At 42.1% G+C, this 71,305-nt stretch overlaps 6 protein-coding genes and 1 pseudogene across 6 annotated transcripts; all 7 read right to left on the bottom strand.

Moving 5' to 3' along the window:
• Nucleotides 1-2,433: 2,433 nt before the first annotated feature.
• Nucleotides 2,434-3,021, bottom strand: LOC122686060 (interferon omega-1-like). Its single transcript, XM_043891156.1, has one exon. The coding sequence runs from the start codon at nucleotides 3,019-3,021 to the stop codon at nucleotides 2,434-2,436; it is 588 nt and encodes a 195-aa protein (XP_043747091.1).
• An 8,566-nt stretch (nucleotides 3,022-11,587) lies between these two features.
• LOC122685884 (interferon omega-1-like) lies at nucleotides 11,588-12,255 on the bottom strand. Its single transcript, XM_043890938.1, has one exon. It carries the CDS (start codon nucleotides 12,253-12,255, stop codon nucleotides 11,590-11,592), a length of 666 nt encoding a protein of 221 aa, XP_043746873.1. The 3' UTR covers nucleotides 11,588-11,589.
• Nucleotides 12,256-17,616: 5,361 nt separating this feature from the next.
• On the bottom strand, nucleotides 17,617-18,186 carry LOC122686065 (interferon alpha-1-like). Its single transcript, XM_043891159.1, has one exon. It carries the CDS (start codon nucleotides 18,184-18,186, stop codon nucleotides 17,617-17,619), a length of 570 nt encoding a protein of 189 aa, XP_043747094.1.
• Nucleotides 18,187-23,354: 5,168 nt separating this feature from the next.
• Nucleotides 23,355-23,939, bottom strand: LOC122686063 (annotated as a pseudogene).
• Nucleotides 23,940-34,226: 10,287 nt separating this feature from the next.
• On the bottom strand, nucleotides 34,227-35,522 carry LOC122686062 (interferon tau). The gene has a single exon (XM_043891158.1). It carries the CDS (start codon nucleotides 35,236-35,238, stop codon nucleotides 34,651-34,653), a length of 588 nt encoding a protein of 195 aa, XP_043747093.1. The 5' UTR covers nucleotides 35,239-35,522; the 3' UTR covers nucleotides 34,227-34,650.
• Nucleotides 35,523-50,830: 15,308 nt separating this feature from the next.
• On the bottom strand, nucleotides 50,831-51,400 carry LOC122686066 (interferon alpha-1-like). Its single transcript, XM_043891160.1, has one exon. It carries the CDS (start codon nucleotides 51,398-51,400, stop codon nucleotides 50,831-50,833), a length of 570 nt encoding a protein of 189 aa, XP_043747095.1.
• A 5,780-nt stretch (nucleotides 51,401-57,180) lies between these two features.
• LOC122686067 (interferon alpha-1) lies at nucleotides 57,181-57,750 on the bottom strand. The gene has a single exon (XM_043891161.1). The coding sequence runs from the start codon at nucleotides 57,748-57,750 to the stop codon at nucleotides 57,181-57,183; it is 570 nt and encodes a 189-aa protein (XP_043747096.1).
• Nucleotides 57,751-71,305: the final 13,555 nt, after the last annotated feature.

Here is a 71,305-nt window from a genome sequence, read left to right as displayed (position 1 = left end):
GTCTCACCATCAAGACATATTTTTAAAGCCCTGATAATGAGAGTAGGTCATGGCCTACTTGATGAGTTTGAATGGAAAACAGTTCTGAGCCTTGAACACAGGAAAACCACAAGTGAAACTCAGACTGGATACCAGCCAGATGGCAGGAGTGCAGTGTGAGTGTGGAGCCTGGGATCCAATTGAGGACCTTGAGATCTGTGTGTCTTCTAGCTGGAGATCACGGAGTTTGCACAGAAATGAATAATGAACTTCTTTACATGAGTAAAGGGACAATGGAAGAGCAATGGGTGCATTGTGTATGGATCAGAAATTCACAGAAGAAACCTGCATTTCCCGTGAATACGATGGGGAAAGGCTGTCACCTATTCTAGCGTACTGGTCTTAAAACTAAAGTCTCAACTCCACAGCTCTTCTCAACTCTACTCTGTGATGCTGGGGCTCCAGTTCCTTCCAGCACATTTCTCCTTTGCCTGCAGATTGTTTTTCTTTCAGAGTTCTCCCGAACCAAGTCCAAGAGGTGGACCAGAAGGCTGGAGTATGACTGATGACAACCACCATCAATTAGGAAAAGGAAAATTGATGGTTGCTTCTAGATGCTCTGTGTCACCAGTCAGATTGGCAAAACCTAAAAAGGATGATAAGATCCCGTTTTGGTCAATGTGTGAGCACATAGAAGGACTTAAATGGTCTTGAATATAGATTAATATAGCCATTATTCTCGTGAACAGTTGGCAATATGCATGTGCAAGGTTTATGTATTTTGACCAATCAAATTGACTTCATGGCCCCTTGTTCAGAGAAAGACTCTCACTTGCGTATAAGACACCTGCATACACTTCTAGCAGTCTCTCCTCTAAGGGCATAATTTCTGAGAAGGTCTGACTAGGAGGTGACACTGCCAGCACTGAGGGACTGAAGTTTTTATGGAACATTGAGCACAGGAGAGTTCACACACTGAATATACTGTGAAAGTAGCACCCAAGTGAAATATTTTTAGCGAAGACCTAGCGTCTTTCTAGTCTTGCCTTTGAGTCACTGCCTCAGGCCAGCTGTCCTGTCTCGTCCCCGTGGGCAGCTACTCTGGGACTCTCACTGTCTTGATTATTTCTGCCAGGCACACTTTTATCCTTCTTGTAATACGGACTCACTGATCCAAACAGTAGTCCTCTGAAAAACTACTGTTATTTTCCCCATACTTGAGAAGAAGATCAAGACAGCATGCATGCCTGCGTGCATGCTAAGTTGGTTCAGTCGTGACTGGCTCTTGTGACCCATGCACTGTAGCCCACGAGGCTCCTCTGTCCATGGGATTTTCAAGAAAGAATACTGGAGTGGGTTGCCATGTCCTTCTCCTTAGTGTTTGTGATATTTTTCAGGGTCACCCTGCTGTGAAATAGCAGAGCTGCAATTCCAAGGTTTTGAAACTTGGAGAACTCTCCCTTCACTTGTGCTGTCTTCCAGTGATTTCCACTGAGAGAACCTTTGAAGCTAGAAACCATCACAGAACACAGGTCCTGTGTTGGAGGCAGTGAAGATATTGTGTAAGGGAGTGGATGGTTCAGTAAAGCAGGGCTGAGGAGAAGGTGGGAGGAAGAGTAACAGGTGTCAGGATCAGCCACTCGGCACCTCATGTTGGCAACTTCCCTGGAGGGGATGAGTCCTCCCGCACATACTGACACCAACCGTTCTTTGCTGACTGGGTATAAACTAGTTATACTTGTGACTTCAGGACTAATCATTTAGCACAGTTTCAGAGACTCCTTTCTACCTGTTTTTTTTGGGGGGTGGAGGCGGGGCTGCACTCCACAGCTTGCAGAATCTTAGTTCCCTGACCAGGTATCCATGGTACCTGAGCTTCTCACAGTGGAAGCACGGAATCCTAACCACCGGACTGCCAGGGAATTCCAGGAATTCCATCTTTTGAGAATCATTTCCTGAAAAGTGGTAGAACTATTCTGTAGTATAAAAGGACAAATGCTTTTCCACAATAGGTATAGACAAAATAAGTATATAGGTTTTCATCATGAGAAAATAGACAAAATAAGTATGCAGGTTTTCAGAATGAAAAAGCAAATTTACTTTCATAAGAATTTAATAAATAAAACAAATTACAATATTAAGGAAATGAACATATTTTCTAAATTTCATTACAATGTAGACAACCATTTTTATATGAAAATGTAAATATGATCAGATGAAAGAATAAATAAAATAAATACATAAATAAAGACAAATAACATCAGGGCAGTCATCACTTATGGGCTGATTCCCATGCAGCTGAATACTTTTTATATCTACTTGCTTATTGCTACTAGAAAGTACTATTGATTGAATTCAAGAAACACTGTGGCTAAAGCAGAAATCAGAGTCTTCTGAAATGAACACAGGTGAGTGTGCAAGGCGGATGTGGCATCTTAGTCAGTGCGAGTCATGTCAAGGTGAGTTCTGGTCTCCATCCATCACTCTTAACTTTTCTTGCAAGCTGGTTGATGAAGAGAAGGCTCTCATGATTTCCAGTCTGACGATTTCCCAGGCGCAGGCGCTGTATTCCTTCTCTTGCAGGTAGACATGGATGCCCTGGAAGTACCTCTTCACGGCCAGCGTGGGGCCCATCCTTCCCAGGGCAGAGTCTTCCTCTCCCATCACCTGCCCCAGGCAGGCATCCAGGTCGTCCAGCTGCTGATGGAGTCCCGTGCGGAGCTGCTCCAGGAGGGCGGTGTCCCAGGCAGCAGAGGAGCGCTCTGTGTGGAAGAGGTTGAAGCTCTGCTGGAGCATCTCGTGGAGCACAGAGATGGCCTGGGCCTCCTGCAGCTGGCCGCCCTCCACCATCTCCTGGGGGAAAGCGAAGTCCATTCTGTCCTGCAGACAGAAGCGAGGAGAGAGTCTCCTCATTTGGCCCAGGAGCCTGAGGGTCTTCCTGCCAACCAGCACGTGGTTCTGAGACAGGTCACAGCCCAGGGATCCTCCCGGGCCGTAGCTGACCAGCACCAGGGCCATCAGTAGACAGAGCACGAAGGCCATGGGGAAGATGAGGCTGCTGCTGCTGGCCTGACTGCGATGGTGTCTGGTGGAACCTTGAGGTAGGTTCTCTGATGCCATGCTTTCTAAGCAAGGCCCTTAAATAGGGAACATGGTAGTTTTCATTTTCTAATTGTTTCTGTACACTTTTACTTCCTTTTTTGGTTTTCTGTTATGTATTTTCAGTACAGTCAAAGGAATGTTTTCTATCTAGACTGTTAATTTTGTCTTCTCCTAGTAACTTCAGATGTGCCCATCCAAATGGATATTTCTCAATCAAATTAGAAACGTCTTTGTCTTAAGTGAGAATCGATGTGCATTTGAATTTACACCTGTTATTGCCTTGTCTCTCATGCATAAATGTTGCTCTCCTCTCTTCCATGAACATGTTTTTGGCTTGATCTTAGGCTCCATTTTTTCTGTCCTGCTTTACATAGGAAGCCAGGCTCTGTCAGCTCTATGGTTTTCGTATTTATAAGGGATTCTACCAGATCGCTCTGGTAGTTAAGCTCTTTAAAACAAAGGATGGGTTTTCTTTAGTGTTTGATGTAGAGAGGAGGCTGATTACTATCAGTCCATGTACTCCTCCCACACTTCTCTTCCTTCTAGAACACATTCCTGCAGATCCCTGCCCTTCAGGGAACCACGAGGGCAGGTCTATTACAGACATCACCCTTTCTTTCCACCATTTCCTTACTGGAGACCTGTGGTCCTCCACAGACTGGGCCAGCACCCCCACCGGAATCCTGGTTCTTCTCAGGGAACATGGGTGAGGAGACTCTCATTCCAGGATAATTGTATTTCCCCAGCAGCACCTCACTCACAAGGGAGAGATCACATGGAGCCACAGCCTGTCCTCGGGAGTGACAGAGTCCCTTGATCACCTGCCGGAGTCTCTCCCTGAGGGCAATCTCACCACATCCCAAGGACTCCAGAATCTCCTTTCTGTGCAGGGCTTATTTATTTGTTGGGAAAATAAATTGTCTTCCTAAAAGCCCACCCTCTCCCCTGGACTGGTTGTGTGAAGGACCCTAGTTCTCCGTGGTGACCTTCTTTTCTCCTGACCTGTTTCCCCAGGTGTCCAAAGTGTCAGCAGTGCTCAGAAGCTGAGAGCAAAAGTGTGCTTGTGCAAGTGGTGGAGGAGTTTCCAACTGCAATTATTTCACTTTTAGTAGATAAATAATATTTACTTTGCCAGGTATAGTTTTTGTTATTCAGCTCTTACTTAAACTCTTCAACACTTGTTCTTCTCAGAGTTTCTGAGCTGGAGGAAAGAGATTCAGTGATGGTGTTGTCTCTCATTGGAAGCTTCTGTCACAGAACCTAACGAGTTTCAGCCATTTCTTCGGGCAGTTGATTCTACCGGGCATCTCTGTTTCCCTGTTTCCTTCTCCTCTGAGATTGCAGGGCAGTGAGACCCAGGTTACTAGATCAGGAGAAATAGCCTTCTTTCCTTTACTTGCGTGTAATTTTTCATTTAAACTTTTTATATACACTTAGTGACTTATTGGACAATGTTGGTATTCCTGCTCCTGCTCTGGTTCTATTTCATGATGAGACAAGAACAACAAAGGGAAGTAAAGAAAGCCGGAGGGACCGCATCTCTATCACTTTCAAGGCGTTAGATTTTTTTGTTTCTCTTTGCAACTTTCCTCGAAAGTCAAATTCCACAGTTGTTTTGTGGGCAACTAGAAAACAAGGGTACGTCTCAATGTCGTGAATATGGAAGAAGGGAAGTGGTTTTCCCCTGGCGTAATGAGGTATTCTGAGTTAGCAAACTGCAGTGCGGCACGCCTGGGGAGCAGGCTGTGGCAGAGGGGGAGGATGAGGCCAATATGAACAACAGAAAGCCTGGGACAGGGCTGCTTCTTACAGAAGCTCAAGGAAGGCCAAGTCCTGAGTCAGTTGACTGCCTTCAGCTTTGGAAGACCAGCTAGCTGATTTTCCTTTCCTGTAATCCACATGTGATCAGTATAAGGGGAGAAGGAAGAGAGACGGGCAATCAGAACCCCACTTGCGAAAACACAAACCCTCTCTGGCAGGGTTTAGGAGACCAATCTTCCCTAGCATCTGTGTAGTTGATAAATCCACCTGGGCAATGAGAAGATGCTTGGAAAAAACTAGAATGAAAGGGAATGAAATGATTCCAAAAGATACTGATCTTAATGTGGGTGACAGTAAAATTATGATATTAAAAGTAAGAGCTAAAAAAAAAAAAAAGTAAGAGCTGCATTTTATTGATTGCTAATCCTAATGATCTCCCTAATATTCCAGTTTGGGATACGATGACATTGATGGGTTGGGTTTCTGCAGGTGTTTTAAGAATTTTAAACATATTTATTTTATGTGTTAATTTGGCTGGGCCAGGTCATAGTTGAAGCATGCTGGGTCTTGCATCTTCCTTGCTTCATGCAGGATCTTTACTTGGGCCATGGGAAGTCTTGCTTGCCACATGCAGGATCTAGTTTCCTGACCAGAGATTCAACTCAGGCTCCCTGCTTTGGGAGCATGGGTCCTGGCCACTGGAGCATCAGGGAAGTCTCGAGGGGTAGGGTTTCAATATATGAATTTGGGGAACACACACACATTCAGTCTGTAACATGGTAATGAGGAGATACCAAGGTATTGTGTTTATGGCAAGGATTCATTAGGATATATTTCATTCTTGGTATTTATTTGAGGAGAAAGAACACATTCCTTGGTGCTGCCCTCACTTTTTATGGCACATCCATCCCAAATTGATTACTAATTAAATGTTCCAAGACTACTGTGACCCTAATTACCAAGGACCTACCAGGCTTCCCTGGTGGCTCAGACGGTCAAGAATCTGCCTTCAATGCAGGAGACCAAGGTTCAATCCCTGAGTCGGGAAGATCCGCTGCAGAAGGAAATGGTAACCCACTCCAGGATTCTTGCTTGGAGAATTCCACGGGCAGAGGAGCCTGATGAGCTACAGTTCATGGGGTTGCAAAGACTTGGACATGACTGAGCAACTAACACTTTCGCCAGACAGATTCCACAGACTCTCAGTGTTCATCAAAAATGACAGTGACAACAACTCCAAATTCCTTAGCCTCTGTAAGGGACTCACTTAGTCCTTCCGACATAGTTAAAACTGAGTTAATATTCTCCTTCCCAAGAGCCCCCTGCTAAGACTTTATTTGAATAAAATAATCTAAGAATGAATTTGCAAACCTGGGTTTCAAAACCTAATATGTCAGGTTCCAAACTCCCTATCCACAGCAGAAACACCTGAGCACACTGCATGTACTGAACTCTCACTTAGTTCCCTACTTTACTTCTAACACAAGATGTTCCTTTGTTGTTTCATACCTCGATGTTACAAATCTCTTATTTCCATTAGTTAACTTCTATCTCCAAATTCTAGATAAGCTGAGCGATTTACAAAGTATCCTGATTATTTTGTATAATAAACAAAGTTAAATGATCAAGTGGTAGTTATTACTGAGAGTCTAAATGTGATTGACAAAAGTAATAATTATAAAACTATCATATTTAACTCCAAGATGACTCATTTAGATTGTTAAGTGATCCTCACCATAAAATTGAGATACGTGATGGACAAGGTCCTTGAGAGTTATGACCCCCTGCATGAGATTGGATTACAAACATTTCAGTGAATCCACTGTAGAAAACCCCAAGCTGACGGTACTTGTGGATATAGGTAAAGCATACTTAATGCTACCAAATTACATGAATGTGGGAAACGACGGGAAGAATACAAGACGACGCATGCTAACGGGTGAATTGTGAGGGATGGAGCAGAGCATCCCCATGGCCATCAGCAGGGAAACAGGAGTCCAGAAAGTCAGCACTTCCCCTGGGCCTCAGGGAAACAGCTCAGGTCCTGCCCTGAGCTAAGCCGCCCTCCAAGCTCCTTTCGCTGCGCCCCAACGGCCGGGAGGGGGCGCCCGATCTCTCAGGAACTGACAGACCGGCGCCGCAAACCCCGCTGGACCCGCCTCCAGGTACAGAGCGGCCAACTCGGGCGGCGGATCCACCGGGAGAACCCAGGGGTCGCCCTCGGCGGGAGCCGCAGGACCCCAGGGAGCGCCTGGGGCCACGCGAGCAGAGAGGAAACTTCTTTTTCGGGCCCGACTGCCCAGGGGAGCTTTGCCGCTGCTTCTGTCAGAGCCTTTGATGTCTGCACCTGCCCTTGTATCCACCCTCCCCTTCCTGGGAGAAGATTTGACCTAGAGCGATTTACACCGGTGACCGTTTATGCTGCGATTGATGGCTGGAAATCAGAGCATGTTGTGGTATGTTTTCAGATTTAGGACTGTTTCTGAGGGAAAGGACTAACTCAGGGATAACGGGAAAGGCATCTCCAGTCCGGACAGAAATCTACTGGATATTGGGACCCTCCAGTGGGAAGACCTGGGGACAAGATTGAAAATTAAAGGAGCCCCAGGGGAAAGAGAAAATTATTTCATTCAATATTAATATAAATGTGAATATAAAGGGTTAATTTCTGCTGTAATGTTGTTTGAAAAATCTTCTAAAATGTATGGTCTTAAAGTCACATCAAGTTGAAATATTTTCCTTATGCCCCAAGAGTACTTTTAAGTTCCTGGCATTAATGGAAGCAAAATCATCAGTAATGTTTTCAAATTGCTACTTTGTATGTATCTTATGTCTCTTCAACTGAGCAAATGCCATATTTGACAAACTTCAGTTCAGTTCAGTTCAGTTGCTCAGTGGTGTCTGACTCTTTGCGACCCCATGGACTGCAGCACACCAGGCCTCCCTGTCTATCACCAGCTCCCAGAGTTTACTCAAACTCATGCCCATTGAGTCAGTGATGCCATCCAACCATCTCACGCTCTGTCGTATCCTTCTCCTCCTGCCTTTAATCTTTCCCAGCATCAGGGTCTCTTCAAATGAGTCAGTTCTTCGTATCAGGTGGCCAAAGTCTTGGACTTTCAGCTTCAGCATCAGTCCTTCCAGTGAATATTCAGGACTGATTTCCTTTAGGATGGACTGGTTGGATCTCCTTGCAGTCCAAGGGAATCTTGAGAGTCTTCTCCAACAACACAGTTCAAAAGCATCAATTCTTTGGCGCTCAGCTTTCCTTATAGTCCAACTCTCACATTCATACATGACCACTGGAAAAACCATAGCCTTGACTAGATGGACCTTCGTTGGCAAAGTAATGTCTCTGCTTCTTAATATGCTGTCTAGGTTGGTCATAACTTTTCATCCAAGGAGTAAGCCTCTTTTAATTTCATGGCTGCACTCACCATCTGCAGTGATTTTGGAGCCCAAAAAATAAAGTCTGACACTGTTTCCACTGTTTCTCCATCTATTTGCCATGAAGTGATGGGACCGGATGCCATGATCTTTGTTTTCTGAATGATGAGTTTTAAGCCAACTTTTTCACTCTCCTCTTTCACTTTCATGCAGAGGCTCTTTAGTTCTTCTTCACTTTCTGCCACAAGGGTGGTATCATCTGCATATCCGAGGTTATTGATATATCTCCCAGCAATCTTGATTCCAGCTTGTGCTTCATCCAGCCCAGCATTTCTCAGGATGTACTCTGCATCTAAGTTAAATAAGCAGTGACAATATATAGCCTTGACTTACTCCTTTTCTATTTGGAACCAGTCTGTTGTTCCAGGTCCAGTTCTAACGGTTGCTTCCTGACCTGCATACAGATTTCTCAGGAGGCAGGTCAGGTGGTCTGGTATTCCCATCTCTTTCAGAATTTTCCACAGTTTATTGTGATCCACACAGTCAAAGGCTTTGGCACAGTCAATAAAGCAGAAATAGATGTTTCTCTGGAACTCTCTTGCTTTTTCGATGATCCAGCAGATGTTGGCAATTTGACAAACTTATGACCCAGTAACTACCTTACATAACCAAGCTCAATTTACAAAATCCTTTTTTCCTCTCATTTCTTTGAACCAACGGTCATCTATGAAACATTCATGTTTTTGTGTAGTCAGTTTTTCATTGGAGAATTTCATCAGCTTTTTCAAAACGTCAGATCATGTGGATAAGTTGCTTAGAAACCTGCAATCTAAATGCTTTTTTGATTTCAGCATCATGTGTGCTCAGTAGGTACCAACTGAGAAATAGGCAGTTGGGCATATGATTCCAGCATGCATCTTTGGAAGATCTCACCATCAAGACATATTTTTAAAGCCCTGATAATGAGAGTAGGTCATGGCCTACTTGATGAGTTTGAATGGAAAACAGTTCTGAGCCTTGAACACAGGAAAACCACAAGTGAAACTCAGACTGGATACCAGCCAGATGGCAGGAGTGCAGTGTGAGTGTGGAGCCTGGGATCCAATTGAGGACCTTGAGATCTGTGTGTCTTCTAGCTGGAGATCACGGAGTTTGAACAGAAATGAATAATGAACTTCTTTACATGAGTAAAGGGACAATGGAAGAGCAATGGGTGCATTGTGTATGGATCAGAAATTCACAGAAGAAACCTGCATTTCCCGTGAATACGATGGGGAAAGGCTGTCACCTATTCTAGCGTACTGGTCTTAAAACTAAAGTCTCAACTCCACAGCTCTTCTCAACTCTACTCTGTGATGCTGGGGCTCCAGTTCCTTCCAGCACATTTCTCCTTTGCCTGCAGATTGTTTTTCTTTCAGAGTTCTCCCGAACCAAGTCCAAGAGGTGGACCAGAAGGCTGGAGTATGACTGATGACAACCACCATCAATTAGGAAAAGGAAAATTGATGGTTGCTTCTAGATGCTCTGTGTCACCAGTCAGATTGGCAAAACGTAAAAAGGATGATAAGATCCCGTTTTGGTCACTGTGTGAGCACATAGAAGGACTTACATGGTCTTGAATATAGATTAATATAGCCATTATTCTCGTGAACAGTTGGCAACTTGCATGTGCAAGGTTTATGTATTTTGACCAATCAAATTGACTTCATGGCCCCTTGTTCAGAGAAAGACTCTCACTTGCGTATAAGACACCTGCATACACTTCTAGCAGTCTCTCCTCTAAAGGCATAATTTCTGAGAAGGACTGACTAGGCGGTGACACTGCCAGCACTTAGGGACTGAAGTTTTTATGGAACAGTGAGCACAGGGGAGTTCACACACTGAATATACTGTGAAACTAGCACCCAAGTGAAATATTTTTAGCGAAGACCTAGCGTCTTTCTAGTCTTGCCTTTGAGTCACTGCCTCAGGCCAGCTGTCCTGTCTCGTCCCCGTGGGCAGCTACTCTGGGACTCTCACTGTCCTGATTATTTCTGCCAGGCACACTTTTATCCTTCTTGTAATATGGACTCACTGATCCAAACAGTAGTCCTCTGAAAAACTACTGTTATTTTCCCCATACTTGAGAAGAAGATCAAGACAGCATGCATGCCTGCGTGCATGCTAAGTTGGTTCAGTCGTGACTGGCTCTTGTGACCCATGCACTGTAGCCCACGAGGCTCCTCTGTCCATGGGATTTTCAAGAAAGAATACTGGAGTGGGTTGCCATGTCCTTCTCCTTAGTGTTTGTGATATTTTTCAGGGTCACCCTGCTGTGAAATAGCAGAGCTGCAATTCCAAGGTTTTGAAACTTGGAGAACCCTCCCTTCACTTGTGCTGTCTTCCAGTGATTTCCACTGAGAGAACCTTTGAAGCTAGAAACCATCACAGAACACAGGTCCTGTGTTGGAGGCAGTGAAGATATTGTGTAAGGGAGTGGATGGTTCAGTAAAGCAGGGCTGAGGAGAAGGTGGGAGGAAGAGTAACAGGTGTCAGGATCAGCCACTCGGCACCTCAGGTTGGCAACTTCCCTGGAGGGGATGAGTCCTCCCGCACATACTGACACCAACCGTTCTTTGCTGACTGGGTATAAACTAGTTATACTTGTGACTTCAGGACTAATCATTTAGCACAGTTTCAGAGACTCCTTTCTACCTGTTTTTTTTTGGGGGGTGGAGGCCGGGCTGCACTCCACAGCTTGCAGAATCTTAGTTCCCTGACCAGGTATCCATGGTACCTGAGCTTCTCACAGTGGAAGCACGGAATCCTAACCACCGGACTGCCAGGGAATTCCAGGAATTCCATCTTTTGAGAATCATTTCCTGAGAAGTGGTAGAACTATTCTGTAGTATAAAAGGACAAATGCTTTTCCACAATAGGTATAGACAAAATAAGTATATAGGTTTTCATCATGAGAAAATAGACAAAATAAGTATGTAGGTTTTCAGAATGAAAAAACAAATTTACTTTCATAAGAATTTAATAAATAAAACAAATTACAATATTAAGGAAATGAACATATTTTCTAAATTTCATCACAATGTAGACAACCATTTTTATATGAAAATGTAAATAGGATCAGATAAAAGAATAAATAAAATAAATACATAAATAAAGACAAATAACATCAGGGCAGTCATGACTTATGGACTGATTCCCATGCAGCTGAATACTTTTTATATCTACTTGCTTATTGCTACTAGAAAGTACTATTGATTGAATTCAAGAAACACTGTGGCTAAAGCAGAAATCAGAGTCTTCTGAAATGAACACAGGTGAGTGTGCAAGGCGGATGTGGCATCTTAGTCAGTGAGAGTCATGTCAAGGTGAGTTCTGGTCTCCATCCATCACTCTTAACTTTTCTTGCAAGCTGGTTGATGAAGAGAAGGATCTCATGATTTCCAGTCTGACGATTTCCCAGGCGCAGGCGCTGTATTCCTTCTCTTGCAGGTAGACATGGATGCCCTGGAAGTACCTCTTCACGGCCAGTGTGGGGCCCATCCTTCCCAGGGCAGAGTCTTCCTCTCCCATCACCTGCCCCAGGCAGGCATCCAGGTCGTCCAGCTGCTGATGGAGTCCAGTGCGGAGCTGCTCCAGGAGGGTGGTGTCCCAGGCAGCAGAGGAGCGCTCTGTGTGGAAGAGGTTGAAGCTCTGCTGGAGCATCTCGTGGAGCACAGAGATGGCCTGGGCCTCCTGCAGCTGGCCGCCCTCCACCATCTCCTGGGGGAAAGCGAAGTCCATTCTGTCCTGCAGACAGAAGCGAGGAGAGAGTCTCCTCATTTGGCCCAGGAGCCTGAGGGTCTTCCTGCCAACCAGCATGTGGTTCTGAGACAGGTCACAGCCCAGGGATCCTCCCGGGCCGTAGCTGACCAGCACCAGGGCCATCAGTAGACAGAGCACGAAGGCTATGGGGAAGATGAGGCTGCTGCTGCTGGCCTGACTGCGATGGTGTCTGGTGGAACCTTGAGGTAGGTTCTCTGATGCCATGCTTTCTAAGCAAGGCCATTAAATAGGGAACATGGTAGTTTTCATTTTCTAATTGTTTCTATACACTTGTACTTCCTTTTTTGATTTTCATTTATGTATTCACAATATGATCAATTAAAATGTCATCAATCTAAACTATTAATTTTATCTATTTTCCAATAGGTTCAAATGTACCCATCAAATGGATATTTGTCAATAAAATTAGAACGTTTTTATTATTAAACACTTTTACTTATGTTGTTCAACACTTTTCTCCTCAGAGTTTCTGAGCTGGATGAAGGAGATTTAGTGATGGTGTTGTCTCTCACTGGAAGTTTATGTCACACAATCTAGTGAGTTTCAGTCATTCATTCGGGCGTTTGATGTCATGGGCATTGCTGTTCCTCTGTGTATTCTTCCCTCTGAGAATTCAGGATCCTGAGAGCCAGACCACTCGATCAGGGGGAAATAGCATTCTTTCCTTTACTTGAGTTTAATTTTTCACTTAGAGTTTCTGCAGTCATTTAGGGACTTGTTGGTCAGGATTCGTCTTGCTGCCCCTGCCCCGATTCTAATTCAAGCTGAGGTAAGAACAATAAAGCGAAGTAAAGAAGGCAGAGGGGCTGTCTCTCTATCAATTTTAAGAGTTTAGTTTTTTTGTTGTTTTTTCCCTTTGCCACTTTCCTGCAAAGTAAATTTCCTGGAAAGTAAAACAGTTGTTTTGTGGCCAAAAGAAAACTAACCTAAGTCTGAATGTCTAAACATGAACGAAGGGAAGTGGTTTTCCCCGACACAATGATGTATTCTGAGTTAGCAAACTTCAGTGCAGCACAGCTGGGGATGAGGCTGTGGCAGAGGGAAAGCATGAGGCCAGTGTGAACAGCAGAAAGGCTGGGACATTGCTGCTTCTGACAGAAGCTCAACGAAGGTTAAGTTCCGGGTCAAGTGACTGTCCTTTACTTTGCAAGATCAGCTACTTCATTTTTCTTTCAATTAATCCATGTAGGATTAGTTTCAAGAGAGAAGGAAGAAGTCAAACCCACCACCTAACAAGAGATGGACAACTAGAATGCCAATTGCTGGAATACTAACCCTCTCTGGCAGTGTCTTGGAGACCAGCCTTGCTGAGCATCTGTCTAGGCAATAAATCCACTCATGCAATGAAAAGCTGCTTTGAAAAAAACTGGATAGAAATGGAATTAAATGATTCCAAAACATCCTGATCTTAATCTAGGTAATAGTAATGATGATATTAAAAATGATACCTGAATTTTATTTCCTGCTACTAATGGACTAGCCGCTTTTCAAGTTCTTTAGAATTTTAACTGAATCCTCTCGTTAACTCTTAGGGTCACAGTTACTTATACTCCTGGAGAAAAATATAAATCTAGACAAATGAACTATTCCAATCATAGCAAAGATCAAGAACAAACCTTGGGGGCTTTGATATGTCTGAACGATCCCATTGAAAAAAAAAAAAAGGAAGAGTGCAAATGAACATGACATTAAGGAGCCAATGAAATAAGTGATAGGAGGAGAATGAGATGACAAAGACCTCTTGAATGAAGTCGCTCAGTCATGTCCGACTCTTTGCAACACTATGGACTGTAGCCTATCAGGCTCCTCTGTCCATGGGATTTTCCAGGCAAGAGTGCTGGAGTGGATTCCCATTTCCTTCTCCAGGGGATCGTCCCGACCCAGGGATCAAACCTGGGTCTTCTGCATTGCTGGCAGACACTTTACCATCTGAGCCAGCAGCGAAGCCCCAAAGACCCCTTAACCCATTTCAAATGCCAAAGGGTCACTATCTATTGTTTTGTAGGGCCACAGGGTGTGGTCTGAAGTCAGCAGAACCAAGATCTAATCATAGATAGATAAAAATCACTATTAAGTAATTGGAAGGGAATAGATTGTTCTGCCAGCTAAAAGAAAAGCAGGAGTTTGCTATTGTCTAGTGGTTAGGATCCAGTACTTTCAGTGCTGTGACCTGATTTCAACCCCCGTTTGTGGAAGTCTGATCACACAAACCTCGCAGAAGGAAGTCTAATTTTTTATGAGTGGTTTCTTTAATGAAATATAGTAAAATAGTTATATTAACCCTATGAGAGGTGAGCTCTACTCTCTATGTATTTAACCTCTTGACCTTTCTTGTGAGCTTAAGAACAAAGAAAAAGCATCCAACAGTTTCTCGCCACATGAGCTCTGATGTTCCTCCTTCAGAATGACAATGAAAACATCTTTCAGGATTAGGTTCTACAGAATGAAGTCACTACCCACTGCAGTCCCTGACCTCCAACATGCCCTGATAGGAGTTCGGGATGGAGATCAGGAACGAGGCACTCTGTGCTCTGGGAAAACTGACACAGCAGGTCAGCAGAGAGTTAGATAATTTCCAGAGGAAATTTATGAACCAAATTTTTGCAACATCTCATGGGTAGAAATGCTCTGAAATCTTTCAGAGAGACATCTGTTCCTCCTGATTCTCAGCCACTTTCTCCCAAGATGTGAGTTTATCTGCACGTCACCCCTTCACCACAATCACATGCATACTGACCTCCCCTACATCGGTGGGGCAGTTTCTCAGAGCTGAGGAGAGGCTGTCCTCCAGCTTGTAGTCCTCAGCAAGTCCTCCCAATAAAATGAACTCTTGGGAGTCATGTTTTGGGGTTTCTGGGGTTTGTTTGTTTTTTTTTTTTTGGTTGACAAGGACCCCTTCCAGGAGACCTCCTCAGGTAACCCACTGTTCTCACCTGAATTTCTCACCTCCAGTCCAGACGGTCATCCTGTTGTCTCCTGATGGAGTCCAGTGAGGAACCTCTACTCTATTTTCCAAATTCTGGTCAAGATGTGTGTGTTGAGGAGGCCTGTGTGAGACCAAGATGCAGGAACACGTGTGCTTCCTAGACGGAAGCAGTGAAAAATGTTCTTCTTAGCAGGGAGAGACTGGCTTGAATTGTGAAATGAGCCTCAAAGTCTTGTAGAGTTATCTTCTTTTCTTAATTTTTAGCTCAACCTATCAAACATTATTAAGTAATACTATAGAATTGACATGAAAAGTTTATTTAGAAAATAATTTGTCAATGAAATGATATTTTTAGCAGTAATATCAGCATGTTTTTTACTTGTTTAGCACCCTAGTCCTCAAGAAGGTTTCCAAACCTCTCAATGTACTTTACATGTTCTCTGAGGGGCTTCCGTGGGGGCTCAGTGGTAAGGAGTCCACCTGCCAATGGGACCACATGTGGTCCTAGAGGAAGCCACGTGCTGCAGACCAGCTGAGCCCGGGCGCCGCAACTACTGAGCCTGTGCTCTACACCCCGGGACCACCACTGCCAAAGCCAAGTGCACGAGAGCCTGTGCTCCCCAACGAGAGAAGCTACCAGAGTGAGGAGCCTGTGCACCCCAACTGGAGAGGACCCACCTTAGCCACAACTAGAGAAAAGGCCGTGCGGTGATGAAGAGCCAGCACAGTGAAAAAGGAATAAATAAATAAAATTATTTTAAAAGTCCCTCTGACTTTATATATAGCTACTGAGTGCTACATGTCCCAACTGGAAAGAAGAGAAAGCTGATTGATCCGTCAATGTCCTGAAGATTGCCTACATTAAATACATGAATTTCCACAAAGATCTTTGTTACTTTGAGAAATTGTATTCTTCCAGTGTGCACGTTACTGACATATGTCCTGCGAGGAAAGCTCTGTCCCACTGTTGCTAAATGTATTAAAAGTCCTGCCTGTGTTCCTTCTATTCAATCTTGTTTGATTTTGTCTCTCAAAGATGCAAAGACACCATGATGGAATTTAAGAACTTCCTTGGATTGCACTGTCCCCAGGCACCTCTTGCCCTGCTCTGTGATAACTTGCTGGGTCCTAGGGAAGAAACAGTCTGCATGAGGGAGTGACCCTCGCCCCTTCCAGGACTCTGCAGGCTGCTGTGGTGTGAACGTCACCCGTGCTGGGGACACAGCTAGAGGCCAGGCAGCGTGCTCTGTCTCCGTGCCCTCAGCGTCCACGTCAGTCTTCTCATTCTCTGGAAAGGAGTGCTGTGGAGAAGCACTTGCCTCAGGGTATTTCATCTGTGTTGTTCCTTGTCCTGAGGACCCGCTGCTGCTCCAGCGAACAATTAAACATCTTTGTTCTCCTTCCAAGTTCTCAAGCTGCTGCTGACTTTCAACTCCAAGTTTCCGGCGCTTTGGGCTTTTTGAGCAACTGAGATTCCTGAATGAGGTGAGCTCCTCCTAGTGCAATCAGCAGGGGCGAGAGCCCAGGTAGACGCCCAGAGGAGCCCTGGAGTCTCCACCATTGTTCACTGGGGGGCGGGGTTCCCTCTATGTACTGTGTTTCTCTGGGAGCCTGGACAGTCTGGACCTGCAGTGCTTGGCAGGCAGAGCAGGTGAAGTCATAGGAGAGTCTCTGACAGATCTAGAACTTTCTCTCAGGTTCTGCTTTTAGTTGGTGGTTTGCAGTCTTAATAGGAAATTGACAACCAGAAACCGTAATGGAGAAGGACACAGCTGTCTGAATGGAGAGGACACCTTCATGCAGAGTGAATGAGGAGAGAAATAGGGATTTCTACACTGGGAGGAAATGAATGTTTGTGATATTTGAGTGTGAGGATAAGATATTCACCTGACCTCTCGCCAACTGAATACCACGTCTTCAAGCATCTTTACAACTTTTTCCAGGGACAGAATACCAGAACCAACAAGAGGCAGAAAACCCTTCCCAAGAATTCATCAAATTCTGAAGATAGAAATTTTTTTTGTTAGATCGTTAGTTTTAGGTTACTTTTTTTGAAAAAAGTCAGAGTTATAAAAAGTATTGGAGTAGTTATGTTCCCTCCAAGGTCCTCAGAGCAACAAACAACATAGCTAGATCTAGAATATTTTTACGTCTAAAGTCCAAATCCTAAAGAGGGCTCAAGGAATTGTAAAATGCATTTTTTAATCAAGTTGTCATTCAGGATTGGTGTTTCTGTTTTAACAAAAAAACAAAGGACGTTTTTTACAGTAAGAATTTAATAAAGGAAGAAAAATCATAAGCTGACTAAATACAAAATATCCATTTTCCCATAAGTATGCTTACATAATATTATATCAACAAAATAATTTAAATATTTATAAATAGTTAAATAAATATTAAAATAAATAAATAAATGTACAGGTAGTTAAATATGTAGATAGATCAGCTTCCGCATCTGTGAGGAACCAGTGTCTATAGAGTAGAATATGATGTTACTTAATGTTTCAGAAAACATTTGACAAATTGATTCATTTCAGGGCTCAGTGACAATAGAAATAAGAGCCCTTGACGTGGCCGTGCAGGAGGCATGTGGTCTTGTTGGTCTGTGAGGATCATTTCCGTGTTGAACCAGGTGTGTGTCAGTTCTTCCTCCGGAATCTCTCCTGCAAGTTTGTTGAGGAAGAGAAGGCTCTCATGACTTCTGCTCTGACAACCTCCCAGGCACAAGGGCTGTGTCCCTTCTCTTGCAGATAGAGAGTGACTCTGTGGAAGTATTTCCTCAGAGCCAGGCTGGAGTCCCCCTTGAGCAGGGGAGCCCCTTGCAGCCCCTGCTCCTGCCTCAGACAGGCTTGCAGGGCAGTGAGCTGCTGATCCAGTGCAGTGCGGAGCTTGTCCAGGAGGCTCTGGTCCCACGCAGCGGCCGAGCCCTCAGTGCTGAAGAGCTGGAAGGTGTGCTGGGTCACCTCGTGGAGCACAGAGATGGCTTGAGCCCTCTGCAACTGGCTGCCACCCAGCGCCTCCTGGGGGAATGTGAAGTCATTTCTGTCCTGCAGGCAGGAGGAAGGGGAGACCCTCCTCAGTTGTCGCAGGAGCGTCAGGACCCTCCTGTTGGCCAGGCTGTGGGTGGGAGGCAGGTGGCAGCCCAGAGAGCAGATGGAGTTGCAGCTGAGCAGCAGCAGGGCCAGGAGTAAGGACCAGGCTGGGGCCATCGGGGACCTTGCAGATGCTGGGGAGGTGGGTGACTCTGTGAACCTGCTCTCTAGGTTCCCTGAAGACCTTCCTTCAGGCCTGTGTCTGAAATAGGAGCCCATGGTTTCCATTTTCTGAAAGTTCCCTCTTTCTACTCTTGTTTTTGCTTTTCAATTTGCACTCTCCAGTGTGTTAGGGCAGCACTTCTCAATCTTTTTTGTTTTTTTTTCATGTTGCCCTTCTTTCTTTTGCCCACAGAGCCTTTTTAGATATTTTTTCTTAGTTGCCCCGCACTGTGAAATTTTGATAACACAGATATACTGTGTATGTATTTATGTACTCTACAGGTATCTTTTCTCTGTACATAGAAAAAGAAAGTGTAAATCTTACTCTTTGTATTCAGTGTAGAATTAAGAATTACATAAAATTTTAAGCTATAATTTAAGTGTGAAAGCTAATGAATTTTATTTTAACTTTATTAACTAAGTTTTCAGAGTGACTTTTAATGTCATATATTTACTTATATAAGTGGGTATGTATCCAATTACATATTGAAATAAAATTTACATAAATAACTTTATAATAATACCAAGGTATAGACATACTTAAAAGTCATTCAAAGTTGCTCAAATCATTGAATAACTTAAAAATATTTCTTTAATATTTAAGTATTTATCATTGAATTTTTTTCATATCAGAAAGTAATTTTTAGTTTTAGTGCCAGCTAGATATTCATCTGGATATTATCAACATTTTTTCTCTCTAATACTTGGATATGTTGAACAACTGTAGTAGTATTATGTAAGAAAATATAATATTTTTTAATTTTATTTACAAATATAATTTTCCACGTTTATTTAATTTCTGTAGCCCAAATCACATTGAGATTCAAACATAAACAACATGCACAAGACAGACAATGTTTGCTCATTAGTACATAAAGGCCACCTCTCACCATATGACTTTGAGATCAAGCAAATGTTGGAGAGAAAGTCCTCCAGTGAACCATCTAGTCACCTTAGGTTGTACCACTGATCCTGTATACAGTTTGTTTATATTCCATAAACTCAATCTCAGTGCTTCTCCAAATCTCTTCTTCATGCATTTTTCTAAAATGCATGAAAACCTGAACTTTGTAAGAATCATTTTGCCACTGTTTTGTGAAAGCTTAGTTCCTTGCTTTTTTTCCCCTTAATTTTACAACTTTGTTAATGAAGATGAAGTATCTGTTGATTTCCACTGCATTAATTTCTTAAAAATGGAGGCCTGTATCCTTCCTCCTTTAGGGAAAGGTTCATTCCTTGAAAGTAGATCTTCACAACCAGTTTTAAATCCTCACTTCTAGCAAATTCTCTTCTAAATTGCTCTCTTGTCTCAAACACATCTCCAGCTGTTCCAGCTACTAATGATGTCCAATGTGGAATTTCTCCAAGAGGGTCTCATCCCAAACATCCTGGGCCCTCTGTATTGAAGATGCTGTGGAGACATCTCAGGAAAGACAGCAGTGTGTGGGCTTTCCTGAAACTGCCCAGCATCCAGTGGATCCCAGACATCAGCCAGGCCTGTTTTCCAGAAATTACAGATGCAAAGCACTTGTTTTTTTGTTGGAGAAACTTTAAGATGTGCCTCTTGTCTTTAATATGATGTGTGACACCTCACAACTCAGGCAAAATTGGGGGCTGTTTTTGTGTAGACTTGTGGGCTGTGTTGGTGTTGCACCTGCCTGTATTTACTGCATTTCTGTGTATTGCAGGATTTCAGGAGCATCTTGATCTCTGCAGAAGGGGGCATGGCATATGGGGAGGGTTGAGTTGTGTCCATGTTCCTAATCTCACACCTGCAGCCAACTGCCTCTCCCTGACAGTGCCCCGTGATCCCCCACAGAAGCTCATGGTCACCCTAGCTGCAACCCTGTCTTCCTTCATCCTTTCCGCGTTTGACCACATGTGTCTTGAGCTGCTGAAGTCCAGAGCCCGGGCAGGACCTGTGCACAGCAGGCTGGCAGCTCAGCACGGGCAGCAGCTCAGTCACCCCTAGTTCTGCTTTAACAACCCAGCTTCTGGCTTCTCCAATAATTTGGAACCTACGAGTTAATAACATCTGACTATTAAACAGGATAGGACTACAGAGATTTTTAGGGCCAGGTGACAGTACTAAACTAACTGGGAGAAGTTTTTCACATTAAATAGAATTTAAAATTAAAATTTAAAAAAGAGAAGTATATATATATATATATACGTGCATACCAACCAGCCAAATGGGTGGGTCATTTGTGAGGTATGTATGACTCTTTTAAGTCTAAGACTATGAATTTCTGCCATCATTTCTTAAATTTGAATTTATGAGATCACTAAACTCTCTTGCTCTCTGTTCTTTTTTTTCTGGCTAATATTATAACTTTCTTGTATATTACTTAATAAAAGTTCTTAGCCTTAGGTTTTGGGAGAAAGATTCTTTGATTCCGTTTCTTTCTTTCACTTTTATTGAATGTCTTCTTTGTTATAACTAGCCATTTCAGTTCAGTTCAGTCACTCAGTCATGTCCTGACTCTTTGTGACCCCATGGACGCCAGGTTTCCCTGTCCATCACCAACTCCCAGAGCTTACTCAAACTCATGTCCATTGAGTCGGTGATGCCATCCAACCAGCTCATCCTCTGTTGTTCTCTTCTCCTCCTGCCTTCAATCTTTCCCAGCATTAGGGTCTTTTCAAATGAGTCAGTTCTTCACATCAGGTGGCCAAAGTATTGGAGTTTCAGCTCCAGCATCAGTCCTTCCAATGAATATTCAGGACTGATTTCCTTTAGTATGGACTGGTTGGATCTCCTTGCAGTCCAAGGGACTCTCAAGAACCTTCTCCAACATCACAGTTCAAAAGCATCGATTCTTTGGCGCTCAGCTTTCTTCCGGCACTCAGCTTTCAGCACTCAATTAGCCGTTTGGGTATCCACAGATGTTTGTGATTCTCATTAAGCCAATGTCCTTAACCTTAGAACAATTCTAAAACTAATCAGGAAATAATACAAGCCATAATATTTAAAAACAGAAAGGAATATTTGACTTTGACTTCCTCAGTCAGAAACATTAAATGAGTTTTAAAGTAGCTGTAGTAAAATAGTGTAGCAATGAGTAAAGTTCAGTAACCATATTAATAAAGCAAAAAAAAAATCTCAAAAATTGCCATATTATCAGAATTAATTAGATGCTAGTTAGTTAACTAAAGATTTATGCAAAAGACATACCTCTTTTTAATGAAGAAAGAAATGATATTTCAATAAAATATTTTAGGAAACTTGCCTGGCACTTGAACAGAAAGCAATTTAGATTCTCATATCATAGATCAAAAAAGGAAAAGAAGTGCTAATGAAATACTGAATTTAATGTAAAAACAGATGAACAAGAAAGGACACCAAATACATACCAATTCAAAAGAGGAATGAATGTGACTAGGGAGAGGCTTGATTCTATGTCCTAAACAGCGCTTGGCAAAATATACAAGAGACTGCCTAGCTCTGTGTACACAGGAGAAATGAAAAACACATATCCATCAAAAGAATGTGGCTATAACATAGAGAAAATGTATATGTCAATGATTAGAGATTATAAAATGATAAATAATGTAATTTACCAATTTACTAAAGTAAAGGAAGTAGCAGAGAAAATGAAGTTTGGTTGTAAAACTTGATTGAGCAAAGAACTTAAATTAGCAAGCAAATAGGTTACTGTTGAAATTCACACAAAGTGATTAATTAGAACAATGCTAAATTAATTTTTAGCCAAAAAACAATGTGTCAATTCAAGTATCTAAATAAGCAATTAGTTAAATGAAATAAGTCATACATTTAAAATGTTTTCTGGCAATTCATCCATCCTTTGAAAATTATCCTTAGAAAATGTGGGAGAAATGTACACAGGTGTATTAACCCATAATCTCCTCAATGTGCCATCTTGTTTCACTGCTCCACTTCACAAACAAAATTTAATTTTCTATACAGTGTCCCTAATTCTCATTCTTGTGTTTCCTTTTCAACCTACTCCCGTCTGGTTTCTGCCCTGTTAATTCTACTAAACCAGATCCTGCTAAGGTCACCAGTGGCATATGTTTCAGGTTCGCTGGGACAGTTCAGCCCTCACCTACCCTGCAGGCCCTATTGCGTCTTTGAAACACATTCCTTCCCTTCAGTAGTCTCTCCCCTGATCATCCTTATGTCCTTCTCACTGCACTGTCCCCTGCCTCAGTGCCTGTTGCAGACTCTCCTCTGCCTGGCCCTTAGTACTGAGGGTATGAAGGACTAGGTTTAGGTCCTCTTCTCATTGTCCATTCTATTTATAAGTGACCACATCCATCCCCATGCCCTCATTACCAGACACACAGTAAACAATTTAAAACTAATACCTCCTCTTCGCCACTTAAAAAAAATTTCCAACTGCCAATGACTCTGAATATTATATGTCTTCCAGGCAATTTAGAAAGAATATATCATATTATTTTTCCTTTCCAGCATCATTTGTACCTAAAACTTTCAGTGTGAGAACATTCTTTTCCTTCACTTCTCTTTGCAGTCTTTAATATAATTGAAATGAAATAAACAGTAATACTGTTGTAATGTCCTCTTTGTAAGACTGAGAGTTTCAATGCAATAGGGACTGCATTTGCTTTATTCACTTGTATCTCTTGGTGGCAATTACACAGTCGGTCACTAGGGTACTCAATTTATATGTATAATCTGAAAGGAATGAATGAATAAACAAGTGTTACCACCCATTCTTTAATAAAATTTTTAAAATGAGTGGATTTTAATTTTTGAGTAAAGAAACTCAAATTTTCTTTGATAAGAATTGAATAAATAGAACAAAGTGCAAATTTAATAACATGAAATGGTAAGCATGTTTTAGAAATTTTAATATGTACAGATGAAATGTAATTTTATTAATAATTTCTGAATATTATAAATATGATAGATGCAAGAAGGAAACATAAATAAATAATACATAACTTCAGGGCAGGCTCACTTATGGACTGATGCCCCTGCAGATGAATGATTTTATATCTACTTCCTTATTACTACTGACAAAATATTGGCTGAAGTACATCAATAAATTTGATGGCTAAAGCAGAAATGAGTCTAATGAAATGAACACAGGTGAGTGTACAAGGGTGATGTGGCATCTTAGGCACTGAGAGTCATCTCAAGGTGAGTTCAGATCTCCACCCATCTTTCTTAACCTTTATTGCAAGCTGGTTGGATGAAGAGAGGGCTCTCATCATCTCCACTCTATTTCCGAGGCGCAGTCGCTGTATTCCTTCTCTTGCAGGTAGACATGGATGCCCTGGAAGTACCTCTTCACGGCCAGTGTGGGGCCCGTCCTTCCCAGGGCAGAGTCTTCCTCTCCCATCACCTGCCCCAGGCAGGCATCCAGGTCGTCCAGCTGCTGATGGAGTCCAGTGCGGAGCTGCTCCAGGAGGGTGGTGTCCCAGGCAGCAGAGGAGCACTCTGTGTGGAAGAGGTTGAAGCTCTGCTGGAGCATCTCGTGGAGCACAGAGATGGCCTGGGCCTCCTGCAGCTGGCCGCCCTCCACCATCTCCTAGGGGAAAGCAATGTCTTTTCTGTCCTGCAGACAGAAGCGAGGGGACAGCCTCCTCATTTGGCCCAGGAGCCTGAAGTTCTTCCTGCCAACCAGCATGTGGTTCTGAGACAGGTCACAGCCCAGGGATCCTCCAGGGCCGTAGCTGACTAGCACCAGGGCCATCAGTAGAGAGAGCACGAAGGCCATGGGGAAGATGAGGCTGCTGCTAAGCTGGCGGAGATGGTGTCTGGTGGAACCTTGAGGTAGGTTCTCTGATGCCATGCTTTCTAAGCCAGGCTTTTAAACAAGGAAGACAGTACTCACTGTCTGAAAATTTCTCTCCCACTTCCACTTTGTGTTTTCATACAGAGATAATCTACTTGACCTAGAAAATGTAATCAATCTGTACTTTTAATTTTTACAATAGAATTTTAATTTTCCCAATAAACTTTGGATTTGTCAATCCAAATGGATATCACATGAGAAACTAATTAAAGGCTGAAGTTATATAGGCATGTAAAACTTATAGACATTTACATACTTATGTACATATTTTAAGATATATATGAACATTCCTTTTCTTTGTGTCAGGACCAAAATTTTTCCCTGATTCTGAACTACATTTTTTCTCTTTACCTTATACATAGGAAGTCAGTGTCCCTCAGGCCCTACAGGTTTCTTTCTTTCTTTCTTTATTTTCTGTTTTAATCAGAGCAGAGGCTTGTAAGTATTAGTGCATGAGCTACTCAGGTGTTTCTGTTCTTTTGAGGACATTCATTCAGGTTCCTGAGGTTACATTTCACTGGGACCGCAGGTCATGAGGAATGGAGTGTTTCCTGTCATATCAGTAAACCAGGATGACACAGTCATCAGAGTTTCCACCCTCCAGGGTACTCAAGAAGGAGATATATACCTGTGGTCTAAGAGCTGTCAGATTCTAGCCACTCCCTAAGGTGAGCCCAAGGGAACTCAGGATATGAAAAAATGCAAGATGCATGGCCCCAAGATAGCTGAGATGCATGAAAGGAATGATCTGAGTGAACCCAGTCTGCGTCTGCCTCTACCTAGACATAGAAAAGTGCTAAATTCCTTATCTTGAGATAGCTGGTTTTCTTTAATTCATAAAATTACTTTTGATGTTCAGACTACGTGCCCTTTCTAGCAAACTTCTATATAACTTGACTACTCCCCTCATCTCCTTGGAGCAGTTCTCTCAGGGTGACTCTCCTGAATTCCCATCAAATAAAACATAACTCAACTTTTAGGTTGTTGCGACTGTTTCTTTAAGCTGACACTCAGGAATAATATATATTATGAAAATATATTATGAGATATATATTATATATATATCTAATATATTATGAGAATAATATATCACTGTTTCTTTCCACCAATTTTTTTTTAGTGGTAGATCTATATTCATCTACAGGTTGTACCAATATCCCCACCAGGAATCCTGATTCTTTTCTGGTGCATGTAGGTGTGAAGACTCTAATTCCAACATAATTATGTTTCCAGCACCACCTCACTCACAAGATAGTTATCACCTCTAGTGGCACTTTTCCTCAGAAATTAGGGAGTGTCCTCAACCCCTAAATTGAGTTTGAGCCCCTCAAACTCTCTGGGGCTCACTTGTGAGGGCAGGCTTACCCCATCCTGAGAACTTCAGAATTCTACTGTGGAGGGGCTTGTCTCTTTCGTTTGCAAAACCATTCATCTTCCAGAATCCCCACCCTCTCCCTGGAGTGTTTCTGTGAAGGACCAGAGTTCTAAGTGATGACCTCCTGTTCTCCTCACCTGTGGCCCCAGGTCTCAAGGGTCAGCAGCCCTCAGATGCTGACAGGTAAAGTGTGGAGAGCTAAGTAGGTGGAGGCATTATCCAACTGCAATTGTTACACCTTTGGTAGATAATTTTTATTTTTCCACTACAGCTTTTGTCACTCAACTCTTTTACTTAAAGTGTTGAACATTTATTTTGCTCAGAATTTCTGAGTTGGCCGTAGGGAATTCCGTGATGGTGTTATGTATTAGTAAAAGCTATGTCACAGAAGTCGGTGACCCTCAGTTGTTCATTCAGTCTACATCCTTCTGTTGGGCTGACCTGTCGCTCCATTTCTGTCTCCCACTCAGAATGCAGAGCAGTGAGGCCCAAGCTCTGTCAGGGAGAAAGAGCCTCGTCTCTTTACTTACCCATGATGTTTTCTTTTAAATATAAATAACAACAACAAAGAAAACTTAGGAACTTATTTTTTCATAGTGAAATACCGACTGAAGTTTGTCTCTCTCCCCTTGCTTTACTTTCCGTTTCATTTTAGGGTAAATACAAAAGGAAGTAAAAGAATGGCAGAGGGGCTTCACCTTATTTTCTTTCATTTCCAAGACTTCGGGTTTTTTGTTTTTCATTTCAGCTTTCCTGGAAAGCAAATCTTCACAGTTGTTTGTGGACAAAAATAAAACAAATGTAATTTTGAACATCATAAAAATGAAAAAAGAGAAGTGTCTTTTCTCCTGACAAAATGGCAAAGTGGAAGTTATTCTAAAAAAGTGCACTCAAACAATGGAAGGAATTATAATATTTGATATACCTTAAACAGTCACAAAGACAGCCATGTATGCATGTTAAGTCGCTTCAGGCGTGTCCAACTCTCAGCGATCCTAAGGACACGCTCCTTTACCCGCATGATTCTCCAGGCAAGAATGCTGGAGTGGGTTGCCATTTCCTCCTCCAAAGGATCTTCCCAACCCAGGATGGAGCCCTGGTCTCTTATGTCTCCTTCCATTGGCAGGCAGGTTCTTTACCACTAATGCCACGCTAGAAGCCCCCACAAAGACAGCCAGATGACTCAAAAAATTGTCCATGTTGTCTAGTCCCCAGAATAGGCCCCACAGTGATGAAGAAAGAAGAAAAGGAACAAAACTTATTTAACATACGAATTAGACAGCCCTCTCATCTGTCAGTTGGAGAGAAGCAATCTAAAGATGAAGACTGTAACCTAAGGCAGAGATTTGATAGATCTAGGTTAAATTGAAGCCCTTCCCCACTCTCTGAGCAAACACACACACACACACACACACACGCACATACACATCCTGGTTAATTCCTGAATTACAACTGGCTACTTTAATAGATCTGAATTCTACCCAAATAGACACACCCCAGGCTATTGGTTGGCAACAGTTGTGTTCTCTGAAATCCCTTTATGTGTGGCTGTGTTCTGTGTTACTACTGAGTCAAGGTGGAAAGGATGCAAGTGCAGTTATTATTCAAAGGGAATAATAAGTCTAAAGCAAAGCTTTAAATAGGGAAGACAGTACTCATTGTCAGAAATTTTCTCTCTCACATCCATTTTGTGTTTTCATTTAGACATTTTCTATTTGACCCAGAAAATGTAATCAACCTATACTTATAGTTTTAACAATGAGTGCTTTGTTTTCCCAATAAATTTTGGATTTGTCACTCTAAATGGACATCAAATTAATGAGAAACTAATTAAAGGCTGATTTAATGCAAGGATATAAAGACTTATAGACATGTACATACTTATGTACACATTTTAATATACATATAAAGATTCCTTTTCTTTGTGTCAGGAACAAAATTTTTCCTTGACTCTGAACTGCATTTTTTCTCTCCTTACCTTATACATAGGAGGTCAGAGTCCCTCAGGCCCTATAGGTTTCCATGTTTTGTTTTCTGTTTTAATCAGAGCAGAGGCTTGTAATTATTAGTGCATGAGCTAATCAGTTGTTTCTGCTCTTTTGAGAACATTCATTCAAGTTCCTGAGGTTACATTTCACTGGGACCGCAGGTCATGAGGAATGGAGTATTTGGTACCATATCAGTAAACCAGGATAACACAGTCATCAGAGTTTCCAGCCCTCCAGGCTGCTCAGGAAGGAAGAATATAGCCCTGGTCTGACAGCTATCAGATTGCAGCCACTCCCTAAGGTGAGCCCAAGGGAATTCAGGATGTGAAAAAATGCAAGGCACATGGCCCCAGGATAGCTGAGATGCTTGGAAAGAATGATTTCAGTGAGCCCATACTCTTGCATCTTCCCATACATAGCAAAGTGCTAAATTCCTTAACTTGAGATATCTGGTTTTCTCTACTTCACAAAAATCCTTTGAGGTTCAGACTACCTGCCCGTACTTGCAAACTTCTATATAACCTGGCTCCTCCCCCAACCTCCTTGGAGCACTTCTCTCAGGGTGACTTGAAATACTATCTCCTGAATTCCCACCAAATAAAACATAGCTCTCAACTTTTAGGTTGTGACTTTTTTCTTGAAGTCCACAGTCAGGAATGATATATTAGACATTACCGTTTCTTTCCACCGTTTTTTCACAGTAGATCTATAGTCCTCTACAGGCTGTGCCAATACCCCCACCAGGAATCCAGGATCTTTCTGGTGCACTTAAGTTTGAAGATTCTAAACCAAGATAATTAATTGTATTTCCAACATTGCCTCACTCACAAGGTAGTTTTCACCTCTAATAGCACTTTTCCTCTGGAATGACAGTGTCCTCAGCCCAAACTCTCTGGTATTCACTTGTGAGGGCAGGCTTAGTACATCCTGAGGACTTCAGAATTCTACTTGGGGGGGGGGGGTGTCTCTTTGTTTGCAAAATCATTGATCTTCTAGGATCCCCACCCTTTCCCTGGAGTCTTTCTGTGAAGGACCTGAGTTCTCAGTGATGACCTCCTCTTCTAACCTGTGTCCCCAGGTATTAAGGGTCAGCAACCCTAAGATGCTGAGAGCTAAAGTCTGTTTTTGTATGTAGGCAGAGGCATTATCCATTTGCAACTGTTACAACTTTAGTAGTAACTTTTATTTTGCCACTACTGCTTTTAATGTTCAAATCTTTTACTTAATCTGTTGAGCAAGTTTGTTTTGCTCAGAATTTCTGAGTTGGCTATAGGAAATTCAGTGGTGCTGTTATGTATTATTAGAAGCTTATATCACAGAAATCAGTGACCTTTAGTTGTTCATGCAGTACATCCTTCTTTTGGGCTGACTTGTCTATCCATCTCTTTCCCGAGCTCAGAATGCAGAGCCATAAGGCCAGGCTGTGTCAGAGAGAAATAGCCTTGTTTCTTTACTTATGTATGGTGTTTCATTTTAAATTTAAATAACAATAAAAGATTTAGGAACTTATATTTTACATAGTCATTTGCTGGTCGAAGTTTGTCTCTATCCTCCTGGATTATGTTCCATTTCATCGTAGGGTTAATACAAAGGGAAATAAAAGAATGGAAGAGGGGTTTCACCTCATTTCTTTAATTTTCAAGACCTGAGATATTTTGCTTCTCATTTCAACTTTCCCAGAAAAACGATAGTTGTTTGTGGGCAAAAATAAAACCTGTATATCTGAACATCATGAAAGTGAAGAAGGGTAAGTGACTTTTCTGCTGACAAAATGGCAAAGTGTAAGTTAAATATAAAAAGAGTTCTGTCAAACGGTGGAAAAATCATAATATTTGAAGGATGTTAAACAGTCACAAAGACAGGCATGAGTGCGTGCTAAGTCGCTTCTGTCACGTCTGACTCTTTGGGACACAATGGACAGGCTCTCCTGTCCATGGGATTCTCCCTGCAATAACACTGGAGTGGGTTGCCATTTCCTCCTCCAGGGGAATCTTCCCAACCCAGGGATCAAACCCAGGTCTCTTACATCTCCTGCAGTGGCAGGTGGGTTCTTTAGCCCCAGTGCTGCCTGGGAAGCCCCCACAAAGACAGCCAGATATGTCCAAAAATTATCCACGTAGTCTTGCCCCCAAAAATGTCCCCAAAGTGTTGACGGAAGAAAGAAAAAAACCCAAAACTTACTTAACATACAGAAGAAGGAAATGACAACCCAGTCCAGTATTCTTGCCTGGAGAATTCCATGGACTGAGGAACCTGATGGGTAGAGTACAGTTCAGTCAGTAGCTCAGTTGTGTCTGACTTTGCGACCCCATGGACCGCAGCACACCAGACCTCCCTCTCCATCACCAACTTCTGGAGTTTACTCAAACTCCTGTCCATTGAGTCAGTGAATCCATCCAGCCATCTCATCCTCGGTTGTCCCCTTCTCCTCATGCTTTCAATCTTGCCCAGCTTTAGGGTCTTTTCCAAGGAGTCAGGTCTTTGCATCAGGTGGTCAAAGTATTGGAGTTTCAGCTTCAACATCAGTCTTTCCAATGAATATTCAGGACTGATTTCTTTTAGGATGAACTGATTGGATCTCCTTGCAGTCCAAGGGACTCTCAAGAGTCTTCTTTAACACCACAGTTCAAAGCATCATTCTTCGGCGCTCAGCTTTCTTCATATTCCAACTCTCACATCCATACGTGACCACTGGAAAAATCATACCTTGACTAGATAGAACTTTGTTGGCAAAGTAATGCCTCTGCTTTTTAATATGCTCTCTAGGTTGGTCGTAAGTGACAAATGTGGTCCACTGAAGAGGGGAATGGCAAACCACTTCAGTATTCTTGCCTTGAGAACCCCATGAACAGTATGAAAAGGGTACAGTCCACGGAGTTGCAAACGAGTCATACTCAACTGAGAAACTAACATGTATTTAACCTACAAATTAGAGATCTCTGAGAGTGTCAGTTTCTAGGCAGATTGATAAGAAGTCTAGGATCCCCAAGGTCTAGAGAAGGGTCTGGCACTCTCCAAGAGGATGTAGGGTTCTGGAGTTCTCAAGGAGGAGAAAAGAACAAACTTTTTTCCTACATTGCTTTGTCTTAGTCAATAGAACAATGTTTCTTGTTCGAGGACATGTTTTTCCTTAACAAGAAGCTGCTGACTTATCTTAACATGTACATTATTGTAGTGGGTTGAGTAAGATCTTTCTATTCTTAGTTCTAATCCCATTATCTTAAAATGTATATTGTAGAAGTGGGTCTAGTAAGATCTGTAAATCATAAGACATTCTTTTGATTTATTGTAATAACCAATTTAAAAAGTATATAGCTCCCTTTAAGGCTAGCAAATGGGGCACTCTCCGTCCCCCTTCTGATGTCTATATCAGAAGATTTCTCTGTCCCTTTTTATACTTTAATAAAACTCTGCTATACAAAAGCTCTGAGTGATCAAGCCTGGTCCCTGGTTCCGAAGCTAAATCATCTTCTTCCGAGATCACAAATCCAACATTATTAATCAAAAACCATCAGTCCTCTCATCCATTCATTGGAGAGAAGCAATCTAAAGATGAAGTCTGTAATGTGAAGCAGAGATTTGAGAGATCTAATCTATATTGAAGCCCTTCCCTGCTACTTAATCAGTATAGATAGACAGACAGACACACACATACTTTCTCTCTCTCTCTCTCTCTTCCTGGTTAACTTCCTCAATTGCAGTATCCCATTACCTTACCAGTTCTCAATTCTACCCAAGTAGGTACACCCCAGATTATTGGTTGGCAACAATTGTATTCTCTGAAATCCCCTTATTTGTGTCTGTGTTCTCTCTTACTACTGAGTCAAAGAGGAAGGGATGCAACACACTTATTATTCAAAGGGACATTGAGAATTTTCTCCTGAAGTCAAGCAACGAACAACGTACTCTTCAGGAAAAAGTTAATGCACCTTCAAACAGGAGCTATTTCCTCTGATTCCCTTTGCTTTTCCTTATCCAGAATGCCATGGTCAAGGCTCCAAGGGTGTTAAAGTATGTAAAGCAAGTGATAAATCTGTAACCTTGGCCAGAGAGCAGCCTGGAAGCGAGAAACACATCCTGACCGTTCTCTCTACACAGCTACCTTAGCCCAAGACATGTCCTGCCTGAAGCTGAGAGGATTTTCCCTCTCTGAAATACAAAAGCTAAGGAGGTAGGCTTTTTCAAGTTATTGGTGTCAGTTCTTTCCAGGAAAGATCCTCCTTGAGCTCTGAAGAAAATGCTAATTGAAGAAGACAGACTTCTGCCTAGAAGAGCAAGAAGCCTGTTCTAGACTTGATCAATGTCCTAGTCCATCGTGGCCAGTAGGTGGCACACTTCCTCTGTAATTATTTTAATAGCCTCCAGAGGAAAAGGGATCCTGCTTTCTAGTTCATTCTGGCCAAGGCTGTTGTTAATAGTATTATAACAAGGACATTCTCTCATTCCCAAAAGTATTCATCACAAGAAAAACGATAACCTCTTACATAAGAGTTTCTGAAAAGCCTAGAACTTTGACTCAATCATTTAACTGGTGGCTTTGCACTCTTAGAGCTTCCCTTGTGGCTCAGACAGTAAAGAATCTGCCTCCAAAGTGGGAGACCCAGGTTTGATCCCTGGGTGGGGAAGATCCCCTGGAGAAGGAAATGGCAATCCACTCCAGTGTTCTGCCTGGAGAATCCCATAGACAAAGGAGCCTGGTGAGCTATGGTTCATGGGTGGCAAAGAGTTGGCACGACTGAGTAACTACACTTTTCACTCACCACAAAGAAACAGAAAAGAGTTGTATGAATGGCTGGAGCAGGGGAAGGAGGAGTGAATCTGGAAAGCATACTGGGAATCGCTACATTGTGAGGAAGTACAGGCATACTTTGTTTTATCCCATTTCATAGATAATTGGATTTCTTACAAATTGAAGTTCTGCGAGGACCCCGTGTCAAACAAGTCTATCAATGCCATTTTCAATAGCCCTTGCACACTCCGTGTCTTTGTGCCACACTGCAGTAATTCTCAGGATAGGTTGAACTTTCACCGGCAAAAAAATTGGAAGGTCCAGATGATCACTGGTGATTTTTAACAATAAAGTATTTTTTAAATTAAGGTATATAAGTATGGTCAGGCCACTCAGGATGTCTGTTCTCTTACTCTCTGTACATCCCCTGCCCCACCAGTATGCCCTATACACGACTGGCTTTTCTATGTACTTGTCCGAGGACCCAGATTTAATCTTTTTCTCAAAGGGGTGGTGAGGGGCATGTCCCTCTACCACTTTCCATGATAATTAATGAGCCCCCCTGATCTCACTCTCCCTAGGACTAGCAATCTCCTCCCCCACCCGCCTCTCCCTCCTTCCCGTTCCCCACTTCCCCACCCTCTACTCCCCACCCCTCCATTGCTCTCAGAATGAAGCCTGTCACCATCTATTAACACTTCCCACCACCAGTTCACCACACATGGTGGGGTGTTTCTCCAGGACCTTGCTTCAGACACGTAAGTGCCTCCCATCCATTAAACCATCCATGCCTCTGTTCTTGACGGCAGATTCTCTCTTTGGTCTCGAAGCTGGGCAAACATAGGTCTTGTAAGCCTGCAGGGTACAACCCAACAATTGGTGGCAGCCAGGAGGTGGCAGAAACTCCTGTGAGTGCCAAGATATAGGAGGGGGAATGGAAAGTTTTTGGGGGCATCCACTAGCATGTGGGGCCCAAAAGTTGCTGGGTGATCCTGAGGTGGCTATCCGCTAACCCAAGGGGCACAAAAGTTGCTGGCTGTAATCCCAAAACTGTAGGGTATTCCTGAAGTGGCCATCCGCTACTATACAGTGCCCAAGAATTTCAGGGGGAATCCCATAAGCAACAGGGAAATCTCTGGGTGGCTGTCCACTAACTAGTACATGGGGCCTTTGGGTGGCTGTCCTTGATGAATGGGGGCTGCCCAGAGATCTGGAGAACAATGGCTTCTGTTGCTCTGCTACTGTATCCAAGTGAGGATTTTGTATTTGGTTAAGCCAGCTTGCTGGAAGGAATTGGTATTTCTCTTGTGCCTTTGCCATGTAAGTGATCCACCTGGTTCTCTGGAACTTTAATGGTCTCTGATCTCTAAGAGTAAGGAGAAAAAAGTGCTTTTAGGTAAATTCTACGGAAATCATCATGTTTAGGTAATGTTTATCTAAAATAGTCTCCCCAGATTTTGGTAACTTGAAACTAAGTTAAGAGAATTCATTGACTTTCTGTGCTGTGTGATTAGTAATGTTGCACTCTTTGGGACCCAGTGGGCTGCAGCCCTCCAGCCTCCTCTGTCCATGGGATTCTTTAGACAACAATACTGGAGTGGGTTGCCTAACCCTCCTCCTGGGATCTTCCCAACCCAGGTCTCCTGCATTGCAGGCAGTTTCTTTACCAACTGAACCACCAGGGAAGCCCAAGAATACTGCAGTGGGTACGTAGCCTATCCCTTCTCCAGGTGATCTTCCTGACCCAGGAATTGAACAGGGGTCTTCAGCTCTGCAGGAGCATTCTTTACCAGCTGAGCTACCAGGGAAGCCCTACAGGTAGCTTAGAAAGGATATATAATATTATTTGTCTTTCCAGCATCATTTGGACCTAAAGCTTCCTGTGTGAGGACATTCTTTTCCTTTACTTCTCTTTGCAGTCTTTGGTATAATTGAAATAAAATAATACTATTTTTATGTCCTCTTCTCTGTAAGACTGAGAGTTTCCATGCAGTAGGAACTACATTTGCTTTATTCACTTGTATTCCTTGGTGACAATTACACAGTCTGTTACGTAGGTACTCAATATATATGTATAATATGAATGGAACGAATGAATAAATAAATGTAAACACCCATTCTATAATAAAGTTTTAAAATGGGGGTGTGGATTTTCATTTTTGAGTAGAGAAACTCATTTTCTTTGACTTAATAAATAAAACAAAGTACAAATTTATTAACATGAAATTGTAAACATGTTTTAGAAATTTTAATATGATGTACAGATGACATGTAACTTTACAAATTTCCTAATATTTTACGTATGTTAGATGCAAGAAGGAATAAATAAACCAACAACAGATAACATCAGGGCAGGCATCACTTAAGGACTCATGCCCCTACAGCTGAATACTTTTATATCTACTTGCTTATTCCTGCTGACAAAGTATCGGCTAAAGTAATTCAATACATTTGGTGGCTAAAGCAGAAATCAGAGTCTTCTGAAATGAACACAGGTGAGTGTATGAGGGTGATGTGGCATCTTAGTCGGTGAGAGTCATCTCAAGGTGAGTTCAGATTTCCACCCATCTTTCTTAACCTTTTTTGCAACCTGGATATTGAAGAGAGAGCTCTCATCATCTCCACTTGGACGATTTCCCAGGCGCAGTCGCTATATTCCTTCTCTTGCAGGTAGACGTGGATTCCCTGGAAGTACTTCTTCACGGTCAGAGTGGGGCCCATCCTTCTCAGGTCAGAGTCTTCCTTTCCCATCACCTGCCCCAGGCAGGCATCCAGGTCGTCCAGCTGCTGATGGAGTCCAGTGCGGAGCTGCTCCAGGAGGGTGGTGTCCCAGGCAGCAGAGGAGCGCTCTGTGTGGAAGAGGTTGAAGCATTGCTGGAGCATCTCGTGGAGCACAGAGATGGCCTGGTCCTTCTGAAGCTGGCCGCCCTCCACCATCTCCTGGGGAAGACCGAAGTCTTTTCTGTCCTGCAGACAGAAGCGAGGGGAGAGTCTCGTCATTTGGCCCAGGAGCTTGAGGTTCTGCCTGCCAAGCAGCACATGGTTCTGAGACAGGTCACAGCCCAGGGACCCTCCCGGGCTGTAGCTGACCAGCACCAGGGCCATCAGTAGAGAGAGCACGAAGGCCATGGGGAAGATGAGGCTGCTGCTGGTCTGGCGGAGACGGCGTCTGGTGGGACCTTCAGGTACGGGGTCTGATGACAATCATTCTAAGCTAGGCTTTTAAATAGGGAAGTTGGTACTCGTCCGAAAATTTCTCTCCCACTTCCTCTTTGTGGTTTTATTTAGATATTTTTTATTTGACCTGAAGTATGTAGTTGATCTAAACTCTTAATTTTTACAGTAGAAGTTTAATTTTCCCAATAAAATTTGGATTTGTCAATGTAAATGTGTATCAGTTAAATGAGAAACTATATAAAGGCTGAAGTTATGTAAGTATGTAAAGACTTATAGATGTGTACATAGTTATTATGTACCAATTTAAGTGTAATATATACAAGAATTGCTTTTGTTTATATTATGTCAAAAACATAATTTTCCCTTGATTCTTAACTGCATTTTTCCATCCTTATCTTACACATAGGAATTCAGAGTCACTCAGGCCATATTGGTTTCTGTATTTGTCTTCTGTTTCACAGAGCTGAGGCTTGTAATCGAGAGTGAATGAGCTACTCAGCTGTTTCTGTTCTTTAGAGAACATTCATTCAGGTTCCTGAGATTACATTTCACTGGGGCCACAAGGTCCTGAGGCGTGGAGTGTTTCCTGCCATATCAGTAAACCAGGATGATAAACAGTCAAGAGTCTCCAAGCCCTCCAGGGCCCTCAGGAAGGGGAAATACACCTGTGGGCTAACAGCTACCAAATTGCAGCTACTCCCTAAGGTTAGCCCAAGGCAACTCAGGATGTGAAAAAATGCAAGATGCAAGAAAATGCAAGGGAAAATGCCCCAGGAGAGCTGAGATGCATGAAAGGAATGTTTTCAGTGAGCCCAGACACTTGGCTCTTCACATACATAGGAAAAGTGCTAAATTCCTTAACTTGAGATAGCCGGTTTTCTTTAATTCTCAAAAATACTTTGATGTTAACACTACATACGCTTTCTTGAAAATTCCTATATAACCTGACTCTTCCCCTCAGTTCCTTGGAGCAATCTCTCAGGGTGAATTGATATACTGCCTCCCAAATTCCCACCAAATAAAGCATAACTCTCAACTTTTAGGTTGTCACTATGTCTCTCTTTTTTTTAAATTAACTTATTTATTTTAACTGGAGGCTAATTACTTTACAATATTGTAGTGGTTTTTGCCATACACTGACATGAATCACCCATGGGTTTACATGTGTCCCCCATCCTGAACCCCCCTCATGCCTTCTTCCCTGTCCCATCCCTCAGTGTGGTCCCAGCACACCAGCCCTGAGCGCCCTGTCCCATTCAATGAACCTGGACTGGCGATCTGCTTCACATACGGTAATATACATATTTCAATGCTATTCTCTCAAATTATCCCACCCTCACCTTCTTGCATTGAATCCAAAATTCTGTTCTTTACATCTGTGTCTCTTTTGCTGTTTTTCTTTCTGACTTACTTCCCTCTGTATAATAGGCTCCAGATCAACAGTCAGGAACAATATATGAGAGATCATGGTTTCTTTCAACCAGCTTTTTATGGTAGATCTATAGTCTTCCACAGGCTGTGCCAATATCCGCACCAGAAATCCTGCTTCTTTTCTGGTGCATGTAGGTCTTAAGATTCTCATTCCAAGATAATTAATTGTCTTTCCAGCACCACCTCACTCACAAGGTGGTTAGCACCTCTGGTAGTACTTTCCCTCTGGAATGACAGTGTCCTCAACAAAACTCTCTGGGCCTCACCCATGAGGGCAGGCTAACCATATCCTGAGAAATTCAGAATTCTACTGTGGAGGGGCTTGTCTCATTGTTTGCAAAGCCATTCATCTTCCAACATCCCCACCCTCTCCCGTTCAGTCTTTGTGTGAAGGGGGGAGTTCTCAGTAATGACCTCCTTTCCTCCTGATCCAGGTCCCCAGGTATCAAGTGTCAGCAGCCTTCAGATGCTGAGAGCTAAAGTGTGGAGAGCTAAGTAGGTGGAGGCATTATCCAATTGCAATTGTTACACCTTTGGTGGACAGTTTTTATTTTGCCACTACAGCTTTCATCGCTCAACTCTTTTACTTAAATTGTTGAAGATTGCTTTTGCTCAGAATTTCTGAGTTGGCCATAGGAACTCCGTGATGGTGTTATGCATTAGTAAAAGCTTATGTCACAGAAATCGGTGACCCTCAGTTGTTTATTCAGCCTACAACCTTCTGTTGGGCTGACTTGTCTCTCCGTCTCTGTCTCGTGATCAGAATGCAGAGCAGTGAGGCCCAGGCTGTGCCAGGGAGAAATAGCCTTGTCTCTTTACTTACTGTTGATGTTTTGTTTTAAATTTAAAGAACAGCAAAAAAACATTTAAGAACTTATTTTTTGCATATTGATTTACTGGCCAGTTTGTCTCTCCTACTGCGTTCCTTTACATTTCATCCTAGGGTTAATACAAAAGGAAGGGAAAGAATGGCAGAGGGGCATCCCCATGTTTTCTGTGATTTTCAAGATGACAGATTTTTTTGTTTCTCATGTCAACTTTCCTGAAAGGCAAAACTTGATAATTGTTTGTGAATAAAAATAAAACAAATATAATTTTGAAGGTCATGAAAGAGAATATAGACAAATATATTTTTTGCTGACAGTGTGGCAAATGGTAAGTTAAATCTAAAGAAAGGTGAACCAAAAAATGGAAGGAATCATAATATTTGAAAGTTGTCAGACAGTCTCAAAGATAGCCATGTGCACGTGCTAAGTTGCTTCAGTCATGTCTGACTCTTTGTGACCCTGTGGACAGGCTCCCCTGTCCATGGGATTCTCCAGGCAAGAATACTGGAGTGGGTTGCTGTTTGCTCCTCCAGAGAATCTTCCTGACCCAGGGATTAAACCCTGGTCTCTTATGTCTCCTGGATTGGCAGGCAGGTTCTTTTCCACGGGTGTCACCTGGGAAACCTCCACAAAGACAGGCAGGTGAGACCAAAAATTTTACATGTACTCTTGCTGCCAAAAGGGGCCCCAAAGTGTTGAAGGAAGAAAGAAAAGGAACAAAATTTATTTAGCATACGAATTAGAGAGCCCTCTCATTTGTCAGTTGGAGAGAAGCAATCTAAAGACAAGTCCTGTAGCAATCTAAAGACAAGTCCTGTAGCAATCTAAAGACAAGCAATCTAAAGACAATCTGTAACCTGAGGCAGTTTGAGAAATCTCGGCTAAATTGAAGCCTTTCCCCACTACCTGAGCAGTACACACAAATACACACACGTGCACATGCCCATACACATCCTGGTTAATTCCTGAGTTACAGTTGGATTACCTTAATAGTTATCAATTCTACTCAAATAGATAAACCCCAGCCTAATGGTTGGCAACAGTTGTATTCTCTGAAATCTCTTTATTTGTGCCTGTGTTCTCTCTTACTATTGAGTCAAAGTGGAAGGGAAGCAAGTGCAGTTATTATTCAAAGGGACATTGAGAATTTTCTCCTAATTATAAATTCAAGCAACAGTATCTCATACTGGGAATGGAATTTAAAGACTGACAATATACTCTTAAGAAAAATTTAATGCACCTTCCATCACAATCTTTTTCCTCTGATTTATCTTGCATTTTCAGACCAGAATGCCAGGCTCTAAGCCTCCAAGGGTCTTAAAGTATGTGAAGCGAATGAGAAATCTGGTACCCTTGCCAGATGAGTAGCCTGGAAGGAAGAAGCACATCCTGATCTTTCAGGCTGCTCATCTGGCAAAGGTTCCTTAGCCCAAAGACATGTCCTGCCTGAAGCTGGGAGTATTTTCCCTCTCTAATATGAAAACCAAGGAAGCAGGTCTATTCAAATTACTGGCATCAGTTCTTTCCAGGAAAGACCCTCTTTTAGCTCTGAAGAAACTGGCTAATGGAAGAAGACAGACTTCTGCCTAGAGGAGCAAGATGCCTGTTCCACAGACTTGGTCAATGTCCTAGTCCATCTTGACCAGTAAATGGCACTCTTCCTTTGTAATTATTTTAATGGCCTCCAGAGGAAAATGGATCCTGCTTTCTAGTTCTTTTTTGCCACAGGTGTTGTTACGGTATTTTAACAAGGACATTCTCTCATTCCCAAAAGTATTCATCACAAGAAAAACAGTAACCTCTTATATAAGCATTTCTGAAAAACCTAAAACTTTCACTCAAACTTTTATTGATGGCTTTGCACTCTTAAGGGGAAATTATTAACCAGAACCACAAAGAAACAGGACACAGCTGTGTGAATGACTAGGGCATGTGAAGACAAAGTGAATGAGAACTTACTGGGAATTTCTACATTAGAGGGAAAGTACAGGCATACTTTGCTTTATCTCATTTCACAAATAATTCCAATTTTAACAAATTGAAAGTTTGTGACAACCCCGTGTCAAGCAAGTCTATTGATGCCATTTTCCAACAACCCTTGCACACTCCCTGTCTCTGTATCACACTACAGTAATTCTCAGGATAGTTCAAACCTTCACAAGCAAAAAAATCTGAAGGCCCAGGTGATCATTGGTGATTTTTAGCAATAAAGTATTTTTTAAATTAAGGTTTGTATATATGGTCAGGCCACTCAAGTTGTCTGTTCTCTTACTCTTTGTACATCCCCTGCCCCACCCACCCCCCAGCACACCTATGCATATGAATGGTCTTTCTCTGTACTTGTCCAAGGTCCCAGCTGGTGATCTTTCCTATCAAAGGAGTGGTTAGGGGCATGCCCCTCTACTGCTTTCCCTGTTAAGTAGAGCAGGGAAATGAACTCCCCTAAAACTGGCAAAATCCCCCCAACCCCCACTTCCCCATCCCCTAGTCCCCAGTCCCCCCATCCCTCCCAGGATGAAGCCTGCCACCATGTACTTCCTGCCACCAGCGCACCACATATGGTGTAGTGTCACTCCAGGACCTTGCTTCAGACGTGTAAGTGCCCCCATCCGTGAAGCTTGTGATGTCTCTGTTGCTGACACCAGTTTCTTTCTTTGTCTTGAAGCTGGGCAAACATCAGCCTTGTAGCCTGCAGGGTCCAGTCTGACAATCGGTGGCAGCAGCCAGGAGGCCAAAGAAACTCCTGTGAGCATCAGGGTATCGGGGATACAGGATGGGGGATGGAAAGTTGGGGGGGCATCCACTCGCATGTGAGACCCAAAAGTTGAAGGTATTATATAGAAGTTTACAACAAAGGCTAGCTGAACAAAGGTAGCCTGAACATCAAGAGATTATTGTTAATTAAAGAACACCAGATATCCCAAATAAAGGAATTTAGCACTTTTCTATGTATGGGAAAATGGAAGAGTCTGGGCTCACTGAAATCATTCCTTTCATGTATCCCAGCTATCTCGTGGTCACTACTCTGTGTTTTTCACATCCTGAGTTCCTCAGGGCTCACCACAGGGAGTGGATGCAGCCTGATGGCAACCAGAAAACAGATATTCTTCTCCTTTCTGAGTGCCCTTAAGGCTCAGGAATTCACATCTGGAAGGCTGGAATTGCTGATGACTGTGATATCCTTGCTTTACTGATATGGCAGGAAATACTCCAGTTCTTAATAGCAATTTGGGAAACTACCCCTATGCTAGAATTAAAACATTTTTCATTTCTCTCTGTCTTTTCTCTCCAGAAATTGAGGACTCGAGTTCCAAGCAGCCTAATCAGGTGAATGGGAAAGCCTGTCTGCTGGCAAGTGCAAGAATCTCAGTATTTGGGGGACCAAGAAATCCACTGAGGAAGAGCTGCCTCACCACACCTGCCTGGTGGCTCAGACAGTAAAGAATCTGCCTGCATTGCGGGAGATGAAGGTTTGATCCCTGGTGGGGAAGATCGCCTGGAGAAGGAAATGGCAACCCACTCCAGTGTTCTTGCCTGGAAAATCCCATGGACAGAGAAGCCTGGAAGGCTACAGTCCATGGGGTCGCAAAGAATTGGACATGACTGAGTGACTTCACTTTCACTTTACCATATTTAAGCTCTAACTCTGTGGAAAACAACTTATGAAGTGTTTTTAAATGTTCGTTTGTATGATAATTCTTAGAACATTTTCACCGTATTGTACATTTGTGAAACCTGAAGCTCAGAGAAGTTAGGTGAATTTCTAGGATCACATGTAATTGCTGGCAGAATCACAATTCTATACAGTACCCTATATTGCTTGTTATAAGCAATTTAAAAAGTTTCATTTTAGAATTCTGTTAAGTTTTAAAATAAGCTTTGATCCCCAAATTAAATAAATGTCTTGTTTCCTTGTCTTCTTTTTTTGGTGCATACTATTATATATATATATAATATATTAAATATATAATATATATTTAATATAATATATATTAATACATAATATATATATACAAATATTTATATATTATATATATATTTCTGTTTTCACCTATTCTTTACTTTAGGTATTGTAAAAGAGAACTTCCTTGATCCAGTTTTACTCCTCTATCTTATGAAGGAATCGTCCCAGACTATTATAATCATTGCCATTTGGTTATCTGTGCATACACAGGAGCTTGTGATTTTCATAAAATTGATGCTCCACACTAAGGATGAAATATAAACTTAATCAGGAAGAATGCAAATAATGTTAAGAATAGAAGAATTCTTGGCATACCTATCTTTTCTAGAAAATGAAATGAGATTTAGTAGTAATACTAAAAACAGTGTGATAAAGGGAAAATTAGATGAACAAATGATTAAATTTCAATTCTGAAATTGAAATATCTGTATTAATTAGATTTAAGATAAATCCAATTTAAGATAAAATATATATCTTATAATAACATGATGGAAAAAAGTTTCAGTAGATGGTTCAAGAAGAATAGTTAGTAATCCAGAAATTGAGTGTGTGTGTTAGTCACTCAGTCGTGTCTGACTTTTGCGACCCCATGGACTGTAGCTCGCCAGGCTCCTCCGTCCATGAAATTCTCCAGGCAAGAATACTGGAGTGGGTAGCCATACCCTTCTCCAGGAGATCTTCCCAACCCAGGGATTGAATCCAGGTCTACTGCATTGCAGGCAGATTCTTGACCATCTGACCTACCCTTCTTATCTCATATATCAGTTCAGTGGCTCAGTCGTGTCCAACTCTTTGTGACTCTATGGACTGCAGCATGCCAGGCTTCCTTGTCCGGCACCAACTCCTGGAGCTTGCTCAAACTCAAGTCCATCAAGTCAGTGATACCATCCATGTCATCCTCTGTTGTTCCCATCTCCTCCTGCCTTCAATCTTTCCCAGTATCAGTGTCTTTTTCCAAGGAGTCAGTTCTTCACCTCTGGTGGCCAAAGTATTAGAGTTTCAGCATCAGTCCTTCCAGTGAATATTCAGGACTGATTTCCTTTAGGATAGACTGGTTTGATCTCCTTGCAGTCCAGGAGACTTTCAAGAGTCTTCTACAGCACCACAGTTCAAAAGTATCAATTCTTCGGCACTCAGGATTCTTTATGGTCCAACTCTCACATCCTTACATGACCACTGGAAAAACCATAGCTTTGACTAGATGGACCTTTTTTGGTAAAGTCATGTCTCTGCTTTTTAATATGCTGTCTAGGTTGTCATAACTTTTTATCCAAGGAGCAAGCATGTTTTAATTTCATGGTTGCAGTCACCATCTGCAGAGATTTTGGAACCCAAGAAAATAAAGTCTGTCACTGTTTGCATTGTTTCCCCATCTATTTGCCATGAAGTGATGGGACCAGATGCCATGATCGTAGTTTTCTGAATGTTGAGCCTTAAGCCAACTTTTTCACTCTCCTCTTTTACTTTCATCAAGAGGCTCTTCAGTTTCTCTTCACTTTCTGCCATAAGGGTGGTGTCACCCGCATATCTGAGTTTATTGATATTTCTCCCTGTGATCTTGATTCCAGCTTGTGCTTCATCCGGCCTGGCATTTTGCATGATATACTCTGCATATAAGAGTACATATCATATATGATAGTAAAATCTTGATGGAATGGAGAATTGGCATTGAGATTAGGTTTAAAAATGAGAGAGGGAATCAAGGGTAACATTGTAACCATGAGAAATAGCTAACCAAAAAAATTAAAAGTTGGCTTTTTAAAATATATATATAAGTTTTTAACTTCAAATGATAAAGGACATGGCTATAGAGACTTAGCTGGCAAGTTGACTGAATGAAGCCAGATCTCAGAATTTCCTCACCCCAAACCAATAAAATAAGGAAAATCAAGTAAAATATACAAAATACATAAGCATACATCAAAGAAAGGAGAGGAATAATATTTGAAAAGTATTAGGTCTTAAATTAGGGAAGAACAGTGTAATAGTTCATTTTATGTCAACTTGGCTAGGCCACAGTACCAAGACACTTAGTCAAACATTATTCTAGATGTTTCTGGAAAGTAGGTTTTACGAGATTATGGGAATTTGGCATTTAAATCAGTAGACTTTGAGTAATGCATATTACCCTCCATATTATGGGTGGGCCTCATCCAATCAGTTGATGACCTTAATAGAAAAAGAGCGACCCTCCCAGGAACAAGAAGAAATTCCTCCAGAAATGCCTTTGGACTCAAGCAGCAGCTCTTCCCTGGGTTTCCAGCCTGCTGCCTTCCCTGCAGATTTTGAACTTGCCAGGTCCATAGTCACCTAAGCAAATTCCTTAAATTACTCTCTCTCTCTGGTCCCTGCTGGTTCTGTTTCTGGAAAACCCTGACCAATACAGGCTGGGAAGCCAAATGTTTTCAAATCTTCTCCATCTACTAAATGTTCCCATCCTCCCTTCCTCCAGAGGGGCGAGCAAGACAGCAAAGGACAGAAGCTTGTTGAAATTTTACTCAGTGGCTGAGTAATCCAGATGGTGAGTGAGTGACCTCAGGAAAAGATTGGAGACAACCCCTCAGCTGCCCCCACGACACACACACCCACCCAGTTACAGTCCCTGCTACCTTAGCAATTCACACACACTTCCCAGTGAAACACCTCATTGAAAACACTGATTACAGAAACTCCTCTTAGCTTATGCCATAATTGATACATTTGAATTAAGAAAATGTCACTAAGTTCCCAGGTAAAAATGATACTGTTAATTCACAAGCCTTAGCTTATATCACACTTCTCTCTTTTGCTACCTGGGCAGAATTTTTACTACTGGGTAAAACAGATGTCAAGGTTGTTATTCATCTTGACTCCAAGTCAGAAAATTATGATTGTGTTTTCCTCTATGTTTTCCCCTAGTTTGTCATTTGGATGGGTAAATGATGAAGCACTGATTGAATTTATAGTTTAACTATAATACCTATATTACTTCCCTGGTGGCTCAGATGGTAAAGCATCTGCCTACAATGTGGGAAAACTGGGTTTGATGCCTGGGTCAGGAAGATCCCCTGGAGAAGGAAATGGCAACCCACTCCAGTACTCTTGCCTGGAAAATCCCATGGACAGAGGAACCTGGTGGGCTACAGTCCATGGGGTTGCAAAAAGTTGGACATGACTGAGCGTCTTCACTTTCACTTTCATGCCTATAAAAAACACTCCAAAATGCTCAGAGGATGCAGAATTGTTGCAAGTGTGTATGCTGACTCATGGAGAGATATTATTATGATATATTCATATTTAATGGAGCAGGCTCAGGCATAAATCTGTCTTCTCATGGGAGTTTTTGTTTTTGTTTTTTTTTTTTTTGAAGATTGTTATTCAAAGTAGCAATGAGAGCATTTTTCTATTTAATGATACTTGAAGTCTGATATGAGTGATGAATTTCCAGATGTTCAAGCTGGTTTTAGAAAAGGCAGAGGAACCACAGATCAAATTGCCAACATCGAAAAAGCAAGAGAGTTCCAGAAAAACATTTATTTCCGCTTTCTTGACTAGGCCAAAGCCTTTGACTGTATGGATCACAATAAATTGTGGAAACTTCTGAAAGAGACAGGCATACCAGACCACCTGACCTGTCTCTTGAGAAACCTATATGCAGGTCAGGAAGCAGCAGTTAGAACTCTACATGGAACAATAGACTGGTTCCAAATAGGAAAAGGAGTACGTCAAGGCTGTATATTGTCACCTTGCTTATTTAACTTATATGCAGGGTACATCATGAGAAATGCTGGGCTGGAGGAAGCACAAGTTGGAATCAAGTTTGCTGGGAGTAATATCAATAACCTCAGATATGCAGATGACACCACCCTTATGGCAGAAAGTGAAGAGGAACTAAAAAGCCTCTTGATGAAAGTGAAAGAGGAGAGTGCAAAAGTTGGCTTAAAGCTCAACATTCAGAAAACTAAGATCATGGCATCTGGTCCCATCACTTCATGGGAAATAGATGGGGAAACAGTGGAAACAGTGTCAGACTTTATTTTTTGGGCTCCAAAATCACTGCAGATGGTGATTTCAGCCATGAAATTAAAAGACGCTTACTCCTTGGAAGGAAAGTTATGACCAACCTAGACAGCATATTAAAAAGCAGAGACATTACTTTGTCAACAAAGTTCCGTCTAGTCAAGGCTATGGTTTTTCCAGTGGTCATGTATGGATATGAGAGTTGGACTGTGAAGAAAGCTGAGCACTGAAGAATTGATGCTTTTGAACTGTGGTGTTGGAGAAGACTCTTGAGAGTCCCTTGGATTGCAAGGAGATCCAACCAGTCCATCCTAAAGGAGATCAGTCCTGGGTGTTTATTGAAAGGACTGATGCTGAAGCTGAAACTCCAATACTTTGGCCACCTCATGCAAAGAGTTGACTCATTTGAAAAGACTCTGATGCTGAGAGGGATTGGGAGCAGGAGGAGAAGGGGACGACAGAGAATAGATGGCTGGATGGCATCACCGACTCGCTGCACATGAGTTTGGGTAGACTGGGAGTTTGTGATGGACAGGGAGGCCTGGTGTGCTGCAATTCATGGGGTCACAAAGAGTCAGACACGACTGAGTGACTGAACTGAAATGAACTGAAATCTGACATTTGGAATAAATCTTGAAACTAAAATTTTACTGCTGAGAATTGTTTAATGCACTGTAAATCTGAGGTGTTCTTGGTTCTTATTGAACTCCGTATCCAGGTTGGCAGCTCTGCCTGTTGTGTAGTACAGGGAAGGAGTGATTCAAAGGGAGCCTCTGGTCTGCAAAGTAGTTTATAGACCATGGACACATCTTTGTCCCTTTGACAGCTCCATCCCAAAGAGTCCGTTTCCTGTCTGAAGCCAGAGACTCTGGAGACTCTTTCTGGTATTAACGGACAAAGAATAAAGAAACAGCTTATGACAGCATCAAAATCTACTGGTGCCAAGAAAGCCATTTTGTACCATGAAGGGACGTCCCCAGAAAGCAGTAGGATTTCTGCATAGCTCAGAAGCTTGTTCTCTGGTCTTGGTTGCTGCTCTTGTTGCACTTGCCAGAGGGCTGTCTCCCCTGAAAGGACTTTCCTCTTACACCCAAAAGCTGGGTCCTACTTTGTGTGCCTTTAGCTACAGCTACAGTGTAGGAGGGGCCTTCCCAGGCAGCACTAGAATGTGCCTGCCAGTGCAAGAGATGTAAAGAGACAAGGGTTCAATCCCTGCATCAGGAAGATTCCCCGGAAGAGGGCATGGCAACCCACTCCAGTATTCCTGCCTAGAGAATCCCTTGGACAGAGGAACCTGGCAGGCTACAGTCCATGGGGTCGCAAAGAGTCAGACATGACTGAGCGACTTTCACTCATTCATCATTCACTATTATATCATACTCAACAGAAACTAAGGAAAGCCTCTCTTGCAGTTGTTTCTACAAAACCTAGACATTTTATTTAACATTTGCTTTCTACTTGTGTTCTGCTTTTCAGGGAAAACTTTAATTGGAAACCAAACAAAGCAAAAAGCAATTGTGTGAATGGTGGAGAGGTAAAAAGTGAAGGAGAAGGGTCGTGTGGGGATTTCTACTTTGGAGGGGAAGGCAATGATGTGAAATGGGAATGTATCCTGGAATGCTGAGAAGAGAATACACCAGGCACCAGACCATTAAATAGATAACATGTTCTTTTCTGCCCTTTATCTAAATATTTGTTCCCCTATCTCGAATATTAATATAAGCCACCATTTCACCTCTGAACATAAATGACACACTTCTTTGAAATTAGGGGAAGAAATGACATTTTTTCAGCCTTCTGTAGAATTCATTACAAAATTCTTTTTTAGGCTGACTTCTTTGGAGGCAGTTACTGAAAAGTAGGTCACAGTTCCTGAGAATTTTATAGAGATAAATAATATTTACTTATATAGCTGTCTGAAGGAAAACAGGAAAATACCTACCATATTTTAATTCCTTACTCTAATATATGATGCTCAATTCACTTCAGTCTCTCAGTCATGTCCGACTCTTTGCGACCCCATGAACTGCAGCACACCAGGCCCCCCTGTCCATCACCAACTTCCGGAGTTTACCCAAACTCATGTCCATGAAGTCGGTGATGCCATCCAACTATCTCATCCTCTGTCTTCCCCTTCTCCTCCTGCCCTCAATCTTTCCCAGCATCAAGGTCTTTTCAAAGGAGTCAGCTCTTCGCATGAGGTGGCCAAATATTGGAGTTTCAGCTTCAACATCAGTCCTACCAATGAACACCCAGGACTGATCTCCTCTAGGATGGACAGGTTGGCTCTCCTTGCAGTCCAAGGGACTCTCAAGAGTCTTCTCCAACACCACAGTTCAAAAGCATCAATTCTCCGGCGCTCAGCTTTCTTTATAGTACAACTCTCACATCCATACATGACCACTGGAAATAGCCTTTACTAGACGGGCCTTTGTTGACAAAATAACGTCTCTGCTTTTCAACATGCTGTCTAGGTTAGTCATAACTTTCCTTCCAAGGAGTAAGCGTCTTTTAATTTCATGGCTGAAATCACCACCTGCAGTGATTTTGGATCCCAGAGAAATAAAGTCAGCCACTGTTTCCACTGTTTCCCCACATATTTGCCGTGAAGTGATGGGACCAGATGCCATGTTTGTAGTTTTCTGAATGTTGAGCCTTAAGCCAACTTTTTCACTCTCCTTTTTCACTTTCTTCAAGAGGCTCTTTAGTTCTTCTTCACTTTCTGCCATAAGGGTGGTGTCATCTGCATATCTGAGGTTATTGATATTTCTCCCAGCAATCTTGATTCCAGCTTGTGCTTCCTCCAGCCCAGCGTTTCTCATGATGTACTCTGCATATAAGTTAAATAAGGAGGGTGACACTATACAGCCTTGACGTACTCCTTTCCCGATTTGGAACCAGTCTGTTGTTCCATGTAGAGTTCTACCTGTTGCTTCCTGACCTGCACACAGATTTCTCAAGAGGCAGGTCAGGTGATCTGGTATGCCCAGCTCTTTCAGAATTTTCCACAGTTTACTGTGATCCACACAGTCAAAGGCTTTGGCATAGTCAAGAAAGCAGAAATAGATGTTTTTCTGGAACTCTCTTGCTTTTTTGATGATCCAGCAGATGTTGGCAATTTGATCTCTGGTTCCTCTGCCTTTTCTGAAACCAGCTTGAACATCTGGAAGTTCACGGTTCACCTATTGCTGAAGCCTGGCTTGGAGAATTTTGAGCATTACTTTACTAGCGTGTGAGATGAGTGCAATTGTGCGGTAGTTTGAGCATTCTTTGGGATTGCCTTTCTTTGGGATTGGAATGAAAACTGACCTTTTCCAGTCCTGTGGCCACTGCGGAGTTTTCCACATTTGCTGGCATATTGAGTGCAGCACTTTCACAGCATCATCTTCCAGGATTTGAAATAGCTGAACTAGAATTCCATCACCTCCACTAGCATTATTCATAGTGATGCTTCCTAGGGCCCACTTGACTTCACATTCCAGGATGTCTGGCTCTAGGTGAGTGATCACACCATTGTGATTATCGGGGTCATGAAGATCTTTTTTGTACAGTTCTTCTGTGTATTCTTGCCATCTCTTCTTAATATTTTCTGCTTCTGTTAGGTCCATACCATTTCTGTCCTTAATTGTGCCCATCTTTGCATTAAATGCTCCGTTGGTATCTCTAATTATCTTGAAGAGATCTCTAGTCTTTTCCATTCTATTGTTTTCCTCTATTTCTTTGCATTGATCACTGAGAAAGGCTTTCTTATCTCTCCTTGCTATTCTTTGGATCTCTGCATTCAAATGGGAATATCTTTCCTTTTCTCCTTTGCTTTTCACTTCCCTTCTTTTCACAGCTATTTGTAAGGCCTCCTCAGACAGCTATTTTGCTTTTTTGCATTTCTTTTTCTTGGGGGTGGTCTTGCTTCCTGTCTCCTGTACAATGTCAGGAATCTCCATCCATAGTTCATCAGGCACTCTGTCAGATCTAGTCCCTTAAATCTATTTCTTACTTCCACTGTATAGTCATTAGGGAATTGATTTAGGTCATACCTGGATGGTGTAGTGGTTTTCTCCACTTTCTTCAATTTCAACCTGAATTTGGCCTAAGTTTATTTAATATTCACAAAAACTCTATAAATATTTTGAACCTGTTTTATTTATGGAAAAGCTGAGGTTTAGATTAAGTGGGTTTCTCAACATCACACATGTGTCCAAACAGAATGGAATTTCAATGAAAAATTCCTTATTGTGAGTTATGGGTGAGTCTGTGAGCTTTGTATTCTAGATTTCTGTTCCGATTGTTAAATCTGTTTTTATTCCTGAATTAAATACAACACTCTCTTGCTCTACAGATTTTGATGGTTCATGTTGTTTTTGAGCTGATTTTGACCATTTTCTTTTCCTTTACCTTACGTTTTGAGAAAGAGGTTGCCTGATCCAGTTTCCCACTTTCCTTTTTGAAGAAAGTCTCAGTCTTTATATTCAGTGTAATTTTTGTTATTTCAGAATCAATCATATCCTTTTAAATTACAAACTCACACATCCAACTTGCAAATGACATTTGTATATGAATGTCTACCAGTCAACCAGAGAGGATATCTACTGCTTTTGCTTTTATTTCCTGACATTCTCCACTCTTGCTCTTAGTGAGAGAATTCATTTATTTTTTCTTCTTTTTATTATTGCATTCATTGTTATTATTTTTGTTTAGTTGCTAAGTCATGTGCGACTTTTTTGCAACCCTGTGGACTCTAGCCCACCAGGTTCCTCTGTCCATGGGATTTTCCAGGCAAGAATGCTGAAATGGGTTGTCATTTCCTACTCCAGGACATCTTCCTGACCCAAGGATCAAGCCTGCATCTCCTGCATTACCAGGCAGATTCTTTACCACAGAGCCACCTGGGAAGCCCATTATTGCATTAAACATGATTGTTATTTTTAAATTTCCTTTTCTTCAAAAATAAAAAATATGTTTTCTATAATAAAAATTTAATAAACAGAAGAACAATTAGCTAATTATGCACACTTTATTATACAGTGTAAAGGTACACAAATATATAAATAAAAGTACTTTAAGTTTTTTAAATAGTCAAATAAATATTTTTTAAAGATAAATATCTAAGTAGATAAATAAATAAAAAGACTGTCTTGGGCATGTTTGAGGGACTAGTGCCTGTAGAGTAGAACATGATGTCGCTTAATATACCTGAAATCATTTGACAAATTGAATCGATTCAGGGCTCAATGACAATAGAAATAAGAGCCCTTGACGTGGCCGCGCAGGAGGCATGTGGTCTTGTTGGTCTGTGAGGATATTTCCGTGTTGAACCAGGTGTGTGTCAGTCCTTCCTCCGGAATCTCTCCTGCAAGTTTGTTGACGAAGAGAAGGCTCTCATGACTTCCGCTCTGACAACCTCCCAGGCACAAGGGCTGTGTCCCTTCTCTTGCAGATAGAGAGTGACTCTGTGGAAGTATTTCCTCAGAGCCAGGCTGGAGTCCCCCTTGAGCAGGGGAGCCCCTTGCAGCCCCTGCTCCTGCCTCAGACAGGCTTGCAGGGCAGTGAGCTGCTGATCCAGTGCAGTGCGGAGCTTGTCCAGGAGGCTCTGGTCCCACGCAGCGGCCGAGCCCTGAGTGCTGAAGAGCTGGAAGGTGTGCTGGGTCACCTCGTGGAGCACAGAGATGGCTTGAGCCTTCTGCAGCTGGCTGCCACCCAGCACCTCCTGGGGGAATGCAAAGTCATTTCTGTCCTGCAGGCAGGAGGAAGGGGAGACCCTCCTCAGTTGTTGCAGGAGCATCAGGACCCTCCTGTTGGCCAGGCTGTGGGTGTGAGGCAGATGGCAGCCCAGAGAGCAGATGGCGTTGCAGCTGAGCAGCAGCAGGGCCAGGAGTAGGGACCAGGCTGGGGCCATCCGGGACCTTGCAGATGCTGCTGGCCTGGGGAGGTGGGTGACTCTGTGAACCTGCTCTCTAGGTTCTCTGAAGACTTTCCTTCAGGCCTGTGTCTTAAATAGGAGCCCGTGGTTTCCATTTTCTGAGAGTTCCCTCTTACTTTCCACTTCTCTTCTTGCTTTTCATTTTGTAATCTCCAAATGGGTTATAGCAATGTTTCCCAATGACTTTTTTCCATTATTACCTCTTCCCCTGCCCACAGAGACTTTTAGATTTTTTTTCTAATTGCCCACCTCATAAAATTTTTTTAACACAGATATACTGTTTATGTATTTATGTACTCTGTGGATATCTCTACTCTGTACATAGAAACAGAAAGTGCAAAGTTTATTCTTTTTATTCAATACAGGGTTAAGAATGACTAAATTAAAATGTTAAGCAACGAGTTAAAAACTATTGACACAACTTTATAACTAAATTTGTTGAGTGATACAAATTTCTTTACTTATATAAATTGTAATATCAGTTCAGTTCAGTCTCTCAGTCGTGTCCAACTCTTTGCAACCCCATGAATCACAGCACACCAGGCCTCCCTGTCCATCACCAACTCCCAGAGTCCACCCAAACTCATGTCCATCGAGTCAGTGATGCCATCCAGCCATCTCATCCTCTGTCGTCCCCTTCTCCTCCTACCCCCAATCCCTCCAAGCATCAGGGTCTTTTCAAATGAGTCAACTCTTCGCATGAGGTGGCCAAAGTATTGGAGTTTCAGCTTCAGCATCAGTCTTCCAATGAATATTCAGGACTGATCTGCTTTAGGATGGACTGGTTGGATCTCCTTGCAGGCCAAGGGACTCTCAAGAGTCTTCTCCAACACCACAGTTCGAAAGCATCAATTCTTTGGCACTCAGCTTTCTTCACAGTCCAACTCTCACATCCACACATGACCACTGGAAAAACCATAGCCTTGACTAGACGGACCTTTGCTCGTAAAATAATGTCTCTGCTTTTTAATACGCTATCTAGGTTGGTCATAACTTTCCTTCCAAGGAGTAAGCATCTTTTAATTTAGAAAATTATATATGCAAACTAGCAGTTTTAAAAATGCTTAATAATTTTAATGTAATACAATTATGTCATAAGTTATATATTATAAATTAAATAATTTAAATAATTATAAATTATTTAAAACTGCCAAAAGCAACTGAAAATTATATTCCTATTTATTTCAGTGCTTAACTTTTAATTTTGCCTCACATGAGAAAATAATTTTGAACTTCACCAGCTGTTAGATATTCATCAAAATATTGTCAACATTTTTTGTTTGTTTAGTACTAGACATAATGATGAGTTGGATAATTTTAGTAGAATTAAATCATAAAATAGAAATGAACTGTATTTCAGTCCCAAGGCCTATATCACACTCAGGTGTGCTGAGATTTAAACATAAGCAAAGTCCACAAGACAGCCAACATCTGCAGGATACCTAACAGAGGAAAGGATGGAGAAACAGTCCTCCACTCACAGCCATCTGTTACAAAATCAGGTTTGCAACACTGATCTTGCATACATTTTGTGTGTCTCCTGTGAATTCAGTGTCAATGCTTCTCATGTGTTACACAAAAAAAAACCACTGAGAGAATAAATACTAAAATAAGGTGTTTTTTTTTGTTGTTGTTCTTAGACAAGATTGAACTTTGGAACTCCAAGAACCATTGTAATGTCTAAGATGTGTTCATAACCCAAAGAACTAATTTTCACACTCTTGGAAGCAGTTATTAACAAATGTACCATCTGGTGGGGAATGTTGATAATGGGGGTGACTCTGTATATATAGGAACAGAGAATACATGGGAAATCTCTATACCTTCTCTCAACTTTGCTGTGAACTTAATTGCCTTTAAAAAAAGAAGTACATTAAAAAAATTGTCACTTACGTATGGAATTTAGAAAAATGGTGTAAATGAACATATTTATAGAACAGAAATAGAGTCACAGATGTAAAAAAAAAAAACCTTATGTTTACCAAAGGGGAAAGGGTGGGGGAGAAATAAATTGGGAGATTGGGATTGACATATATACATACTACTATATATAATAAAATAGATAGTTAATAAGAACCTACTATAGCACCCCCAGAAACTCAATATTCTGTAATGACCTATACAGGAAAAAAATCTAAAAATGAGGGGATATTGTTCAGTCGCTATGGCTCAATTGTTTCCAACTCTTTGTGACCCCATGGACAGCAACACGCCAGGCTTCCCTGTCCTTCACTATGTCCTGTAGCTTGCTCAAACTCACGTCCATTGAGTCAATGATGCCATCCAATCATCTCATCCTCTGTTGTCCCCTTCGCCTCCTGTATGTATGTATGTATGTATATGTAACTGATTTACTTTGTTGTGCAGCACAAACACAACATTGTAAATCAACTATACGCCAATAAAAATTACTTTTTAAAAAGATCCGTTATCAAAAACAATATTTAAAACCTAAGGAAGTAGGCTTCCTAAACTATTAGAGAGAGTTCTTTCCAAGAAAACACCTTTTTAACTGTGAAGAAAAATCTGCTAGAGGACAAGACTTTTGCCTAGAACAGAAACCAGGTTTTCACATCCATCAATGTCATTATCCATCTTGGCCAATAGGTGGCATTCCTCCCTTATAAATATTCTAAGTGAAAGGGATACTGCTTTCTATTTCCCTTTCGCTACAGCTACCATTACATCATTGTAACAGAGTCATTCACTCATTTCCAAAAATATTCACCAAGAGAAAAAGAAAAGAAAAATGCCTGTCATGTGAGAGTTTCTGAGAAACCTAGAACTTTCACACAATTTTTTATTTGAATTGGAGATTTTCTGCTCAAGTAAAATAGACAGCGGGCTTCCCTGATAGTTCAGTTGGTGAAGAATCCCCCTGCAATGCAGGAGTTGTTGTTAGTCACTCAGCCGTGTCTGACTCTTTGCAACCCCATGGACTGTAGCCTGCCAGGCTCTTCTGTCCACGGGTTTCTCCAGACAAGAATACTGGAGTGGGTTGCCATTTCCTTCTCCAGCAATGCAGGAGACCCCAGTTCACTTCCTGGGTCAGGAAGATCTGCTGGAGAAGAAACAGGCTACCCACTCCAGTAGTCTTGGGCATCCCTTGTGGGTCAGCTGGTAAAGAATCCGCCTGCAATGTGGGAGATCCCAAGGTTGGGAAGATCCCCTGGAGAAGGAACAGGCTACTCACTCCAGTATTCTGGCCTGGAGAATTCTATGGACTGTATAGTCCATGGGATCTCCAAAGAGTTGGACATGACTGAGAGACTTTCACTTTCGAAACAGACAGCAAGAAACCACAAGGTAATAGGAAACAGCTGTGTGAATGGAAATTACAGGTTACTGCAGAGTGAGTGAGGAGAGCCACACAGGGCATTTCTTCACCGCGAGGAAGGAAGCGATTATGAAACGGAGGAAAGAATGGGATCCAGAAAAGCAGAGAGGAAAAGGGGAAGTAAGGCAGGTATCAGAATTGTTTAATGCAAATAGATATATATTTTTAATATGTTCTATACAGTAATACATGCCATCAAACATTGTATGCTATATATATATTTTTTTCAACTTTCCTTTAGGAGGCTGGTCTCTGTACCAGTGCTTGAAGCCCAAGATAGAATCAAGATTGCCAGGAGAAATATTAAAAACCTCAGATACACAGATGACATCACCCTTATGGCAGAGATAAAGAGGAACTAAAGAGCCTCTTGATGAAAGTGAAAGAGGAGAGTGAAAAGCTGCCTTAAAACTCAACATTCAAAAAACTAAGATCATGGCATTCGGTCCCATCACTTTATGGCAAATAGATGGGGAAACAGTGGAAACAGTGAGAGACTATTTTCGTGGGCTTCAAGATCACTGCAGATGGTGACTGCAGCCATGAAATTAAAAGACACTTGCTCCTTGGAAGAAAAACTATGACCAACCTAGACAGCATATTAAAAAACAGAGACATTACTTTGCTGACAAACGTTTGTCTAGACAAAGCTGTGGTTTTTCCAGTAGTCATGTATGGATGTGAGAGTTGGACCATAAAGAAAGCTGAGCACTGAAGACTTGATGCTTTTGAACTGTGGTGCTGTAGAAGACTCTTGAGAGTCTCTTGGACTAGAGGAGATCAAACCAGTCAATCCTAAAGGAAATCAGTCTTGAATATTCACCAGAAGGACTGGTGCTGAAGCTGAAGCTCCAATACTTCGGTCACCTAATGCGAAGAACTAACTCCTTGGAAAAGACCCTGATGCTGAGAAAGATTGAAGGCAGGAGGAGAAGGGCATGACAGAGGATGAAATGGTTGGATGGCATCACCAACTCGATGGACATGAGTTTGAGCAAGCGTTGGTGATGGACGGGGAAGCCTGGTATGCTGTAGTCCATGGGGTCACAGAGTCAGACACGATTGAGCGACTGAACTGAACTGATAGAGAAAACTAAAATTGAGACAAAAGAGAACAACTATTAAGCCAATGGAGATAAAACAGAAAATAGAATCATTCTTAAGGTCAATTAATTCAAGAGAGGGGGCTTCCCTGGTGGCTCAGACAGTAAAGAATCTGCCTGCGATGAGGGAGAATCAGGTTCGATCCCTGGGTTGGGAAGATGCCCTAGTGAAGGGAACAGCTATTCCAGTATCCTTGCCTGGAGAATTCCATGGACAGGGGAGCCTGGTAAGCTACAGTCCATGGGGTCACAAAGAGTTAGACACGACTGAGGAGCTAACACACACAGACACACAGACACAGACACACACACACACACACACAACACACACACACAACACACACACAATCCCAGAGAAGGCAGGAAATTAAGAAAAAAACAAAGTCACAGTAACAATTAAACATAAAATAAATATAGGGAGAATGGCAAAGATCAAGGAAATAGGTAATCTATAAAGAAAATAAGAAAAAGCAAAAATTTGTTTAAAGAAAATGTTTAATAAATTATAGAACTCTACCCAGACTGATCTAGCTAAAAAGAGGAAAAATTTTACCACACTACTATTATTCATCCCTCAATCTACACCAGTCTGGTTTCTGCCCTACTTTTCTGCCAAACCAGATCTTACTAAAGTCACCAAAGGCATCTGTGCTTCCAGAGCCACTGGATAGTTCAGCCCTGTGTGAAAGTGGTGGTTGCCCAGTTGTGTCTGACTCTTTACGACCCCACCTATAGCCCGTCAGGCTCCTCTATCCATGGGGATTCTCCAGGCAAGAATACGGGAGTGGGTTGCCATGCCCTCCTCCAGGGGATCTTCCCAACCCAGGAATCAAACCAGGGTCTCCTGCATTGTAGGCATATTCTTTACCAGCTGGCCCACCAGGGAACCCCCTATATATATATATATATGCCCCAATGTAATTTTTTAAAAAATAATAAAAAATAGAAGTTTTCTGTACCCAAAAATTTAATGAACATGGAAAATAATAAATAGACTAAATACAAAGAATGTATTTTTTCTCTGAAACCACTGTGTAAAGATTCACATATTATTATACGAACAAGGTTATTTAAATCTTTATAAATAGGTAAATAAATAAATAAATGATAGATAAATAGATCAGCTTGGGCATCTGTGAGGGCCTAGTGCCTGTAGAATAGAACATGATATAGCTTAAATTCTTGAAAACATTTGACAACCGGATTCATTTCAGGGCTCAATGACAGCAGAAATGAGAGTCCTCCACGTGGCCGCGCAGGAGGCATGTGGTCTTGTTGGTCTGTGAGAATCATTTCCGTGTTGAACCAGGTGTGTGTCAGTCCTTCCTCCGGAATCTCTCCTGCAAGTTTGTTGACGAAGAGAAGGCTCTCATGACTTCCGCTCTGACAACCTCCCAGGCACAAGGGCTGTGTCCCTTCTCTTGCAGATAGAGAGTGACTCTGTGGAAGTATTTCCTCAGAGCCAGGCTGGAGTCCCCCTTGAGCAGGGGAGCCCCTTGCAGCCCCTGCTCCTGCCTCAGACAGGCTTGCAGGGCAGTGAGCTGCTGATCCAGTGCAGTGCGGAGCTTGTCCAGGAGGCTCTGGTCCCACGCAGCGGCCGAGCCCTGAGTGCTGAAGAGCTGGAAGGTGTGCTGGGTCACCTCGTGGAGCACAGAGATGGCTTGAGCCTTCTGCAGCTGGCTGCCACCCAGCGCCTCCTGGGGGAATGCAAAGTCATTTCTGTCCTGCAGGCAGGAGGAAGGGGAGACCCTCCTCAGTTGTCGCAGGAGCGTCAGGACCCTCCTGTTGGCCAGGCTGTGGGTGTGAGGCAGATGGCAGCCCAGAGAGCAGATGGCGTTGCAGCTGAGCAGCAGCAGGGCCAGGAGTAGGGACCAGGCTGGGGCCATCCGGGACCTTGCAGATGCTGCTGGCCTGGGGAGGTGGGTGACTCTGTGAACCTGCTCTCTAGGTTCTCTGAAGACCTTCCTTCAGGCCTGTGTCTTAAATAGGAGCCCATGGTTTCCATTTTCTGAAAGTCCCCTCTTACTTTCTACTTCTCTCTTTGCTTTTCATTTTGTACTGTCCAAATGGGTTAGGGCAGAATGTCTCAATCATTTTTTTTTTCATTATTGCTCTTCTTTCTTCTTCCTACAGAGCCTTTCTAGATATTTTTTTCCTAATTCCTCCCCACCTCATGAAATTTTGATAACACTGATATATTGTGTATGTATTTATGTAACCTATGGATGTCTCTACTCTGTACATAGAAAAAGAGTGGAAATCTTACTCTTTAAATTCAGTGCAGAGTTAAATTTCAGCTTCAATTTAAATCTGAGAGTTATTGAATTTTAATTTAACTTTAAAACTAAGTTTTCAGAGTGACTTTTAATGTAACATATTTACTTATATAAGTCAATTCAGTTCAGTCACTCAGTCGTGTCCGACTCTTTGCGACCCCATGAACTGCAGCATGCCAGGCCTCCCTGTCCATCACCAACTCCCAGAGTCCACCCAAACCCATGTCCCTCAAGTCGGTGATGCCATCCAACCACCTCATCCTCTGTTGTCCCCTTCTTCTGCCCTCAATCTCTCCCAGCATCAGGGTCTTTTCCAATGAGTCAGCTCTTCGCATCAGGTGGCCAAAGTATTGGAGTTTCAGCTTCAACATCAGTCCTACAAGGAACACCCAGGACTGATCTCCTTTAGGATGGACTGGTTGGATCCTCTTACAATCCAAGGAACTCTCAAGAGTCTTCTCCAACACCACAGTTCAAAATCATCAATTCTTTAGTGCTCAGCTTTCTTTATAGTTCAACTCTCACATCCATACATGACCACTGGAAAAACCATAGCCTTTAGGAGACGAACCTTTGTTGGCAAAGTAATGTCTCTGCTTTTTAATACGCTTTCTAGGTTGGTCATAACTTTCCTTCCAAAGAGTAAGCGTCTTTTAATTTCATTGCTTCAGTCACCATCTGCAGTGATTTTGGAGCCCAGGAAAATAAAGTTAGCCACTGTTTCCCCATCTATCTGCCATGAAGTGATGGGACCAGATGCCATGATCTTAGTTTTCTGAATGTTGGGCTTTAATCCAACTTTTTCACTCTCCTCTTTCACTTTCATCAAGAGGCTCTTTAGTTCTTCACTTTCTTCCATAAGGGTGGTGTCATCTGCATATATGAAGTTATTGTTATTTCTCCCAGCAATCTTGATTCCAGCTTGTGCTTCCTCCAGCCCAGTGTTTCTTATGATGTACTCTGCATATAAGTTAAATAAGCAGGGTGACAATATACTCCTTTTCCCATTTGGAACCAGTCTGTTGTTCCATGTCCAGTCCTAACTGTTGCTTCCTGACCTGCATACATATAAGTAGGAATTTTCAAATACAGTATTCAAATTATCAAATTACATATTCAAGTAAAATTTAGATAAATATTTTATAATAATACCAAAGTATAGACATACATAAAAGTAATTCAAATCTGCTCAAAATCATTGAAAAACTATTTCTTTCATATTTATTTTAGGGACTTAACATTTAATTTTGCTTCATATCAAAAAACAATTGTTACTTCACTGCCTGCTAGATATTCATCTGGATATTGTTACCATTTTTTTCTGTTTACCACTCACCACAATCATGATTATGTTGAACAACTCTAGAAGAATTACATAATAAAATGTAATTTTTTATTTTATTTACAAATGAAAATTTCTATTTGTATTTAGTTTCCAGAGTCCAAATCACACTGAAACTCAAACACAAACAACCTCCACAAGATAGCCAATGGTTGCTCCTAAGTATGGGAAGGCTACCTCTCACAATATGACTTTGAGATCACGCAACTGATGGAGAGAAGGTTCTCCAATGAACCATCAAGTCACCTTAGGTTGTACCACCATTGGTGTACATCATTTGTTTTTCTTCCTTGAACTCAATCTCAATGCTTCCCTTGTGCATAATATATTAGAAAGCCCAAATACAGAAATAAATACTAAGGCGTAAGATTTTGTTATATCTGGTTTAGCTTTGAAGTACCACAAATCATTGTAATGACAAGATTTGCTCATATTCCAAAAAATAAATGTCCGCAAACATGGAAACATATCATCCCCGGTAGAAAGCATGATTTAGGAATCACCATCCATTTGAATCTTTCTCTGTATTGTTGCATTAAATTTCAGATTTCGCAAGGGACATTCAAGGTTCCAATCCAAGTCTGTTCTTTTTAGACAAAAGGAAACCACCTTTGTGATTTATTCAGAACTGGATAAATATTGATGTTTTTCATGGGAAGAATTAGCTTTCAGTTCTGCTTCAGTGAATTTTCTGTTGCCTCAGCATCTATGTTCCAAACTTCAGGCAATAGGTTGTGACCATCTTTGACTCCGTCTTATTGTCTGTGGTCTCTTTGGCACCAGTCCCAGTACAATCGAGCAACAAGTAGTTTTCACTAGAGCAGTTTCTCAGATTTCCTCCTGCCACTGGAAGGTATTTACAGATGACCAAGCTATTTTGCTTCCTTTTGAACATATGTGCTAGGATTGTAATAGACAATGGCTAATATTTTTACTCTACTCCTACTGGTATCAGTAATGTCTACTAGGGTCTTCCCTAGTGACTCAATGGTAAAGCGTCTGCCTGAAATGCGGGAGACACCAGTCGAATCCCTGACCTGAGAAGATCCCAGGTGCCGCAGAGCAACTGAGTCCATGAGCCACAACTATCGAGCATGTGCTCTAGAGCTGGGGAACTGCAACCACTGAAGCCAAAGAGCTCTAGACCTGTGCTCTGTAACAAGAGAAGACACCGCATTGAGGAGCCCACACACTGCACCCGGAGAATAGCCCCGACTCACTGCAACTAGAGAAAAGCCCCAGCAGCAAGGAAGACCAGCACAGCCATGAATAAGTAAATCAATAAACTTATTTAAAAAAATAATGCCTACTATGTTTATTGATAAAACCACTAGGATTCTCTTTCCTTGAAGGTGCATATAGCTCTAGGGATTCAAGTGGCAAGAGCAGCACAATTTTCAGCTTTTGCCTGGGCTTCCCAGGTGGTGCTAGTCATAATGAACCCGCCTGCCAATGCATAAAATTCATGGGTTCAATCCCTGGGTCGGGAAGATCCCCTGGAGGAGGGCATGGGAAACCACCCCAGTATTCTTGCCTGGAGAATCCCATGAAGAGAGGCGCCAGGCAGGTTACAGTCCATGGGGTCACTAAGGGTCAGGCACCTCTGAAGCAACTTAACACACATGCATATTAAACTCAGGAGGATGCCTTGTCTCTAGTTTGTCCTCTACTAGGTCATGATAGCAAAGAACAGCCTGGTGTCACCTACAGAGCCAGGCGTCTGAACTCAAGCTCTCCGTGATTCACAGTGAACAGCAACCAGACAATTTACCACGTTACTGGTTGGTGTATCTTTACTGATACGGCAATTACTACTTGTATCCTGATAGTCTTTGGAGATTCCTCACAAAGAATGAGGAATGGCCATTTTCATCCTGTATCTTCATTCCCCTCCATGGGATGGTGGGCTCCATCCCAGTCTGATTTCCAAAATTTGGCATATGAGAATTAAACTCTTACTTCAGGTTCAAAAGCAGAGTTTGTATTCTGAGTCCTTTGCCTGCTCCTTTGGCAGAAACCGAGAAATGAGAAACTGCTCGTTCTCCTTTATTTACTCAGCATGACTGTGTCCTCTCTTCCAGATATCGAGTATGTAGCCTTCAGTGACCTTTCTGGTCTCAAAGTTTCAGTCCCCACAAAATTCTTATCTTGAAGCCCTAATCCCCAGAGTGATGGTATCAGGTGACGAACCCTTAGGGATGTGATTAGGGCATGAGTATGGAGGTCTCAAGAATGGAATTACTGCCCTTATAAAAGATGTGGCTATAAAACCCTCACTCTCCGGTCCTGTGATTATACAAGAAAGAACTCTACAGTGTGAGACCTGAAGCAGGCTCTCACCAGAACTGGGCCAAGCTGACACCCAGATCTTAGAATTCCAGACTCTAGAACTGTGAGCAATACGTTTGCTCTTTACAAACTACCCAGTCTATGCTATTTTGTTGAAGAAGCCCGAATAGTGAGACCTGGCCTGATCTATTGTATCCTCAGAATACCTCTCAGGAGTCTGTAAAATAGCTAAAGGGAGAGGCACATCCAACTCAACCCCATTTCCTAGACATCTAGTCTGAGCCCTATCATTGCTTGAGCTCAATCCATATTTATGTAACATTAATTCACAATGATGGCAGTGATAGGAGAAAGGGTAACACCAACATCTATTAGATACAAATATCTAATACAGAAGACAAAAATCTAAAAATACTTTAAGATTCTTTACGGTTCTACAAGGGAAGTTATAGTGGAATATTGTGAGAGGCATTTTTCTACAGATCATTTATAGGAATACTTTATTCAAGTTTGTGTTTTCAATATTTGGAAAGTGTGATGAGTGGAAGATCCACTGTCCACTTTTAGTTCAGTGATTCTCAAGTACTTGCAAGGAGCTGCCTGATCATTCTTTGGTTGTCTCCCTCAGGTAATAAGGAAACACTTTGTCTACACTTGTAGATGTTTTCCTCATCAGCCTATGCCTTTGGGAGTCAACCTGAATGCTTCTTTCAAATAGTCTATGATGCTGTGAACTCTGGGTAACAGCTCTGTCATCTTCCCAAGCTGAAACTGTGAAGAACATTGGTTTTCCCCTTGCACACCCACCCAGAGCTCCATTAGGACAAATAGTGCAAAAATGAAAAAATGGTCTTGTGCACAGAATTTGTCTTCTCCTCTCTTAATCATCCGATTATTTCCCAACTTCCTTGCAATAAGACTCCCATGAGGATAAGTCCAGGCCATGTAATGTGAGAAGTGCTATTACCCTATCTAGTCCTGGTCCTTGGAAGCATCCCATGTGATCCACCAGACTTTTCTCTTTGTCTTCAAGGAGAATAGACTCAAGTGCTACAGAGAAATTCGGAGTCACATGTTGATGATGGAAAAAATGCAAAACAAGTGGATCCATATCCTCAACTCACTCTTTGGAGGAGAGCAAGCTAGAAGATTCACCTGATCAAGAAGGCCTGAATTGTGCTCTTCAAAGAGAAAAGAAAGTGTCCATTAGAATCAAATTCCTGACACTTTGCTTTTACCTGTTACAGAGGCTAAGCATTAGGTTAAATGACAAATACCTTTAATCCAGCATACTCTCTTAAAAACTTTTCCATAAAAAATAAGTTTCATATGTTGAAAATAGCAAATACCCTCAAAACACATGAAAATATCTTTTCCTTTATGTTATAAAATTGTTTATTAAATAAAAGAGATTGTGTTATTCTGTTTAAATATTTTTGTAAAATTGTGATTTTGATTTCAGGCATTTGTCACCTTGTAAGCAAACAGATGATCACTTTGGAGGCTTAAACAAACAACAGTCTGATTGAGTGGAGAGTGTCACAAGTATAATTTTCATTTTATCTGTTGACTTTTCTTGAGGATTCTTACATGAGAGAAAGGAACTTTTCAATTTACACTCTGACAACCTCCCAGGCACAGGGGCTGTATGCCTTTCCCTTCAAGTAGAGATGGATTCCTTGAAAATACTTCCGGACAGCAATTCCCAAATCGGGACAACCCAGAGTCACTTCTTCCAGCTTTTCCAGGCTCTGACCCAGGCTGGAGTAGTTTGTCGAGGAGGGCGCTGTTCCAAGCAGCTCAGCTGCTCTCCGTGGTGAAGAGGTGGTTGAAGATCTGCTGGAGCATCAGTTGGTGATAACAGGTGCCTTGAGTCATCTGGATTGGGGTGATATTCTCTCTTCTCCAAGGAAATCTGAAGTCGTGTCTGTGCTCTAGGCATGACTGAGAGGGGATCGTTTTCATCTGTCTCAAATGTATGAAGATTTCTTTGTTGCCAAGAGGACAAGCAGGGATGGAACAGGGCATCACTCCTGCCACTAGCATGTAGATCTTGGCCATACAGAGTTTCCACAGTTTATTGGATAACTGTTTATTTATAAATTGTGGAAAATTTTGAAAGAGATGGGAATACCAGACCACCTGACCTGACTCTTGAGAAACCTGTATGCAGGTCAGGAAGCAACAGTTAAACCTGGAGATGGAACAACAGACTGGTTCCAAATAGGAAAAGGAGTACGTCAAGGCTGCAGAGTATATTATGAGAAACACTGGACTGGAAGAAGCACAAGCTGGAATCAAGATTGCCGGGAGAAATATCAATAACCTCAGATATGCAGATGATACCACCCTTATGGCAGAAAGAGAAGAAAAACTAAAGAGCCTTTTGATGAAAGTGAAAGAAGAGACTTAAAGTTGACTTAAACCTCAACATTCAGAGAACTAAGATCATGGCATCCAGTCCCATCACTTCATGGCAAACAGATGGGGAAAGAGTGGGAACAGTGGCTGACTATTTTTGGGGGCTCCAAAATCACTGCAGATGGTGACTGCAGCCATGAAATTAAAAGATGCTTACTCCTTGGAAGGAAAGTTATAACCAACCTAGACAGCATATAAAAAGCAGAGACATTACTTTGCCAACAAAGTTTCGTCTAGTCAAGGCTATGGTTTTTCCAGTAGTCATGTAAGGATGTGAGAGTTGGACTATAAAGAAAGCTGAGAGCCAGAGAATTGATGCTTTTGAACTGTGGTGTTGGAGAAGACTCTTGAGAGTCCCTTGGACTGCAAGGAGATCCAACCAGTCCATCCTAAAGGAGGTCAGTCCTGGGTGTTCATTGGAAGGACTGACGTTGAAGCTGAAACTCTAACACTTTGGCCACCTGATGGGAAGAGCTGACTCCTTTGAAAAGACCCTGAGGTGGGGAAAGATTGAAGACAGGAGGAGAAGGCGACGAGAGAATGAGATGGTTGGATGGCATCACCGATTCAATGGACATGAGTTTGGGTAAACTCTGGGAGCTGGTGATGGACAGGGAGGCCTGGCGTGCTGCGGTTCATGGAGTCGCAGAGTTGGACACGACTGAGGGACTGGACTGAACTGAACTGGATACAGTTTCCTTGATTCACTGGAAGGCCAACAGGGGGCGCGCGGACACCACTAATTAATGAGGGAAAGGTTTCTTCGCCCGGTCCTGGGAGAGCGCCTCTCCAGGAGGCCACAAGAGGGCGGAGGATGTCGTCTTATCGGTTTTATTCGGGAGTTTGCGAGTTCTGAGACTTCGTTTCAGCGGTTTGGCAGCCAGAGGGGAAAGGCGTCGCTGCTCAGAGACCAGGTTGGTGCTTCTTTAATAGTGCATTTAGAAATCTTCAGTCTGAGCCCTCGCCAGAGACATTTCGTGTGAAGGCCACCCCGGAACGTTGCATTTCTGGGCTTCCCCTGAGTGTTGTGCTTTCTTTTCGCACAGAAACTTGAGCGAGGCCATTTTTACAAAGAAAATGCGTGTACACTGGCGTTTGAAGCGGAGACTCAGAGCGAGTTGGGGCCGATTTTTCAGATTCGGGCTCCTTTCTGGCGCGATGAAGAGACAGCTCACGGAAAGGGGAACTTGGCGGCGGCGATGGGACGACGGGACGGTGTTGGGGACGCCCTGGGGGTGAGTCGGGGCGCGGTCCCCACCCGAGGACGGGGGAGATGTGCGCCCCTGGAGATGCTCTGGGACTTTCAGGCTGTCGTTCAATGAATGGGCCCCGAAGTGGGGGAGTAAGTATTGAACAACTGAAAAGTAGGAATATTCAAAAACTAACAGGAATATATGCCTTTAAATTTCTACTTAATTATATTTGTCTCATTAAATGTTTAAAATTTTTATTTTTTAAATATTTTTATGAAAACATTTTAAATATTAGATATGTGATATTAAGGTATGCATATTAAAATATGTATTAATATTTATTAGTATTTTATTAAATTCTATTTAAGCTATGGTTTATTTATACTGAAACAAGAATTTAATATGATTTTACTTTCCTGGCTTTAATGGAAGCAAACTCAATATATTCAAGATCACTTCTATATTTGTTTGACAATTTCTTCTCACTCTGTGACAGTCTTAATTTTTATTTAACCCGAGTTTCTGAAACACCGCTGCCAGCACCCCACCTTGAGTGTAGTGTAGAAAAAAGAATTAGTGCAGATGTCCCTGGTTCAATGATTAAGGCTGAGCTTTCAAGGCAAGAGGTGTGAATGTGATGTCTGGTCTGGGTACTAAGATCCACATGCAGTGCTGTGCAGTAAAAAGAAAGGAAAGAAGGATGGAAGAGAGAGACAGAGAGGAACCAAAGAAAGAAGAGGCAGTGTCCTGTACAAAGCGTTGAGGGCATTTACCAGGTCTGATCTTTTCATTTTCTTTGGGAAGAATTTTATAGGTGAAATGAAAATTGCCCAGATTTCATTGGCAATGTGAAGCCTTCCTTTGTGAGACACACATGGTCTTGCAAATGAAAGGGCATTTCTTGTCTTTCTTGAAAATTTTGATGTTTTGTTCAGCGTGTATATTTTGGCACTTTCGTTTTTTAATATTGAGTTACAGTATTATTTATCTTGGTGTCTTAGACTTGGTGCCTTTTTACATGTCATACTTAAGAGAAGTCCTTTCTTACTTTGCCCCAATACTAGCCCAAGAAATAGCTTTAGAAATACTGTTGCCACCTTCCCTGGATGAAAGTATAGGAATGTCCCATTTCTTGTCATCCTCTCCTGTTTCACTGTATAACTGATTTCCTGGTCTCTTTAACCATTAAAAAAAAAAAACTTTGTCTTAAAATAATATCACCAAAGGTGGTCTGAGACTAACTGAGCATGATGTAAGGGACTGTTTGCCTCATTTATACTCTTCACAGAGCAGCCATTATTTTGTCAGACAATTTTTCAAGATGCTGGTTCTCTGCAAAAGGATTCAAGTGCTGTAAGATTTCTTTCCATAATGTTCTAGGACTGCTGTAAGCCTGGACTCTTGGGATCTGCTCCTTCAGAGACTTTGGGGCAGCCCCCCTCTCCTAGACTTTGCTTTTGGGGGGCCTCAAAACACAGCATTTTAGCCATTTTCCTTCTCTCCAAATCTTTTTTTTTAATATCTTTTTTTTTTCTATTAAGAAAAATAATTACCTTTAGACTGCCTTCATCTGATTTCCTCTTCAGCCACCCCTTAGCTTTTGGTAACTACAAATCTGGTTTCTTTTTCTCTCAGTGTGATTTTGAAGTACAACATAATCTGTGTCTTAAAAAGTAGCATCAGAGGTGGTCTAACTGAAACTGAGGTTGAGGAAAGGGACTGCTTATCTCATTTATTAACAGAGCTGTTGCTGCTGCTAAGTCGCTTCAGCCGTGTCTGACTCTGTGCGACCCCATAGATGGCAGCCCACCAGGCTCCTCCATCCATGGGATTTTCCAGGCAAGAGTACTGCAGTGGGGTGCCATTGCCTTTTCTGTATTAACAGAGCTGTTGTGTTTCATTAGACAACTTTCCTAGAATCTGTTTGTCTGCAAAGAACTTCAAGTGCTGTGGGATTTCTCTACATAATGTACCAGGCACTGATCAAAAGGGAGGAAACTTGGGCTCCTGGGCTCCTTCCGAGTCCTGCAGGCAGTCCCTCTCCTAGAATGAACTCTTGGGGCCTCAATATGCAGACCTTTGACAGAGTTAAGGGGCTTGCAGGCAGAGCTTCTCTTGGTTGGACTGAGGGTGGAGGAAACAGGTGACTCTTGGTTCTATTGATATGAAAGACTGCTGTCATTCACTCAGTTCCACATGCTCAGCCGGTAATTTGCAAACTTTATGTTATTTGAACTATACAATGTCATTTGTGATGGTACTAAAGTTGTCTTCATCTTTTAGAAGAGGAAGTGAAAGTCTGGTGTGGCTACACTCAGGAGCCCCAGATTGTGTGAGAGTAGACCTTCCTGCTGCTCCCAGTCCCTCCTCTTCATCAGCTCTGAGAACCGGCCCTCAGCTGCTCTGAGCTCCTGCTGCCTCCTTCCTCCTCATCCTCCCTCCAGTGTCCTCTGTCCTACTCCCAGGAGGGCAGACACCATCACTGCCTGAGTCTTCTGGAATCCATATCTCCAAGCACATTGTCACATGTCTGTGCGGTCAGCACACATTGGTACAGAATGAAGAGAACTGTATGAATTAACCCATGTTCAGTGTTATGCCACTATTATCTGTAGACCATCAGAAAATGAGAGCTATGGTCCTGTAAATAACTGTGGAAGAAGTAAAACCTTATGTATTAGACCTTAAAAAGAAAATGCAGAGAGTTGTGGCTAGATTTATTTTGGTGCAATCTAAAAACTGTCAGAAGAGTCTGCAGAGTCACACCTCTAAGTTCTCTTTTACAGTAAAGAGGAGAGATTGAGCTTCAGGTTTTTCTTTCAAGCTGAGTTGACTCTTATAGATGAATATCTCCTTTTGGAGTGAGACTTTTCCATGAGTATATTTCATTTCCAGTGTAATAACACAAAAGAAGCATCAAAGCTGTGACATTCTCTGATGCCCAGAATAGAAGGGAAAAGTTTTTCAGTGGAAACAAAATTGAGAAAATTGCAGAAAGTGACAATACTGACCTATTTAAAGATCTTATTTGCGGGAAGGTGCTGGGAACAGCTGGATAAAGGCTGACACAGCCCGACGTCTGCAGCATCACCAAGCTCACCAGATTCCAACCCCTTCCCTGATGACATGGAGGGTGATGTTCTCCAGCCCTGGAGAATGGTGATCATCACCATTGCCATCCTCTCAGAGACCAGGAATCCCCCAAATTCAGCACTTCTGTGAAACTGAGTCCCAGGGCTACAGCTCAACAAGGTGCTCACAGTTGCCTTCCCTGCGCCCCAGCTGCCGGGAGGGCACCGCAGAACCCCCTGTGACAGAGCCACTGGCCCTGCCGCCCAGCGGGAACTGACTCCCGTTCCAGTGCCTCGAACTCAGGCACCCAGTCCACCGGGGAGAACCCAGGAGTCCCCGTAGGCAGGAGCCCCAGGCCGGGCCAGGTGAGGTGCCGCCAGGGCCCAGAGAACTTGTGGGGCCTCTGGAGCAGAGAGAAAACTTCCTTTTCTGGCCGACTGCCCAGGGGAGCTTTTCTGCCGCTTCGCTCAGAGCCTTTGATTTCTGCACCTGCCCTTGTATCCACCCTCCTCTTCCTGGGAGGAGATTTTAGGCAGAGCGGTTTACATTGGTGCCCGTTTATGCTATGGTTGATGGCCGGAAATCAGAGCATGTTGTGCTGTGTTTTCAGATTCAGGACTGTTTCTGGGGGAAAAGTCAAATTCTGGGGAAAGGGGGAAAGCATCTACAATTTGGACAGGAATCTGCTAGATATTGGGACCCTCCAGTGGGAGGGCTTGAGGGAAAGACTGAGACTTACAGGAGCCCCAGGGGAACGGGAAATGGTTTCATTTAATATAAATGGTTAATTTCTCCTGCAGTATTCAAGTAGTTGAAAAATATTTTAAAATGTGTGAGTAAGTCTTAAACTTACACCAAGTTTAAATAGTTTCCTTATGCCCAAACAAGATTTTAAGTTCTTGGCTTCAGTGAAATCAAAATCGTCTGTAATGTTTTCAAAATTACGTCTTCGTTCATCTCAGTTCAATTTAGCGAAAGCCTTATTTGACAAACTGATGACCCAGTAACTGCCTTAAATAATGAATCTCAATTTTCAAAATCTTTTTATCTTCTCATTTCTTTTAACCAAGGACCTTATGTTAAGCTTTCAAATTTATACATAGTTTTTCATTGGAAAGTTTTACTGACATTTTAAAAATGTCATTTCATACAGATAAGTTGCTTTAAAATTCATAATCAAGATGTTTTTGATCAGAACATAATGCAGGTTTACACTTACTATACCATTTGCTACTTGGTAAGTATCTTATATGCCAAGTGCACTGATGGCATGTTGATGTCACGCCCACTAAATAGCTCAGTGTGCTATGACATCATTTCATTTGCTAGTAAAATTTAAAAATTTGTAGATAGGCTTTGTACAATACTAGAAAAGATTAACCTATTCTAATTTGCAGAGGTAGAATTTTTGCATTAAAAATTCGAGTTGAACAAGACACAGATGTGGCATAATCATCTTTAGAGCAGGCATGAAATAATGGCAAAAGGTTTGTATACATCTGGAACAGTAAGCACTCTCACAGCTGTTTGATGTGTCCCTGATGCTATGTATAATCTACTAATTTATGATAATTTTGTAAGCTGTTAAATTAACATCATATAGAGGACATCACATGAGATGGTATGGTGAGTGGAGCACAGTATCCCCATTACCCTCATTCAGTTTTAACTGGAGAAAAATTGCTTTACACTGTTGTCCTGGTTTCTGCTGTACAGCAGCGTAAACCAGCTCTAACTGCACATCTACCCACTCCCATGTCCCTATTTGAAAGCTGAGAAACTGTAGTATAGGACAGGAAAACCAACTGGACTGAATGATGCAGGAAGCTGAAGGAAGAATAAAGAGATGCTCAAATAACAAATATACTGAGAAGACAGGCGTAACCCACAAAAGACAAAAAAACAGCAAGATTGTCATTTTCAAACAGTTTAACTGGTAAAACTATTTTAAACATCATCATAATTATTAGTATCATTATTACATTTACACTTTTATTGACACCCCGAGGACCAGCAGTATCCTACCATTGTGCAGGATGCTGGGTGGGAATAAGAAATGGAGACTCGCTCCTGCTCTGGGGAGTCAGTTCCTCCCCATTTAAGGGACTCTCAGCTAGAAGGTCCTGATGGAGGATGTGTGTGGGGAAAGGGTGTTTAAAACTAAAAAGACCTTGATCTTGAAAAGTACAGACTATAAGAAATTCTTGAAATAATAAACATTGAAATATGGTGAATGAAATGTATAAATTGGTGGGATCTTTTTTGATCAATTTTTATAAATGAATGCTGGCTTGTTACTACAGGAACTTGGATATGCCTCAGTAATGATATTTTTTGTGCAGCACATTGACATATTGATTTTTAAAATCTTTCTTAGAAAATCATACTATTTGAAGACAGACAACATACCTATTTCCAGTAATTAACCCCCTGTTCAAATCTCTTAGGTCCATGGTGCTGAATTAAAGACATGGTGGGTGTGCATGAGATGCTTCAACATATTTCAAATGATCAAATATCAAAGTTTTGCCTTAGTTTCTGGTTTAAGATGGCAGAGTAGAAGGACATGCACTCATCTCCTCCTGTGAGAACACCAAAATCACAACTAGCTATTGAAAGCCATCCACAGGAGGACTCTGGAGCCCACCCAAAAAAGATTCCCCACGTCCAAAGTTCTCTTTTCAACAAGATGGTTGGAGGCGCTCAAATACAAAATAAATCCCATACCCGCCAGGTGGGAAACCAACAAACTGGAAAACAATACTACCAAAAAGTTCTCCCACTGTTGTCAAGCTTCCCAGCCTGCGGATCTGGCAAGGAGACTGGAAATCCCCAGGGAATCTGACTT

Source organism: Cervus elaphus, chromosome 29 (genome assembly GCF_910594005.1).
Source record: "Cervus elaphus chromosome 29, mCerEla1.1, whole genome shotgun sequence".
Taxonomy (NCBI): domain Eukaryota; kingdom Metazoa; phylum Chordata; class Mammalia; order Artiodactyla; family Cervidae; genus Cervus; species Cervus elaphus.
The sequence above is the reverse complement of the archived record's forward strand: the minus strand, read 5'-3'. Positions and strand labels throughout refer to the sequence as shown.

Excerpts from the sequence above, each read along its gene's own strand:
- LOC122686065 (XM_043891159.1), bottom strand. The coding sequence starts at position 18,186 with ATGGCCCCAGCCTGGTCCTTACTCCTGGCCCTGCTGCTGCTCAGCTGC.
- LOC122686062 (XM_043891158.1), bottom strand. The coding sequence starts at position 35,238 with ATGGCCTTCGTGCTCTCTCTACTGATGGCCCTGGTGCTGGTCAGCTAC.
- LOC122686067 (XM_043891161.1), bottom strand. The coding sequence starts at position 57,750 with ATGGCCCCAGCCTGGTCCCTACTCCTGGCCCTGCTGCTGCTCAGCTGC.
- LOC122686060 (XM_043891156.1), bottom strand. The coding sequence starts at position 3,021 with ATGGCCTTCGTGCTCTGTCTACTGATGGCCCTGGTGCTGGTCAGCTAC.
- LOC122685884 (XM_043890938.1), bottom strand. The coding sequence starts at position 12,255 with ATGGCATCAGAGAACCTACCTCAAGGTTCCACCAGACACCATCGCAGT.
- LOC122686066 (XM_043891160.1), bottom strand. The coding sequence starts at position 51,400 with ATGGCCCCAGCCTGGTCCCTACTCCTGGCCCTGCTGCTGCTCAGCTGC.